The following is a 72,089-nucleotide window of genomic DNA, read 5'->3' on the forward strand; positions in this document are numbered from 1 at the left end:
TGATCAATATTATACTTTGTTCTGTTGATTTTGTACATTTGTATCATTGTTAATAGGGGAAAAAAATTATAGAGATGTTATATTTACTATAATTATGAATAAATTCTTATTTGTATGATATAATTTGTTTTTTTATATTTTCTAAATTTGGATTGTTTTGCATTTAGAGTACTAGTTTTATACCATGTGCAATGTACATATATATTTTTTACCTTTTAAATAACTTAACTTCTAAATAATGGACAAAAAATATTACTATCTACTATTATTTAATATTAAATTATAATTAATTGTGGTATGTTCTTATATCAAAATTTATTTTATTAGTTGAATGTTTTTACATTTATTACTTAAATCAAAGTCAAGTTAATCTTTCAATGTAAATCTAAATTTGTTAATATGAGAATGGATAAGACATTTATTAATGTTCGGAGGTCATAATTTCATCTTCATTCTTATAATTGTTGAATTAAAAAGAATAAATATATATAGCATAATTTATTTATTTATTTTATTACAATCATTTGGTCGCAATACAAATTAAAACTTTTATTTAGGTATAAAATTGATTAATATTATATTAATTTTACATATATGTTGGATTTAAAGTGCGTGTATATATATACCTAATGAGTCAAAATATTTATAAATATATCAAAATATGGTCTATGGATAATAGATACAGATAAATTCTGATAAACTATTATCATATATCATTGATAAATACTGATAGATACTAATGCAGATATAATTGTGAGTAGACGAATATAATTTTAAATTTTAAAAAATATATAAAACAACGCTGAAGACATATTATTTCATAAGTAAAATAAGTTAGATTTGGTTACTGTTTTGCTGAATTTGATGAAAGCTTTTGTTTTAAAATATTGTATAAATCATAGTTGAAAATTAACCCTCTAACACATATTTTTCTTTTCAAATCTCATTTCATATCTACTGTTGGTTTATTGATACTCCTATTTTCTTTTCTTTTTGCCTAAATGATATTAAATGACAATTTTGAAATATATTCTAGTAGTCCATATAAATTATATATTACACTATGCTACTATATTATATGTTTAATATCAACTTCATAATCTACAATTAAACTATTACATCAATTTGGTATTTTTTATATTTAAGCTTAAATTGGTGAATCTCAACTTCTACTTTTACCAAATCTCGAGATATATAATTGAAATTTAAGTTCTCACACATTTTATTACCAATAGTATAACTATAAAAAGATGAATTTAATATAAACATTAGAATAGTAAACGTAGAAAGAAAAAGAAATAATTAGTTCATTTGGTAAATGTTATTTGATGTTGAAAATATTTGATAGAATGAATCAGATGTCGTAATTTAATCGGATAAGGAATTATAGAGAAAAACAAAATAAGAAAATAAGATTTAAAAAGAAGTCGGATCATACTTGAAATTATTGTGGAAGTGGTGTTGCTTCTAGTACCAATGAGTGATAATGATTCACAATATTAAATAATTACCATTAATTAATAATGTTTGATGATTTAGTTAATCACTCTCTCTGAATTTTGTATTTTTACTCGTGATATAGTGAACTTATAAAATTATCGAGACATTAGGTAACTACTACTCCCATATAACGAAAATTCGGACATCGAAAGATTAAACTCGTGATTGTCTTAAAAAAAAATTGATGTTATTTTCTCCTTTCGTGTATGCTAACGATGTTTCATTTTTTTTTTCATTTTCATAGCCTCCATTGTTAATTCAATCTATTTCTATTGGATGTTCTACTACACAATATTGCAAACTTTCAGAATTACACCTAAGCCGTAACTGTTTTTGACATAATAATAAAATTAACTGATTTTATTTAATTATCATAACCCTAGTAAATGATTAATTTGAATAATAGGTCGATTATTTAGTTTTTTTTGTACACGTCATTAATTTTTGTTTATATTTACGGTTACAAAGTAAACTAATTAGTTTTGTTTTATATTTAAAAATTTTAAATAAATGTAAATGTTGATGGCATATTTGTAATACATTAAAAATTAAATAGACAAAGTAGTCCAAAAATATTTTTAAAATATCCCGATCTTTTAATATATTATATAGACGTGTTTGCATATTATTAAAAAATAATAATAATAATAATCAATCTTGCAGGATTCTTACCTATTTTTGAAATTCAACGCAAACACAAATCTTCAAATAAGTCATCTTTAACTGTGAGTTTCACTTATTACCAAATATTCATTTAACTGTGGTAGGTTATTTCTAAGTTAACTTCATTCATATGAGATTATATATTATATTTATTTGAGTTGGTGTAATGTTAATTTCAGGTTGACTTTTTGTAGCTTTTATATTATCCTAAAATCAGGTATAATTTTTAATTAATATTTACCTTTCAATTTTACACTTTAAAAATGAAGATTTATTTTAGAAATTTTATTTTAAATGATAAAATTACTAAAATATTTACAATTAATAGCAAAATATCACAACCTATCTGTGATAAACAACGATAGACTATTATCTGTGTTTATAGACTGTGATATTTTGTTATTAATGGTAAATGTTTTGGTTCATTTTTCTATATTTGAAAACAACCCTTTATTTTATATATTTACATATTTCTCACATAATCAAATCTATTTTATATTTTTCATGAGTTAAATGCATTATTTTTTTTTAAAAAAAAAACATACCATATATTTTTTTTAAATAAAGCTATTTTCCTTGATATTTAAAAATTAATCTATAACAAATAAAATTTATTATACTAAACAATTATTTAAAATTTTAAATTACAAAAAAGTATTAAAAAAAAGTTGATTATAAGTCTATTTTAGTTATTATATCTAAAATAAGATATTTTTGTATTTATTTACCAAACACTCTAACCTACTTTTTCAAATTTAAACTGAAATTTACTAAAAGCACCGCTGCCAACAATTATTTTAGAAGTTACATCAATCCCAATCAAAGCCTTAGTCAATAAAATGTGCTTTAACTCAACTTACATACTAAATTATTAAAAGGAAAGTGTAATGCATTGGTTTAAAAATCCTAATAGACATTTTTAAAAAAATTTATATTCCTACTAGACCTAATGACTAAACATGCCCATCGACTTAAGAAATAACTATAACATACATATATGATTATAAATATTATAAAAAATAGATGTTCATTGTTTAGTGTTCTAAAAGTCATGTGTCAATCTTCATATTATTCATATGCCTTGGAGTTATTCATGTTTAGTGTCCATGTAAGACCGCATCCTACTTGCCACTTTACCTATAAATAGTGGCATTTGGTGGATCTTAAAATTACATACATCAGCATCAGCGAGAAATCCACTTCAAATTTCTACTAAATTTTCATAACGTTATAATTTTAGTTATTTTATTATATTATTTTATATTATTTATTTATTTATTATTATATTATTATATTTTTTCCATATCCATTGTACATTGTTATGCTATTAATTTCACAACACTTTATCAGCACGAGCTCCTGTTGCTTCCATCGCTAATGGTAGGTCCTAAAGAAACAGGATCATTTTCATATGTTGGGTGATTAAAAAATGAGCAAAGAAGATCTATATCTAACGGACAGTGCAACTACACACAATACTTACAAATAAAAAAATATTTTTCCAAATTGACAATGCTAAAACCAAAAGTAAATAAATATCAAGTTCTGCAAACTTGATCGAAGGTTTTGGAAAAGCAAATATTATTTTGCCTAAAGGAACAAAATTTAAATTGACAGTGCATTGTTCTCTAGTTAATTGAAGAGAATTTTTCTAAGTTTTAAAGATATACGTTGCAATAGTTATCATATCGAGACTGATAGTAAGAATAATGTGAAAATCTATATATTATCTCTACTATCTCAAATGAAAAATGTATATTGGAAAAGTTTGCTTTATCTTCTAGATTGTATTATACTCATATATGAGTAATTGAAACATATGTAACAATGAACCTGAAGTTCACAAATCCAGATATATTTGCTATTTGGCACGATAGATTGGGTCATCCAGGGTCTTTGATGATGAGAAGAATTATTGAGAATTCAAGTGGATACCCATTGAAGAGCTAGAAGATTATTCGATCTAATGAATTATCATGTGATGCTTGCTCTCAAGACAAACTAATAATTAGACCATCACCAGCTAAAGTAGGAACTGAATTACTTGCATTTTTAGAACGAATTCATGGTGATATATGCGGACCTATTAATCCAACAAGTGGACTATTTAGGTATTTTATGGTATTAATAAATGCATCCAGTAGATGGTCACACGTGTGCTTATTATCGAGTTGAAATCTTGCATTTGCAATATTACTCGCTAAAATAATTAAGTTAAGAGCACAATTTCCTTATTATACAATTAAGACTATTCGTCTTGATAATGTTGGTAAATTGACATCCCAAACTTTTGATAATTGTTGTATGTTAATTGGGATAAGTGTTTAACATCCTGTAACTCATGTCATATACAAAATGGTTTAGCGGAATCATTTATAAAACGTTTGCAATTAATTGCAAGACCATTACTATGAGAGCTAAGTTTTCTTCATCTGTATAGAGACATGCTATTTTGCACGTAGCATCACTTGTACGTATTAGGCCAGTAGCTTATCATAAGTATTCACCATTACAATAGCTTATGGTCATGAGCCAAATATTTCCCATTTGAGAATTTTTTTGATGTGCAGTATATGTTCCAATTGCTCCACACAACGCACTAAGATTGGTCTTCAAAGGAGATTAGGAATATATGTTGGATATGATTCCACATCAATTATTAAATATCTTGAACCCCTGATGATTGATGTATTTATTGCATGATTTGTTGATTGTCATTTTAATGAGACAATTTTTCCAACATTATGTGGAGGAATTAAGAAATTCAAAAAATAAATTACATTGATACATCGTTATTGTCTCACTTAGATCATCGTACAGATTAACGTGAACCTAAAGTTTAAAAAATAATTCATTTGCAAAATATAGCAAATCAATTATCAAATGCATTTATAGATACAAAGAAAGTGACTAAGTCACATATACAAGCTACAAATGTTCCATAAAAATTGATATCCCAACACAACAAGTTGTCACTAATGAGTCTAGAACACACCAGAAGCATGGTAGACCAGTAGATTCCAAAGATAAAAATCCTCTAAAACGAAAAATAATTAATAATAAAAAAGACTTGGGTGATGATGTAAATACCCATGAAGAAATTCTCGACATAACTAGTGAAGAATGTGAAATACCTAAAGATAATAATGAGATTTCAATAAACCATGTCATGATAGGAAAAAGATGGAATCGAACTAATGTAATTATTGACAACATTTTTGCGTATAATGTTACTCTTAATATTATACCTGAAAATGAGGATTCTGAACCAAAATTTGTCGAAGAATGTCGACATATAAAATATTGGCTTCAATGGATAGAAGCAATCGAGGCAGAATTAAACTCATTTTCAAAACGGCAGGTTTTCAGACCGATAGTCTGAACACCACAAGGTATCAAACATATGGGATACAATTGGGTATTTGTGAAAAAAAGAAATGAAAATAATAAGGTCACAAGATACAAAGCAAAACTAGTTGCATAAGGTTTTTTACAAAAACTTGGTATTGATTATGAGAATACATATTCTCTAATGGTGAATACAATTACACTAAGATATTTAATTGGTCTGACTATGTATGAAAGTCTGGATATGTACCTTATGGATGTCATCACAACATATATATATAGATCTCTTCATAATGATATTTATATAAGAATCCTAGAAGGATTTAAGGTACCTGAAATATATACATCAAATATTCGGGAATTGTATTCAATAAAATTATAGAGATCACTATATGGATTGAAACATCAGGACGGATGTGGTATAATTGTCAGAATGAATATTTATTGAACAAAGGATATCAGAATAATCTAATATGTCTGTGTGTTTTTATAAATAAATCACAATCAGGATTTACTATTACACTTACTTAGCTATTAATTGACACTTCAATTAGCACTAAGTAAATGAAAAATGTGGTTGATTTGGATGAAGCCACTCCAATTGAAGGAAAAACTTGGAAAACATTTTTTTTTTTTCCAATTTTCCAATTTTTTCATTTCCATTTAATTTTAAGTAAAATTAATATATATATGTATGTATGTATGTATATATTCAAATCTATATTTGAATTTCAATAAATGAAATTTTATTTATTTATTTAAATAATTAATTAAACTAACTTAATTAATTAATTAATAATTTAATATCAAATATTAAATTAAACAAGCATCCAACTAGACATGAATTCTATTCATGTAATTTAAAATCTAAATCAATATTTAAATGTTTTAAACTCTCCAATTTTGTTCAATTTTCACAAAATTAAACGTTTTAATTGCATCAAATACAATTAATTAAAACCCTAATTGAATTTGAACACTTCAAATTCAAAACCTTAATTTCAAATATCGACAATTCAAATTCACTCAATTCACTAATCCAAAATCATTTTAAGAGCTAGTAGAGGGACCTTATGAACCTACAGATCATGAGCTCCAATGATTTGAAATTAATTGACTAAACTCTTTAGACTGAATTAATCAATATTTGCTAACTACCGAGACATTATTGGGATTGGTGTCTTAATTCTCCCAGAGTCTCGTTGTTTGTAATGATACGCATTGTTTGATGAATAAAATAATTGTTGTTTTATTCCGTCATTTACTCATATCCAATAAACAAAGCTCCGTGGTTATCTTTTGTAAACTTAAGCATGTATATGTGATATACAAGTAGATCATGCCTTAAGTGATAACCTAAAAAGGTTTGTATTATAAGGATTAAGGTGGGGTACCTAATCCTGTTGACACTACGGATACGGCCCGCTCTGTAGAGGTTTGCAAGTGTAAACTACTACAGATGGTAGATCCTGATTATTCATGTGGAGACATGCGAGCAAGAGTATCCTATACAAAGAGTTTGTATAAGACCGGACCACGAGATGACTAGACTTTATATATAACGCCGTTGATACTGGAGACTTATATCTCACCTAAACGACCATAGGTGACATGACCTCAATCCTGAGTGTTTTGGGAACTCCTGCCTTTGAGGGCAGTTAGTATGGGTGATAGTGGCCAGATTGCCAACTCAACATGCCTACCTTTTTGGGGACTTGTCTGATCTGGGAGTTGGAAACTCAATCCACAAAATGGAATTCACTCATTTCTCGAAACAGGGACAAGTAGAGAGATTGCTCCCTTTAGGGCTGATTCCAGGGCTTGAACATGGTGGTCACAACTTCTCTTTGGAAGAGAGGACTCAGTCATAGTAGGACTATGACTCATGTTCATTAGATGGATCAACGGTACTTAAGGAGTTACATGTAACTACAGGGGCATAACGGTTATTGGCCGAGTTATACTTACGAGCAATCTGTGAAGGGTTGTCGTACTGTTGATTGGTTAAGATGGACACATAATATATCCGTGGTAAGAAGAGTTCAACTGTCGGTCTTTAGTGGAGTGCCTGACAGTTAACAAATGATAGATCTTATGACTAAAGAGTTTAGTAAGTTATTCACATACCGTTGAAGCTTCGAGCTACAGGTCCATAAGGTCCCTTTGGTAACTCAATGGATTCAGTTGAGGATCAGTTCTTAGTGTTGATTTGAAATGTTCAAATTGACAAGAGGTAATTCGATTATATATTATATGATCAGTATGATGTATAAGATACATCTTATGGAGGATTAATGTAAATAAGATTTACATTAAGTACCATGGAATAGAAAAAGAGCTATGGTTTATATGTTTCATGAGATGAAATATTAAAATTATAGGTTATAAATATATTATGTTAAGTTGGTTATCATTTATATTTATAATAATATTAATTATTGGATAATTATTTCTTTTTCTCTAATAACCAATTGAGTGGGAGATTATTGGTGGTTTCATGGTAACCGTGGGATAAAAGGAAAATTGTTTTCCTAATTTTAGTAATGTTGAAAATGGTTGAATTTGAGATTTCTTCTCTCTCGGAATTTCACATGGGAGTTGTCAAGTAAATAGGATTTACTAAGCAACAACTTGGAGCTAGTTAAACGATCTTGTAGTGTTTGTAGGCGACAAACACTTAGCTAAGCGATGAGCTAAATGATCGCATAGCTTTTGCTAAACGATTGGGCATTGACCTATACGATAGGTTCAACCATCTCCCACTTGCTTAATCGTTTACACAATTGTTGTTTCCTTCGTCTTTTGCCTCAAATCAAGTCCACACAGAGCCCACCTTCTGGATTCTCACATCGAGAATACCAAGGTAGCCTTCTTGGTAGTGTCATACTCAATCGACACCGTTGAGGTTTTGTGGAGGCCGTTCGTTGTGTTTAGGGCTGTTCAGGACCTAGGTGATCGCTGAGTTCAAGTGTACGGTGTTCGTGCAGTGTAGCAGTCGCATTGGACGAGCGTTCGAGGTTACTGTGTTGCTATGTTCGAGCGTTCATGATCAATGAGCTTGGTGATGAGTCTACAAATGTGTGTAACATTTCTCTTTGATCATTTGTAGTTATCATGCTGTAATTTCTGTAATTAACACATAAACATATTTTTGTTTATGACTGTAATTGTAAAGTTCATATATAATTATATTTGAATGATCTTTCCGTTGCTCATGGAAATCCTCGTGCACGATTTCCTTCAGACACACCACTATAGCTCGATAATTTCACTCTCCTCACCGTATATATATTTCTGTCCATTTTAACCATAATTAGTAAGTCAATCCTTCATAGGTCGTTCGTATTTACGACTAGATCAAAATTACCATTTTACCCCTGTAAATACATATTGTTCCTTAAGCTCTCATTGATCCTTCATTGAACAATTGGTTTATAGTCCAACTTATAAACCACGAACCTCCTGATCATGAGAGGATGAGGCCCCATTGTTCAAGACTGGGAATCAGTGCTTAAGAAAACAACTTATCTATTAACCCTAAGTCAGGTAGGGATAAATTCTATCTTGCAGACCTATGTCCCCAACTATCTATCCTATCTTATCCCCAAAATGGAAGGCTTATTGAGCAATGTTGTTGGACAACTCTCACTTATGCAGATCAAAAGATAATCCTGAATAAACAGGAGTTCATAATTAGCTTAGGATTAAAATCGAGTTACCCTATGTCATTGATTATGGAAATGGGCATTCTGAACAAAAAAACATTCGCCACCATTGTATATGGAAATGGGTGAGTGGCCATACATTAAGAAAAGTACATATAAGGTAAACTAACTAGCAAAATGAAATACATAGACAAAAGCATGGTAAAGAAAAAAAAAAAAGGTGGAGATGGACATGCGACCATGGGCAACACGCCCTGGACAAGCATGACTGTGACATTCTCCCTCCACTCAATTAGTTGACGTTCTCATCAACCGACTCTGCTCGAACTCAGCAATTTATTGAGTAGTTACCTTGAGGTCTTCTGTGCACTTTCAACTTACTTCTCTGTCTTGGAGGTTGTGCCACCTCTCTAGGAACTCTTAATAACTTTATCCCGGTCTTCTAACATTGTTGCTTTTTCCAGAAAGTCTCTCATTGACTTATTCTTCTATCATTCTCCTCGTCATGGTAGGTGGACACGTCACAACAATACGTCGCTTATCAGTATGGGTGGGGTGATAGGGCTTCAAATTATTTACATGGATGACATGATGAATCTCCATCTTTGACAGTAAATGCACCCGATAAGAGGCTTTCCCAACCTTTTTTATGATTTTAATCGGTCCTTCATAGCTCCTCACAAGACGATGTTCTCTTTGGCCTTGCAATTGAAACTGTTATGAGCATAATCTTAACCGAACTTTGTCTCCTGGTAGGAACACTTGGCGTCTGGGATTTCTTTTCCTCATCTTTTGGAGGTTGGGACTTGTGTAAGCTGTACGACTTGACAACGCGATATTTTTTTCAAAACACATAGAATGTCTTAAGGGGATTTCCCTTCCATGGTTTCAACTGACTCGTGGGTAAGGTCCTTCTCCAACTGAAGGTTAAGATCATCTTTACCCATTCGACTGTTTGATCTCAGTATGCACGACGATAGGCGTAGACCCTATGATCACTAAGCATTTAGCGAGAGGTATTACCTTGTGCTAGAACAAGAATTCTATCCCCCGAAACCACGTCAAAGTCGTTCATTTTAACGATCACAAAATCGACAGGGCCACTCCAATCCCCCAACTTTATAACTACTCTCTCTACCATTCCTCTAATAGGCAAAGCCGTAGAGTTCACTGCTTTCATTTTTCCTGCACCCCTTCCCAATAGAGATTCAACCGCCTGGCTTCTATTTCAGACATAAAGTTATGGGTGGCTCTCGAGTCGACCATGATACTCTTGGTCGATCTATGGTTGACCCAAGCATATACATACATCAATTCACCTTTATGGGGTTCCTTTGTTTCTCCCATACTCCTCTAGAAGGCGGCTAAGAAAATTAGGGCTCCAACTTATAGGGTTTCATCTTCCTCTACTTGCATATTCTCGTCCTCTGAACAACTTCACCTTTTGAGTCTGAGGCTAATGGGGCTTGAAGATGTTAAAGGCTACCCGTTTCGAGCATTCGCTTGCTTTGTGCTGCCCTTGCATATATAACAGAATAGAAGGCAATAAAAAATCGTTGATTTAGTCCCCCACCACGTATTTTTCTATTGAAGTTAGAGATGTCCACGGGGCGGGCGGGGCTGAGGATGCCATTCCCCATCCCCGTCCCCGCTTCTCATTTCATTCCCCATCCCCGTGAAATTCTCCATGGAGATCAAGGCGGAGATTCCCCGCCGGGAATTCGTGGGGATCGTGTTCCCTGCAAGAAATTTTTTCCCTTTACTCTTCTTTTTCTTTTTCTTTTTTTGTAAAAAGCCAATTAATTCAAATCACTAATGTGAGCAAATTTTAATTAAATAATTAACTTTATCACTAAATTGTTTATTATGATTAGTTTTATATGAAAATTTGAATTTAAAAGATAAATTACTCAAATTTTGGCCTAAAAAAACTAATTATATTTTTTAGTAGAAAGAAATAAAGAAAAATCAAATTATTCATATATATAATCTAAATTTAAACATATTCATTATCTTTTCCAATAAATAATCAATTTTGAAATTTAAATGTAATATTTATATAATAATAATAACAACATAATATTAGATAACTATACTAAATAAATATGTAAAAGCCAATCGGGGGACGGGGAACGGGGCAGGATCGGGGACGGGAAATGCATTCCCCCTCCCCGTCCCCGTTTAGCTCACGGGAAATTTTTTCCCCTACTATCTTCCCCATTCCCCGCTCAATCGGGGAATCCTCGTCCCCGTGGAGAAATTGGACATCTCTAGTTGAAGTGCTTTACCATCCACACTAGTTAGGGGTGGTCATTCAAACCGCAAAAACCGAACCGTTTCTAAAAACTGAACCGAACCGAACCGAAAACTCAGTGAAACCAAAAAATTTGGTTCGGTTTGTTCACTTTCGAAAATCGAACCGAACCGTTTTAACTAATATATATATATAAAGAGTAAAACTGAACCACTTTTAATTTAAAGAACAAAACCGAATTTAAAATCAAACCGAACCGAACTGCTTTTAATTAAAAAAAAAGAATATAACATGGATTTTTTAAAAATGCCAAAAGCGAATTTGAAACCAAACTGAACCGCATATATGTGGTCCGGTTCGGTTCGGTTTGAACCAATAAATTGGTCCAGTTTGGTTTGACCACTAAACCAAACCGTTTCCACCCCTAACACTAGTGTCTCTGTCTCCCCCACTATTTCTCAATAGGTTTGAGCAGTTGTTTGTACTCTCTCTACTTAAGGATCTCGAGTGTTGCCTCATCTCTTGCGATTCATTAATCAAGTCAAATAATCATTTGGTTGTTGCATACGCGGTTGGAGATCCTGTACTCTCTGTTCGTATAGTTTTGTTTTTGCTCACGGTTTCAAATCTTCAACAAAACAAAAAACCTTATTTTTTTTTTGACATATCCCGTATGTCCAACATTAGTTCAGAAAATTGTTTCACATAGTTCCTAATAGTGACAGTATGTTTCAATTCTCGTAGCTTACATCTTGCCAAAATTTCAACATTTTCAAGGAAAAACTGATAGCATAATTCTCGTTTCAGTCTCTCCCATGTGGATGGTGCATCGACCCTCTTGGATGTCCATGAAATGAGACCTTCACCTCCGCTAGATGCATCGTTGCCAAAGTGATCTTTGACTCTTCAGTAGTAGTGTTTGTAGCTCTAAACTACTGCTGCATATCAAAGATAAAATTTTCTAGCGCTTTCGTGTCATAAGCCTCACAGAAAGGCTTAGACTCGGGTACTTTTACCCTGTTAAATTGGAATGTACCTCAGATGGGGCTTGATTTTCCACCGCTCTCATGGTGAGGTTAACTCTTGCACTGATATCAGCAATCTCTGCCCGGACGACATCGAAAGTGGCTCGAAAGTCTTTGAATAACTCAGTCACCATATGAATTATTGCTTTTTGCGAGCTGTCTAGTTCTTCGCTCTTCTATAGTGGCAATAAAGCCCATCGAGCCATCCCCACACTCGAAATTATCAGTTTTCATAGCTTTTGCTTCTAGGGTCTCAACCCATGTTAACAATTTCTTGACGGGCATTTTGTCTAAATGGCCAACCACTACGTCGATTTCATTGGCCTTGTCAAAGACTTCTCGTAACCGAGTTTCTAATAACTGAACCTGATCGGGGACTTCTATTAGATATAATATTCTCTTCTATCTCGACCAACCGGCCAACATGGGACTTTCCCAACTGTTTTGTAGCAGACATGATCACAAGTTCACCACTTCACAAGCCGACTTGGCTCTGATACAACTGTCACAATCGCACTCTCGTAAGAGTCTCAAGACGATTATGTGGCACTTCTTCTCGCCCTCGAACAAGTCAGCCATCCAAATTCGAATAAATGATGGCACAAAGGGCATTTCTTACAACCTCTATCCCCGTTCTTAAGAAAATATTTTAGAAAATGGGTTCAGAGAAGAAAAAAAGTTTCCGCAAACGTTTGAAAGCATGATGAGAAACGGGCGACAATCATACACTAAGAAGAGTACATAGAAGGTAAACTAACTAGCAAAATAAAATAAAAAGGATGAAAGCATGGTAAACAGAGGTGGAGGCGGACATGCGACCATGGGCAACACGTCCTGGATAAGCATGATCGTGACACCAAACACCCCCCTTAGGGTCTGTTTGGTTCACAATTCACATTCTATTTTATGTTTTCAAATTCACTAAGTTCAGCAAATATATGTTTAGCAGACAACCCGAGTTCTATTTCTAAAAACTGTTTTTGAACTCTATGATCAAATAGTGTAAATTTGGAAAACAACATTTTTATTTTTTTTATATCCATAATTTGAATTCTAAAATTTTAAAATGAAAATTTATATTAAATAAAGATAAAGATGTGTAGAAATATAGTATGTTATGTTATCAGCTCAATTCATTTTTTAAAATAAAATATATTATGTAATGTATTAATTATAAATTAAATTAGGTTAAATTATAAATTCAATCTCTATGGTTTAGATAAAGTTAAAAATTAGTTACATAGTTTTAAAATTTAAAATTTAGTTTATATGAATTGAAATAACTTCATTTATAGTCCCTATGGTTTGCTAGATTTTCTTAAAAAGTCTCTTCCATAAGGACTATTTATGGAGCTTTTATCAGATCATAAGGGGTAAATTCTAATTATAAACCATGACCTAAATTTTAATTCCTTCAAACCATAGGAACAAAAAGTTCAATTTATCTTATAAATTATATAATACCATGAAACAATAATTATACATTTTTTTTAAACAGAAAATATGTTCGTAGATAAAATAATAATAATTTATTGTCAATAATTAGTGGATAACTACAACTAGTTTATAATTGTTTAAATTATAATCCAATTTTTAAATTCTGCTACCAAACACGTGTTTGAAAACGCGAAATACAACTTCGTTTTCATTTCATCCATTGTTTTAAAATTTATGTTTTTAGATTCTTTACCAACCTAACCCTGATCTACTTTCTAATAGGGATGTTCAAATGACTCGATAACCGAAACTACCCAACCCAAAATGTAAGAGTCGGGTGGGGTTAGTTTTGTTATGGGTTGGATTAGGTTAATTTTTTTTTTTTTTTTTTTTTTTGTGAAGTTGAGTTAGGTTAGGTCGCGGGTTGGCTAAAAAAATTGACCTGACCCAATCTAACCTGCTTTGGATTGTTTAATTTGAGAATTTTTAATATTTTTTAGAATTGTTATGATGTTTGCCTTTGTTTGAAATTTATAATAAACATCATAGATATTTGGCATTTATCATTTGAATTTTATGAGATTTTAGTTATTAATATCATGTTGCAGATAAATTTACATATTTTTAATTTTTTTTTAAAAAAAAAAACTATAATCTGACAACCCAACCCAATGCAACAAAAAATTTATAGGTTGGGTTGGAGACTTTATTTGAGTTTTTTGGGTTGCAAACCCAACCAATCCACATTTTGAGTTGGTTTAAAAAAACACCCCAACCTAACCTAACTCATTTACACCTTAATTCATATGATAGCTAATTTTTCTAAGAGCACGATTAGCAACAATTATTTTAAATGTTACAACAATTTCGAATCGAGCCTTAGCTCAATTGATATAAAGTACATAGTCTTTGACCAAATAGCACGATGTTCAAATCTCTCGCTACATATTGTTGAACGTAAAAATAATGAAGATTGTATATGTAATTAATTTTTAATTTTATAAACTTTGATTACGGGAGAAATAAACATTTCTAAATTAAAAAATAAAATTTAAGAAAAACATCGTTTGTATGTTTGAATGTATAAATATATATTTCGAATAGATATTTGGGATCAAGACACCACATCATACAAATCACCTATATAAACAGCGCAGACGAAAGACAGTCCACCATTTTCGGCTTCCATAGCCCAAAGACCTTCGAATAAGGGCTTAGAGGACGGTTTCCATTAATTTAAATATATAAATGCTCTCACTTGGGTCGGACCGAAGCCCAAATTATCAGGACCTCCCCCCCCACCCCAACAAAAAAAAACCCTAATATATAAATACCATTGTTGAGAATTAGGGTTTCTGGCACTAGTCGTCTTTCTCGTTGCGAAGAAGAGCACCGCTGAGACCGTAGAGATACGCTAATGGCGCCCAAAACCCCTAGAGTTACCAGAAACCCGGATCTAATCCGAGGTGTTGGCAAATATTCGAGGTCTAAGATGTATCACAAGCGAGGTCTTTGGGCCATCAAGGCCAAAAATGGCGGAGTGTTCCCTCGTCACGATGCCAAGCCGAAAGCTGATGCACCAACCGAGAAGCCGCCGAAGTTTTACCCTGCCGATGATGTGAAGAAGCCTCTTGTTAACAAGCGCAAGCCCAAGCTCACGAAGCTCAGGTATGGTGGCTCCATTTTGATTTTTCTGCATTGAGGTCTTGGTTATTTTCCAATTTAGTTGAAACTTAAGCCTCTGTTTAATTTTGGTTTTATTTCTGATCTTAGAGCTAGCATTACTCCTGGTACTGTGTTGATTATCCTTGCTGGAAGGTTCAAGGGCAAGAGAGTCGTGTTTTTGAAACAGCTGCCATCTGGGTTGCTTCTGGTCACTGGTGAGTTAGTTCCCTGTGAAATCCTGATGATCGTTCTTTGCTTTTATAACGTATTTATTTGATTTTAATTGGAAGATTATATTGTAATTTGTTGTCATCTGTTGGTCTCTTTCGTTTATTTCACTCACCTGTAATTTTACCTGGTTTTGCATCCAACTCGAATCATTTCTTCTATGTAATGTTTGCATTTTGAAAGTTTTTGTATGATCTAGTTTGGTTCGGTATCCATTTAATGCAAACCTTCGCCTTCACTTCTATGGCATGTTAGTGAGTGATTTCATAATGGTTGTTAAAAGTCATTTGCTTTTAATCATTCTAAATCAATTTAATTAATATGAAAAATGTGTTTAAGAATGGACTAATTAAAAATGTGTTTAAGAATGGACAATTAAACATTAATTTGATTTTGAAGGATCAAATATGTGTTTCAGAGTCAATAGAAAATACGATAAAAGTGATTTTAATTATTTAAAAAACACTTCCAATTTTGCACTTACTATGCGAATGCATCTGCCAAGGAATTTCTTTCACTGCCTACTTTCAATTAGTAATACCCGAATCTGATTAATTAGGAATTTCTTACATTGCCGACTTTTAATCAGTAATACCCAAATCTGATTAATTTTGTCTCCTTTGCTTAGCTATCCTATACTGTTTACTTCAAAGATGAATCTTTTTATACTGAAGGTTAAATCCTTATGACTATAGGACCTTTCAAGATTAATGGTGTTCCTCTAAGACGAGTGAACCAATCGTACGTGATTGCAACCTCCACCAAAGTTGACATCTCTGGAGTGAACTCCGAAAAGTTCGACGACAAATACTTTTCCAAGGAAGTCCAGAAGAAGAAGAAGAAGGGTGAAGGGGAATTTTTTGAGGCAGAGAAAGAGGTAGGAGGAGCTTGATTACACCTCTATGTCTTCCATTGTTTGAGCTGTTTTTCTTTTAGCTGTCCTAAATTTTCGATTCCAACTTATTATTATTGTAGGAGAAAAGTGGTCTCCCAGCTGACAAGAAGGATGACCAGAGAGCTGTGGATACACCATTGATAAAGTCGATCGAGGCGGTTCCAGAGTTGAAGGCTTACTTGGGAGCAAGGTTTTCTCTCAAGGCTGGAATGAAACCTCATGAGCTTGTCTTTTAGTTGAGGGATTTGGTTTTTTTTCTTCTTATTTTTTTAAATTATCACCTTGTTTTCTGTTCAACTGAACTTGGTATGACTTGTAATAGTTGCCTAGTCCCAAATTTTGATTTTAAATAGAGATTCCATGTTCCATAATTTCACTTCTCTTTATTGAATTCTGTTTTCAGGTTCTTTGTTGGTTCTAACGCTCCATTACAGAGTTTCATGTTTTCTTGTAGTCAATCTGATCTCTGATGCAAAGCTATTCACAATATACATGTTTGTGTGCGATGAGCTTTTTTCCCCTTCAAGATAATAATAATGATAATAATGTGTTGTACGTATGATTTGTTTGATATTTAAAAAATGGTTTTCATGGATTTTGGAATATATTATTATATTTAACCAGATGGGAAGAAATTATTTTCAAAATTATTAATGTTCAAGTATGGCTTGAAAATTGATATTAAAAGCGCGTCATCTGAAGCACTTTTGCTAGTCAATCTAAACAAGTTCTGATGCGAACTATTGTATATGAATTGAAGTCATGGTCTTCCTCTTAGATATTAGAGGTTCGATACGATTTTTACATTTTTTTTACTTTTATTTTTTTTACTTTTTATTACAACCCTTCACATTTTTTTAAACGAAATTGAATGGTAAATTATGTTTAAAATATTTTATTGTTTTATACATATTTTTTTACTCGTCTTTTATTTTAACCATAATATCTTTAAATAATTTTAAAATTTAAAGTTAAGATGGTTGGAAGATATGAACAGATTCATTATTGAAAAAACAAACACAATTCTTCATGAGAATACGTATTTTTGGTAAATGACACGCCCTTGATTGAATGATGTGTTTTTTTTTTTAAAAAAATAACTATTTCAATTGCACCAAATGGTATATAAATATGTGGTTTTCTTACTAGTTAAAAGAACACAAAAACATAGAAGTTTGATCTTCCTAATTCTTATATTTCTATATATTAATAGGAAGACCCGTGTGATGTACCTTACTTAAAAGTTTTTAGTATAAAATTTGAATTGTGATTTATTGTTCTTTATCATAAAATCGTGACTCGATATGCATTGAGTGTAATTAATAAATATTTGACGTGAAATAAAGTAATTTAAAAATAGTGTCTTAAACCACGTTTCAAGTTATTTTGAATTTTTTGAAAGTGTAAATATTTTTGAGATTTTTCTATTTATAAGAATTTTCCAATAAAATTTTTAAATAATACTTATATAATTTAATTTAAAATTTAAATAGTTGACATGAAATTTAAAAGTATAAAAAGAGTAAAATAAATATAAAAATAGATGAATGAATAAAATTAAAATACAAATGATGTCATTGGAATAAAAGTAAAACACACAAGTGAATGAATAAAATTAAAATACATAATTGGAAGAAAAGTGATACAACACAATAATATAAATTAATTATTATTTCACAGGTTAATTCTTTGATATATCCTTCTTGGGAGATGATGGTTTTTTAGGGAAAAAATAACGAAAAAAAAAGGGGGACATTTTTAAATATAAATAAATACTTTTGAGATTTTTCTATTTATAAAAATTTCCCAAAAATAAAAGCCAGGTTTTTTTAAATGAATCTTGAAGTTTCCTATAAAAACCTATAATCATTTTTTTTTTCATGTATTTGATTTAAAAAGTCTAATTATAATTATTTAAAATGTGTACCCGAAATCCCAAATAATACAATACCTATAAAATTATAAGGCATTCAATTTTTTTAATTCAAAAAAAGAATTTGATGTTTCTGTGAATTTATTGGGAAGAACAAATACATGATATAAGTAATGTGTTCTAAAAAATAAATAATTATATAATGGCTAGCTAGTAATTGTTGCTTTAAATTAGTTTTTAAAAAAACATTTCTTTCCTTAAATTAGATGGTCATTTCTTTTAGGTTTTTTTTTTCATATATAAAGCAACAAAAAAGAAATTCTAAAAAAAGTATTTCAAAAACATAAAATATTATTTTGATATCCAATCCAATGGCAAACTTGAAATTTGAACATCTTTTAAAATTTTAGTTCATGTTACCATGTGTTGTATTCACAAGAGATTTGACTTATTATTATTTTTTTAAAGTCCTTTGAAGAAGAAAAAACTACAAAAATTGACAAAATATCTTAATTTCGCATATCAAATTATATTATATTCAATTTGAATTTGAATTTATGTTTATTTTATTTCATTCTTACTCTATTTTTTTAGGAAAATATTGTTAATCATATGAATCTCAATCTAATTAAGATTTAACAAACAAAATCTCACATTGATGTGTTCAATTTCAATGGCTATCATTGTAAACTTTTTAGCTTAAATTAAAAAAACAATTGATACAGATGAAATATTCAACAACAAAAAAAAATCAATTTTTTTTTTTTTTTAATAAAAATCTAAAAAATTAAACAAAATTGAATCAAGAAAAACTAAAAACTTACGGCTCCATCGAGAAGTAATATTCCATAATAGATTTATGTAAGTAATGGATACAAATGAAAGATTAAAAAAAAAAAACCAAAATTCTCTCCCTAAATTAATGCAAACCAAATTTAAGTGTTTGACTCAATAAAAATCTAAGATATTAAACAAAATTGATTTTTTTTTTAAAAAAAAAAAACACTAAAAACCTAACGCTAATATTGGGATGATTCCACGATTGTTCTGTGAACTTATCGCTTAATCAAGAAGTAATAGTGGGATGATTTATAAATTTTGGATCAACCATAAGTTGTCACGTCATCCATTAATCATCGGGGCCAATTAGGAGTTGAAATGTGTCCCAAATTGAAGTTGAAGACAAATCCACAAATTTCAATGACGCCACGTGGTTTCATCACAACCGTTAAATTAGATTAGTTTAACTCAATTTGATATAATTATTTGAGTTAAAGTCCAACTAAGCAAAAAAAAAAAAAAAAAGTTGAACTTGAGCCAAATGTCAAATCAAGCTCAAATCCAACTAATTAGGCCCAAATGCTAGGTCCATAGATCAACCGAGCCCAAATCCAACTAGTCAGGCCCAAATGTCAGACCAACCAAGCTCAAACCCACAAGACCCATCAGAAAACTCTAAAAATAGAATAGCTCTTATCCCAAGCATTCTTCCATTATTCAAAGCTCAAGAACATCTTCACGCTAGAGAATCAAATGATCAAGTACTAGAGATCGAACCACATCGCATCAACTCAAGTTCAACTCCATGATCCTCAAGCTAAATGAGATCATCAAGTCCAAGGGCTGATCATCCAATAACATCATCAAGCCAAAGACCGATTACCCAAGCAGATCAATAAGTCCAAAGTCGATCATCCAAGAAGATCAAAAAGTCCAAACGCCAATATCAAAAAGTCCAAAGGCCGATCATCCAAAAAGAAGATCAAAAAGTCCAAAGGTTGATCATCCAAGAAGAAAAAAAAGTCCAAAGGCGAAGATAAACAAATCCAAAGGCGAAGATAAAAAAGTCCAAAGGCGAAGATAAAAAAGTCCAAAGGCGAAGATAAACAAATCCAAAGGTGAAGAAAAAAAAGTCCAAAGGCGAAGATAAAAAAGTCCAAAGGCGAAGATAAAAAAGTCCAAAGGCTGATAAAAAAAAGTCCAAAAACTGATCATTCACAATCATGCAAGAAGATCAGCCCAAACAGATAAATCCATACAACCAGTGTTTTATGGATAAAAATCTAAAAGATTAAAGAAAACTGAATTTTTAAAAAAAAAACAAAAAAACAAAAAAACTTATGGCTCAATAAAAAAGTAATAATAGGATGATTTCACAATTGATTTGTGTGAGTAAGGAAGCGATTGAGTTTCTAAAAACAAAAAAAAAAAGAACGAATACAAATGAAAGATTCAACAAAAAAAAAATATCAATTTTCTTTCCTTCAACACATGCTAATCCAGGATTTAAGTTTTTCCCTTGATAAAAATTTAAATAATTAAACAAAATTCGATCAATAAAAACTAAAAACTTCAAGAAGTAATAGTGGGACGATTCCACAATTGATTTGTATGACTAAGAAAGCTTTGGGTTTCTACAAACATAAATAAATAAATAAGTAAATTTTCTTTCACTAAATCCATGTCAATTCAAGATTTAAGTGTTTCTCTTGATAAAAAAATCTAAGGGTGAATCTTCCTCTTTGTCTTACTCTCTTATTTATGAAATTGCGATTGAGTTTCTACTTCTGTGATTTTTTTCTTTTGGTTGGATTTGTACTCACTATCTTTTGTTAAATTTGTCATCACCTTTTGTCTTCTTGAATTCCTCATCCATGACAGGCATATTGTTTAAAAAACTAACCACAACATAGAAAAATACATTGCAAAATGGGAAGAGTAAAAGTAAAATATTCATGTTGTAGAGAATTAGATGGTGATAATTAAATGAAAAATTCACGAGCGTACATCATAACAACTACAAAATGATGAGAACTAAATCAAATCATTAACTAACCCTTAAATGTAGAATTATGAAAGGGTGGAAATTTTAAGAAGGGTTGGGTTGAATCATAATTAACCATTAAATCTAATTCCATTTGAGAAAAAAAAAATATAAAATTCAAGAGCATAATGGATCTATGTTGAAGAATGAATGGCAAAAATATAAATGTAAAGAATCTCCCATTTTGGCCATTTTAATATAGTAGAGATAATTCAATAAGTAATATGTCCTATCATGTGAACTTCTTTTGTTTAGGACACTTTGAGTGTCGTAGATAACAAAACTATCTTAGAAAATAATGTGAATTCGTTGAAATCGTATTATTGTTTTTAATGTATATATTCTCCTATAATTTTTTTCTCTTAAAAGAAAGGAAAAAAAAAAAAGAAAAAAAAACTTTATTGTAGTTTGTCAATATGTTTATTTTTGTTATTTTCTTCATTTGATCTATAATTAATATGTACATTTACAATATTAATATTGTTTTGGATCTTTTATAAAAAAATTTAAAAAGAAATTTCATAATTATATATGCTATCTAAAAGAGGCTATGGGATAGAAACACTTGATTTCCCTTTTACCTTTTTTAGTTGATGGTATATCTTATACTTTCACTTGAAAAAATAGCAAAACACGTAATTATTTGAATTATAGCAAAATGCATTGGACACACGTATATCCATATTTGTTTAATCCAAAAATACCCTTAACAACTCATTTAATTGCACAGTATTTAATCCAACAATTTCGTTAATTTGATTGTAATTAATCATCAAATACACAATTCTAGTTGTTTTTGTTTGCTCTAAAATATTCATCTTGGATGGATTTCCTTTTTCCATGCAGATATTATGGCCTTAATTTTGATTTTTAGTTAGCAAATCTTCCAAAATCATATCTACCAATTTTTATACCTTCAAATTTTGAAATCTCATGTTATATTACATTTTTTTTTCCGTAAATCTCTTTTATGTTAATGCTAACTAAATCACACGATAACAAGATTATTTTTATCAATATTTTTAATTGTAATTTTCTCTTAAACAATTTATAAATTATTTTTATCATTGTCTTTAATATAATTTATAGTTTTAAACATGACGAATGATAAAACGTTTTGTAGCCAATTCTTCTTATTTTTAATTATGGCTTTATCATTATACTCATTATAATTTTGTTTTAAATACGAAATATAATAATTAGTTCATAATTAGTCATCATTATCAACAATATCAAGCCCATATTTAATTGAAACTAAACTACAAAACAACCATAGTCAACTCTCAATTAAGTATTCATTAACTCTTTCATTGTTCTTAATCTCTCTCATTGACGTGGTTAATTCACAATTAAGGATCATGTTCAATGGTATGTAGAATGAAAATAACAACTATCATGACTTTCGGACTATTGAAATCTTTGTCGTTGCAGACACGACTTTTAATCATTTTTGTTGATTCCACTACAAGAATTTTAGGCTTTAATGTCGGTTGAAAAAAGTGATATTGAATGTATAATGTCGTTTTTAAAAAACGAATCTTTAATGTCGGTTTTAAACCGACATTGAAGATGGGCTACAATGTCGGTTTAAAACCGACATTAAAGACCTCTCATTTTTTTAAGCTTTATTAAAAAATATCTTCTTCATTTCATATCAAATCTTCTCTCTCCTAATTTCACTTCTCTCTTACCAAACCCTATCTTCTCCTTAGCTTGGCCGTGCGAATCACTTCTGATCGTCGTCGTCAACGGTGTTGCTTGGATCTCCATCGTTGTGGGCTTCTTCCGGTGGTGGGTCATTGTCGTGGGTGTTCTCCGGTTGTTTTTCGTCGTCGCGTGGGGCTTCTCCAGTTGTTCGTCGCATGGGTGTTATCTGGTCAACTCGTCGTTACTCTAGTCATGGAGGTGGTTGTTCGTCGTGGAGGTGGAGGCCTCCACCCCTGAAACGGACGTTAGTGGTGCCGTTGAGACAGAGAACTTCTCTGTTGTCCTGCTTTGGAGGTCAGGTTGTGCATACTACTGTTTACTTAATTTATTTATTTCAATCACCGGTCTTTAAGTCATAGGTATTTGATAAATCCGTAGGAACACGAACTTGCTGACTGGACTAAAGTAGAGGATCTGGCGAAGTCAGGAGACAGAGCCGATGTGGAAGTAATAAGCTCAAGTACTCGAGGTTTTGTTGTAAGTATATTATAGCTAGTTCATGTGCTTTGTCCTGCTTGTATTTGAAGTTAACTTATTTCTTTTTGGTGTTACTTCTTCTTACTTTGATTTGTGAAGGTATCATTTGGCTCCCTAATAGGATTTATTCTGTACCGTAATCTTGCTGCCAAGTGGAAGTTCTTAGCTTTTGAGTCATGGCTAAGACAGAAAGGTTTAGATCCATCAGTATACAAGCAAAACTTAGGAACTATTGGAAGTAGTGATGGTGGAAGCCAGCCTTTTACCAGTACTAGGCAGGATTCGGAAATTGATGTAAAAGATGGGGCATAACTCACACCTGATATGAAATTGGAGGATCTTCTTCAAATTTATGATCGAGAGAAAATCAAATTCTTGTCATCATTTGTTGGCCAGGTAAAAAAGCCTCACTCATTTCAGAAAATACAATTGTTCATGTTAAGAGTACTGATAAACTGTATAACTTGCAGAAAATCAAAATAAATGTGGTGTTGGCCAACAGAAAATCAAGGAAGCTTATCTTTTCCGTAAGGCCAAAAGAAATGGAGGAATTAGTCGAGAAAAAGAGGAGTTTAATGGTTCGCTACTTCGTCCTATAGTAGCATTTGTTGGATGCTATGCCAGAGTGCTAGTTTCAGTAATTTTGACTCATTGAACTTAAGTCGAAGATAATTAATAATTTTTTCCCAGAGTTTTTGAATTGATTAAGAAGATATCATGCAAGAAACAGTAGTGTTCATTATTTACTATTTAGTTCTTATTTTATTTTCATTTATTTTCTGTAACACTATCAATGCCTCCATGTAGCTTGTTGGTAAATAAAAAAAAAAAAAAAAAATCTCATTCAAGATAGTTTTGCTGACATTGTTAGGATATGCCTTGAAGAATTTTTTACTACCAAAGGCATAAAGATGAGCACTTCTCTTTTAATACATTACACTATTCATTTGTTATGCAGTTGAAATTTCTCATGCGCCCACCTTCTACACACAATTTAAAGGTTGAAGCATTTGCCAAAATAAACCTTGGCACTGCTAAATTTAATCAAGTTTGGGTCTAGGCTTCCTTTTTCTGCATTATCTGAGTCTATTTTCTCGGTTGCTGCTGTTTTGAGGCACAAGGCCCTTGTATATTCTGCATTGACAAAATCTTTTGTTTTCTACCAAAAGTCTAATGTTTGTGGTGTCTCTTATTTAAAGAAAATTTGCATTTATTTGACTGCTTTTCAGGGTGACGTTGCAAGTAGGTGACGTTGTCAAATGCTGCATCAAGAAGATTGCTTATTTTGGTATCTTTGTAGAGGTAAATAGAAGAGTTTCTTGTTTTTTTATTACACTAAAATTGTATGTCAACATGATATGGTGCATACTTCTAAAAATATGGTCAATAAAGAAATTGTTGATGGTTCGTTTTCAAATTGGGAATAGACATTATTTGCTTTAAGTTGCTCTTTTAGACATATTTACTTGTATTAATGTTTATGTATGTGTTCTAAAATGTTGAGTTTTTCCTCCACCATATTGATATAGATTGAAGAAGTTCCTGCTTTGATTCATCAGACAGAGGTTTCCTGGGATGCTACTTTAAACCTTGCATCATACTTTAAAATTGGTCAGGTATTTGCCATCACGATTCGCCAAATATGCTAATTTCTATTTTATTCACTAAAGTTCAAAGAAAAATTTACTACCATCATGATTACTTTCATTAAAGATCATCTAGCGATTCACACATTATTAGATGCTAATTCAAATATGACCCTAACCCCTTAACTCTCCCCAAATCCAAATTATAGAGCAAGAAAATGAGAGTGCCATGTAACAATGTTTTGGTAAGATCATGACCATACCCTATTCAAGAGATTGGGGAATTCTCCCACCTTATGTTTAAGAGTCAAGTGACAACCTCTCTACTTAAAAGAAGTTTCACTATATATATATTTCAAAATTGGGTTGGGGGAAGGAGGAGACGGGGAACATGGCCACAAACCAATGAGTTACCTGTGGAACCTTCATATTTCAAACTTCCAGTTTATATTTTTTTTCACGATTTAATTGTCTCCATATCTTTCTTTTGTAGGTTGTAGAGGCAAGAGTTCATCAATTGGATTTTTCACTTAAACGCATATTCTTATCGTTGAAGCAGATAATAGTAAGATGTATTCATAAATTAAACATCTTCATAAAGTTTTAGCAACTTTTCTGTGTAGAAACCATATTTTTCTTAATGCAGCCAGACCTGTTAGCCTTAGATTGAGGCTGTATCCAAAGGGCGTTTTTTCCATAGCCCTGGATTGGCTTCAACCTTTTAGGTAAAATGGCTACCATTTTTTTTTTTCTTTTCTTTTTCTTTCTTTTCTTTCTTTTCTTTTTTTTCTTTTTTTTTTTTTTTTTTTATCATGAGGATAATATTTGAAACTTAAACGAAAAGGGAAATTCTCCCCATCTTATCCCAAGCTTTCATGCAATCTACAGTATATGTGGTGAATGAGTATTATCTAGTTCCTTATATTTATATGGTCTTGGGCATAGCTCGGTGTCTTCAGATCATTTTCCACCAAACTCTCCATTTGATGCAGGTTTATATGGCTTCTATGTATGAAAATTCGTACAAATTACTTGCTCGATCTGGAAACAAAGTACGAGAGGTAAATATTCAGAAACATTACTCTTTGCCATTGCCAAAAAAGTCACTAAAATTCTTATGAAGCTTGGGACTAAGAGTCAATTGTACAAAGGAATAAGCTATAGAACTTTGGATTTATACCCTGGTTTGTGGGTTTCGTACCAAGTCCATATAGCATAGGTTTGTGGAGCTTACAAGATCAACAAACTTGTAGATTGGTAGACTAAACATAAGTTTAACTTCTTAACCATATATTACATAAGCTGACTCATGAGCCAAACACCCCCTTTGTTAATTGAAAATATTTTCTTTAATCTTCCGATATTAAACAGATCAACATTTCCAATTCATCAACTCTAGTTTAAGTTGAAAAGAAGTATACTTCTGCATTTTTAAGGACCAACTGATCTAAGCACCTCACTTGTTTAAACTTATGTAATCTTGTGATTTTATTTTTGTATGCAATCAAGAGTGTTATTTGAAATCTGGATATTATATTGTGCAGCTGATGGTTGAGACATCTTTGGATAAAGAAACAATGAAATCAGTTATCTTAACTTACACCAATAGGGTATCGTAGCCAGTTTCTTGAGTTTTGTTTTAAAATCAGATGGTAAAATAGCCCAAAATCTTAAGAAATTTCAATGCCAGTTTCATATTCGTATCCCTACTTCTTAGCTCAGGAAAGATTATGCATGTTGGAGTGAGAATGTTGTGGGGATACCAGTTATAGTTAAGTTCTATGTTTTGCTATATATCTACTTTAATAATACTTCTTTGCCCTGTTAGCTTTCTTTTAGTTTTCAGGAAAGAAAAAAAAAAGAATCTACGTTTTGCTAAATATCTATTTTAATAATCTGCATTTTGTTTCATTTTGAATGTTGAATTTTATTTTAGATGATTATGGCGCATCTGAGAATATGCTGAGGCAATTCGATATGAACATGGCCTATGGACCTTGCCTTGGAATGACCAAAATGACTCGGTGGGAGCGTGCCTGTAATCTTGGTCTGAACCCTCCAAAAGATATTGAGACACTCTTAAAGGCTGGAAAAGTGCAGTTGGAGTGCTTGTGGGATTCTCGAGTTTAAACTACTCTGCGCTGTGTTATTTTTGTTTAATGTATGAAGTGTATACTGTACTTTTGGACAAAATGGTCAACCCCTGGCTGAAACGTAATCACTATTCATGTGATGTGAATGGGCTAGAAATAGAATGTTTGCTGATGACAACTTCTTTGGTTATTTACTTCTCAGTTATGTTCAAAACCACTTATGAGTAGTTGTATAGTTAAATTTGGCTGATATTTTCCTTTCCTAGTGTTGTTATACTTGAACTTGACATGATGTGTGAATCTGTGATTTAGACGTCTTTCGATTCCTAAAAGTTGAAGAATATTTGTATAAGTAGTAGCATTTCAAAATTTTGTCAATGTGATATTGGTAGGTTCCTTATTCTTGGCTGTCTTAGATTTAGAACAGAGTAGTCAAAGATTTATACAGGCATTATGAGATTGTTAATAAGTTGGGAGATTGCTGAAGAAGACAAAGTTGAAGAGTTGAGTTGAAACTGATTGAAAATGGGATCTCATTTTTGCAATAGGAATAGTTTTTGTAATGGAGAAGGCTAAGATTGTAGAGAACATAAGGGAGGGGTAAGATTTTTTTAGTCTATTGCTTGGAAGTAGCAGAATTTAATATAAAGAAAAAAAAGTAAAGTAAAGTGAGATATCTTCAAATATCTCCTCTGCTCTTCTACAATTTACATTTAATGTAAAACGGACAGATTCAGGCTTCAATGTCGGTTAATAATTAAAAAAAAAAAACAGAGGCTTTAATGTCGGTTGCAACAGACATTAAAGACCTTTAATATCGGTTGGAAATTTCACTGAAGGTCTTTAATGTCGGTTGTAACCGACATTGAAGGTTGTGTTATTGAAGCCCTTTAATGTCGGTTTAAAATCGACATTAAAGGCAACCAACATTAAAGGGCTTTAATAACTCGGGCTTTAATGTCGGTTTAAAACCGACATTAAAGCCCGAATTTCTTCTAGTGTTCGATGCAATCTAATCTTTTTCCTCCTTCTGAATATAGTATTTCTCGATGTATCGTGATGGTTGCAATAATTCTAACCTTATTAGAATGCCCTAAATACCTCATTTAATTGCACTGTAGTTAATCCAACAGCTTTGTTAATTGCACTGTAATTAATCCATCAAATTCACAACCTCGGCTCTACCGATTTCCATTTAGATATTCAACTATCAAATTCACAATCTCGGCTCTACCGATTTCCATGCGAATATATTGGCTCAATCCCAATTCTTTAGAATCTCATGTTATATTACTTTTCCTAAATTTTATTTTTTAATTAAATTTGTTTGATTTGGTTTGAGAAATTTATTAAAAGATTTGAATTCAATACGGGAGAGAAGAAAACCTTGACTTTTACTAGATCAAAGTCAAACTCAGGTTAAGAGTTGATCTATGTGTGTTTTACATTAGTTATATTAAAGAGAGAGAGAAAAAACCTTAAATTATTTTAGCCCATAAGCGTTAAGTTATATTAAGAACAACTTAAGTTAAGTAATTTTACATGAGTTATATTAAGAACAACTATCATGACTTTTGGACTATTGAAATCTCTGTCGTTGTGGACACAAAATTAATGATTTTTGTTGCTTAAAAGCATGCATGCCCCCCTATCTTCTCCTTCACGCAAACCACCATGAATATAAACCTCATTTTTTCCTTATTCGCGTGAGACCCATAAACTCTAGCCTACAACCAACAACCATCAGTTGCTACTTGTTGATGACCATCGCTTGCTGTCAACCATTGCATACTGTTGTCCATTGTGGGTAAGTCGTGTGCCATTTCTCTTATATCAATTAGCGCAACTTGTTGTAACCAACCTTCGCATGCTTTCCGCTTTTCATCAACATCCACCGATTGTTTCTAGAATGCCATCGTCGTTGTCTGTGATGGTTGTCAACGGTTATTGTTGTTGCTCACACTGTTCAAGGTTAGAAGTTACTGATGCAAAAATGGTTTTTACCTTTAGAGAAGATGAATATAAGGTTTCACGTTACTTCACCCATTTCAAAAGGTAGGTCATTCATTTGGTTGGGTTTTACTTTATGTGTAATTAATAATTTTTCTTGATGAAGGTTTGTAACATCCCATTTGCATGCTCAAGTTACTTTGGGCTTTTATAATTCCAAATTTATTATTTACAGAAGAAAAGTTGATTTGCTATTTTTCCAAATGAAAAGTTAAAATATGTTATTTTTCTCGTTAGCCTTTATTTTTAATTTCCTTAAATACTTTCCATTGAATTTTCACATTATTTCACCTTAAATTTGAACTCACGTGAGTTTTGTTTATTTTACTATCCAAAACTTTCCTCTTATAATATTTTTTTTGTATACTAATATTTTAAGTCTATTTTAATTTTGTAATTAGTTATCAACATTTGATATTATTTTGTAACTATTTTTCTATTGTTTTAAAAAAATTTATGCTCTCATATCGACATTTACCATATACCTCTAAATGTTGTCTTACATTATAAAAATGATTATTAGAAATGATGAATATAGTCTAATTAATTCACAATCAAAATTTTATTAACTAATTATAACCGTTTCATTAATTTTTATAAGACTTCAATGTTTCCATCTATTTCAAATATTGATAATAGTAAACAAAAAAAAAATTAAAGAGCAAATTTGGAATATTGCCATTAATTAATTATTATTTTTTTTTTTTTAAAACAGAAAAATTGGGGTGCTTCCGAAAAGCCTGGGGATTTTCTTTTCTTCCATTGATGCCTAAATTTTTAAAGTACAGAAAAAAATAAATTCGATCGATTCTCCTCTTCATTTCCATTCTTCCCTTTCCCCTCTGCTAGAACCTTCCGCCTTTCTTGACCCAATTAGGGTTTTGTCAGGGTTTATCACAATCATCAATTGGGAATCCTCCAATTCCCCATATCCATTCACTCTCCCACCTACACACTGAGCTTGAGATACGCTAACCTCTCCTTGTTTCGTAGCTCCAAATGGTTCGCCCCGATGGCCTCAGGCTCATCCGTTTGTTGGCTCGTCGTTCTCTCACACCCCACCTCCGTCGCGAATCATCGAGCTCCGTATGCCGATTTTATGTGATTTTGTTTCGTAATCATGCTATTGATCTCATAAATTTCTGGGATTTATTTGGGGATTGGTTCTTTCTAGGTAACCGACGCGATTTTTCGAGGGACTTGTAGGCAATTCAAATCTGGGGTTTGTAATACATCTGTTGTTTTTGGAAATTGCGCTTCGAGGAACGGTGTGTATTTGTACTTTCTTTTTCCCATGGTTTAATTTCTGGTCTTTATTCGTTCATGTTGGGTTGAGTTAATGAAAAAATATATCGCAATATCTGGGTTTTAGTTGAATATTTGTTAGTGAGATAAATGTATGTTCTCTCTGGAATTGTATTAAAATATTGCTCGAGTTGCTGTACCGATTTGGTCGATTGAGTTTACTTTATCCGTGTTTTGTGGTGCAGTTAATAAAAAGAACTGGTTTCAGTTAGGAGTTCTTGGTGCCAACTGTGGAGAAGCAAGATTAATTCATGGCACTGGTATGAGATTGTGCACCATTCAGAATATATTTATTTACTTCCTATCCTATTCCCTTCAAGTGCTTTCCTCTGTTGCATCCATAGCTGAGGGGTGTTGTTGTTGCCTATCCTTCAAGTTTTGAGTGGTTTATGCAGATATTATTATTATTTTACTCTTCATAGGTGTCATGAATACTTCTAAGTTTATATTGTTTTTGTATTTTTTGAACCAGCACATATGTCTGCTAAAAATTATTATGATACACTTGGTGTGAACAAGAACGCAACTGCATCAGAAATAAAGAAAGCATACTACGGGGTGAGTTTCTGCAGTAAGTGTCTTTCTAGAGGAAGTTAGAAGCTTAGTATTTGGCTTGATCACATGACACTCTGTAAGCGGTATTTTGATTAGAAATTTGAGGGACGGATTATTTCGAGTGACCCTGCTGTTAAGACTGAGTGCTTTATTTATAGTGGAGAATTGAACATTCTTTTTTGGCAGCTAGCAAAAAAGCTTCATCCAGATACGAATAAGGAAGACCCTGATGCGGAAAAAAAGTTTCAAGAAGTCAGTAAGGCCTATGAGGTAATCCCCATATATCTCTGCCTCTCCGGTTTTTGCAGAAATGTAAACATAAATACAATTTTAGTTTTCCTAAATCTTTATGATTCTGGTGTCAGGTTCTAAAAGATGAGGATAAACGGCAACAATATGATGAGGTATTATTTCAAATTCCACATAAATGTTTAGGTGGTGGGATCTAAAAGTTATTAGTTTAGCATGCAATGAAAGATGCACCTCCTCATTAAGCCTTGTGGAGATAGAAGTCTTAATAAGAAAGCTTTCAAGATGTAAGATGCACCTATTTATGTCCATCACAATGTCATAGGTTGGGCATGAAGCATTTACACAACAAGACCATCATGGTGGCTTCCCTGGTGGTGAAGGTTTTGACCCGTTTAGTGGAATATTTCGGGGATTTGATGTAAGTCAACCTTCTATGGAGTTTTTTGCAGAATTTTATTATCCTTGAAAGCTCACATAGGTTTTTCTTCATGTGTCCCCTGCATGTGGTGATCAGTTCTCTAATATGTTCCGCCAGAACTTCGGTGGAGAAGATATCAAGGTGCTAACTCTATCTGGTATATGCATTGAGTATCGTTCTTAGGCAGCACACATATTATTGTTGGTTTTTGTTTTTTGTAGGTTGCTTTGGAGATATCCTTTATGGAAGCTGTCCAGGGCTGCTCAAAAACTATAGCATTTAATGCAGCTGTGCCATGTGATACTTGTGGTAGGCCAAATCTATTCAATTCTTGAATTGATTTGAGAGTTTTTTGATAAAACATATGTGACTTGACTTGAGTTTGCAGGTGGAAGTGGGGTTCCACCTGGAACCAGACCTGAAACCTGTAGACGCTGTAAGGGCTCAGGCATGGTTAGTTTTATCTGTTACACTACTTCCACAATTCATTTTCCCTATGAAGGTGGTTCTGTGACATCTAAGCCATTTCGTTTTTATGCGCAAACACTAGACATTCATGCAAACTGGCCCATTTAGAATGCAATCTACATGTTCACAATGTGGTGGAAGTGGGAAAATTGTGTCGGTATGTCCCAACCTTTTGTTTAGCCTTTTTATTCCCCCCCAACACACCCATGCACACACACCCAGATTAAGAAAGTTAATCCATTCATCTTGGAAATTTTGGTCTCTAAAGAAAAGTTCCTTTCAGAACTTCTGCAAATCTTGTAATGGAGAACGAGTTGTGAGAAGATTGAAATCTGTTAATGTGGACATAATGGCAGGTAAGTCTTTCTGTCATACAATGGTTAAATTTTTAGATGTTTCCTTGAAAGGGAAAACTATTTTTCCTTTTCCGCACTTGTGGACAATGTTGGATTGGTTTTCTCGATGGCTTATACAGGGGTAGATGATAATGAAACAATGAAGGTGTTTAGGAGTGGAGGTGCAGATCCTGATGGAAATCAACCTGGTGATCTATATGTTACTATTAAGGTGTCTTTGCTTTTTCATTGAATTGTCATTACCTCTTTCAGTTCTACATTGTTTGGTCTTTTCTCCTGGGCTGATGTGATGTCCTTTCTGTTTATTGGGAAAAAAAAAGGTTCGTGAAGACCCAGTTTTCAAAAGAGAAGGTTCTGACATTCATGTGGATGCTGTTTTAAGCATCACTCAGGTAGTAATCTCTGTTTAATTAGTTTCTGAACATAAAGAAGTGACAAAAAATTTTAAGTTGTTAACGTCTATGGTTATATCCTTCATTTTTATCAACAATCTACAGGAACTTGTTAGCTACAGTACTGATTGACTTGATTTTTCTTCCATCTATGAGACTATGACCCTAAACTACTTTTTAACTGTCTAAAATAAGATCGTGGAATCAATAAAAAGTACCATTGCCTTTGAAATTTGCTACAGAGACCAGCTTAGGATTTTGCATGATGAAATCATTTGGTGTTTTAGGATAGCGATCATCTTTCAAAAGAGAAGTGACTTACATCATATAGAAACTGTCTTTAATTTCTCTGGATGAAAGCTTGGTTTTTTATTTTAAAAAATCTTGAAACGATAAGCCAAAAGTTGAAGGATGATATTGCTGTGTAATATAGCAGGATGCATTTGAGGATAAAACTTGTCGATATCATTTCATAATATTATGACATAGTTGTTAATTATATATGGTTCAAGATTTATCTTGCTTGTATCAGATTTTAAATTCACTTGTACTTGATTTGTTTTCACGGTGCAGGCTATATTGGGAGGCACTATCCAGGTTCCGACTCTAACGGGAGATGTTGTCCTAAAGGTTTGGGCAATATGCTAATATTGATAACCATGCATTATCATTATTTTGGATTTAATGCCAGATTGACTATATTGACTTCTAATTATTAGGTCCGTCCTGGTACTCAACCTGGTCAAAAGGTTGTTCTGAAGAAGAAAGGTAATATCACCAATTTGTGCTCACCAATATCATTTCTTTAGGCTTCTTGATGGCATTGGAAAGAACTTGTGCCGTTTTCTCTTGTTTTTGTTTTTTAAAATTAAATGATTAGAAACAGAGAGATCATATTGAAGAAAAAACCGAAGGAAGGACATATAAGAAAGGATTCATAAGAAAACCCCGGGGGGTACTACAAAAAGAAGGCCTATGGGCACTCCAATCTGAGATTGTGCCTGGACATCATAAGAAAAATCAATTGAAGTGATCTGGTGTAAACTTTCAAGAGTCTCTCCTTCCAAAGATGCCAGAGGGAAGCAATTCAGTCAACCCATCTTTCGATGATCTGGGAGGGCTCTATAAAAGATCAAAATAATAAGTCCTTTTGGAACAGGATAGAACGGTGAAAGTATGTTGACTGCTTTGACAAGTATCAAGTTGTGAAGGGGAGCATTTTCAGTCTGATGTGTGGCCATGATTGTTTTCAGTATTGAACAAATTTTTGAGTTACCCAAGTGGTCAAAGTGGGCATATTTGCTTTCAATAAGTGGGAGCCTAGATAAGATATCAAATGTTCTTGGATGGTATTTAAAGGGTGACTAGAAATATATTAAAACACCATAATTAAATGCTATTTTTTTTTTATCCTTTGTGTAAGTTTCTAACTACAACCACTCAACTTACTGATTTCAAACTATCAACTATTCAGCGTCATTCATATGATTTGGATTAAACCCGTATCTTCTATCAGATAGTTGGCTGATGCCAATGGCGACGTTGACGATTCACTGAACGTAATTTACCGATAACTTACCTATGCTCTTGATGTTGTCGTGCAGGGATAAAAACAAGGAACTCTTACTCGTTCGGCGACCAATATGTGCACTTCAATGTCAGCATACCAACGTGAGTTTTCCTGCCCTGCATCTTTATAATCTGTCTTTGAACTAGCATGCAAGCAGGAATTTTTCTCTCATCATTTTTTGATTGAATGAAATGGAACGAATGCGTGCAAAGAGCACTGCACACATCTGTTTGTTTGATTTCATCTTAGGCATATGATATTTTTACTAGAATGGTACACTGTGTTTTCATCCTCAGGACCCTTACCCCAAGGCAGCGTGAACTAATTGAGGAATTCGCCAAGGAAGAGCGAGGAGAAGATGATAAACGCAGCGCTGCTAGAGCATCTGGGTAAGAAGATACAACATTATTAGAGCTAATTCTTTAAACCCTCGAAAATCACATTTTGTTGTAGCAAATTCTCCAGTTTTAGAAAGGGAAGGAAAATAGTAATGGTTCTACCAATACGAAAGTTTTGTAGGAGTATTCTTGGTTGTATTTAGGCAAGAGACGAATGCCATACGATAGAGATACTTTAGTTTCCGTTGTATGGACTTATGTTATTTGTCTGCTTTATTTATCATAATGGGCATGAATTCATTGTCCGCCACATATGATATTTTCTTCTTCTTGATTGATTTCTGTGTACTGCGTTCTTCAGTTGGGGTTGGAATATGAGTCATACGACTCAACTCCAGTCCATCCTCTTTCCCCAATTACAAGAGTGTGTGTGTGTATATTCAAAGCTTTATACGTTCACACAACCTGAGATTGTGTACCGAACTTAGGTTTATAACTGGGGTGTTTTAAAACCAATGCCATTTTACCCTTATCTATTTGAACCTTTTATATATAGAATTACTCTCTAAATCCAACATTTGTTTGGAGTGAGAATCTAGAAAATCATCGCCCTAGTTTCCTACCTTTTTTTATGGGTTTGAATACTATATTATTCAAACTCATGGGTTACTTATTTTTTTGGGTAACTGTAATTGGTAACATTTTTAGGTATAATAACCTAGTGGATAACATCATTTTTAAAAAATGCAAATATAACAAAGTCTATCCGCGATAGACTCTTACCCATGATATGGTCTATCATTGATAGACTATCTAAATTTTGCCGTATTTGCAATTTTTTTACATTATCTTATATCTGTTAATACTTTAGGTTTGATTATTATATTTGCAATTATCTATTTTTTCCCTTTCTTTTTTCTAATTTAATCTATGAAGTTTGCCGACCAACTTTCGGACACCACCTCTAGTCACCACCATCGTTCAACTCTGATGTCACCTTCGGTGATCTCGGCCGCTCAACCTCTGGCTACCACTAATGGTGAACATTTTTCCAAAAAGACACTTAGTATATATGTTGACGGGGTTGGGCGGGGTCGGGGATATTATTCTTCATCCCTATCCTCGCTTCCTATTTCATTCTCCATGGGGATCGGGGGATTCCTTGCAAGGAATTTTTTTCATTAGTTTTTTTTCTTTGGAGAAATTAATTAATTTAAATCACTAATATGGGTAAATTTTAAATAAATAATTAATTCTATCACTAAATTGTTTATTATAGTTAATTTTATACGAATAATCGAATTTTGGCTTAAAAAACTACTTTTTAGTAGAAAGAAATAACTACAAATAAAATTATCATATAAATAATCTAAATTTATACATTTCATTTAAACGTATTCATTATCTTAACCAATAAACAATGACTTTTAAATGTAATATTTATATAATAACAACAAGATAACATTAAATAATTATGTTACATAAATAGAGGCTAATCGGGGGAATAGCTCACGGGGATTTTTTTTCCCACTCCCTCCCTCAATTCGGGAATCTCCACCATGTTTGGGACGAGGTCCCGTGACAAAATTTGACATCTCTAACCCTAGTTTAATTACAAGGTGTATCTTTTAAGGAAATGTACTTTCTATTTCTTTTAATTATTTTTTCGTTTGGAGTTTCTTTTAATTATTATTATTATCAAGTTGTCCTTTTTCTAATTCCCCCTCTTCTCTTGTTCAAAATTAATGTTTCCTTTATTTTAGGAAATTTCCTTTATTTTCTATTTTTCCTAGTCGAAAATCAATCACCTACATATTGAGATCTCAAGTATATGTCGAATATGAAGAAATTGGTAAAGGTCTTGAGTGGAAGCGAGGATTGGTCCCAAATCCCAATTTTTATGGAGCAATAAATTTTACAAAATCAAACAGAAAAATAATTATGCATTTAATTAAAATTATAGCATGTTAATAAGAATTGAGATAAAAGATGAAGAACTCACCTTTGAAGAGCAATTTTCTTCACGTAATTCCTTCCCCAATAAGGTTTTCTTTGTATTATCTAGGATGAGAATCCAAAGAGTTATGTGGGCTCTTGGTATTTTTGGGAGAGAGAGTGAAAATGAGAAGAAGAGAAAGAGAGGGTGAGATCAAATTAATTTTTTTCACACAAAACTTGTGTGTTCTTCTTTATAAAACTCGAGAGAAGAATAATATATACAACTCCCTCCCATGTTATTTTTAAAAAATTACTATACAAAATATTTTAATAATATATATATATATATATATATATATATATATATATAATAATATGATAACTACCTTATTATATAATATATATTAAACTATGTGTTATATCAAATATAACACATAACCTATAGTTTATTATTGTATCAAATACATTATAGTAATTATATCACATATAGTTGATTCACTCAATCAATTTGAACAATTCAAATTAATCCAAAATTGGTTCTCATTTAATCCTTGACGACAAAGGGGACCTCATGGGTCTATAGCTTAAAGTTCCAATGGTACTTGAATAATTAATTAAACTCTTTTAATTAAATTATTCAACATCCATTAATTGTTGGGGATTTCATTAAAGACCGACAGCTGCACTCTTCGCACTGCAAATATATTTTCGTGTCCATTGGATATAACAAGTGAACAGCGCGATAAACCTTCATAATTTATTCGTACAGCTAGGCCAAAATTACGGTTTTGCCTCTATAGTTACGTCTAACTCTTTAAGTATCACTGATTCCTCTAATGAACAATAAATCAAAGTCCAACTATGACCAAACCTCTCTCGGGCTAGGAGAGGGTGTAGTGTAACATTGTTCAAGCCACGGAATGAGCCCTTAGGGGAACAATTTATCTACTTACTCCAACGTTGAAAAGTGAGTGAATTTCGTCCTGTGTAGTTGTGTTTCCAACTTCCCAATCAGACGAGTCCCCAAAATGGTAGGCTTATTGAGTAGGCGATCTGGCTGCTCTCACCCATACAAATCAAAATACCACCTTCAAAAGCAGGAGTTCACAACTCACTCAAAATCCAGGTCATGTCACCTATGGTCATCCTAGTGAAATGTAAGTCTCAATTATGAACGATGTTATATAATGAGACTAGTCATTTTGTGGTTCAGTCTTATACAAATTTCTTTGTATAGAATACCCCTATTCACATGTCACGAAGTGGATTATCAGGATCAAATCATCTATAACACTTTACAACGATTGTAACATCTACAAAGCGAACCATATTCATAGTATCACCAAGATAAGGTATCTAGTCTTATTTGTATACTACAGACCATTTAGGTTATCACTTAAACATGATCTACTTGTATGTCTCTACATACATGTTTAAGCTACAAAAGATAACCATGGATGTTAGTATATTGGTTTGTGGGTTTAATGATACTAAATGTCAAATAAAACATCTCATATTTTATTAAATAAATAAAATGTTTGTACAATACAATTAGACCTTACGAGATTTAGGGCATCAACCCCAACAAAATATATAAGGAATATAGTGGAAAATGTAAATATACATTGGACATACCATTGTTTATATTTAGGCGTGTTTACAAATATAATGAAAAATGTAAATATATATCGAATATATTGTTTAGATTTTTTGGAGATATTTTTCTTACTTATAATAGATTATGAAAAGAAAACTTTTTTGGAAAGTTCATCACCACAAGAAACTTCCTTCACATGCTGAGAGTTAAAACATCAAATTTGGTTATATTTTTGTGTAAAATAATCACTCATTATATTGCAATTGCATGTTTAGGTATATTTATTTAGGTTATATGTATATAAAGTTCTATCTTGATTTAACCTTTTCATATTTTTCGTTCGTTGGTCAAATTAGCTAGCTTGAAGATTTAGATTTTTTTTTTTTTAAATGTAAATGATTAAAATGTTGGAAACAACTTAATGATCGAATAAAAATTAGATCTCAAACTTTATGCATTTTTTATTTCTTGAATGTAATTTGATTATAAAAAAAAAATACATAGTTTTTCAATAATTGAATTTAAGACTAAAATACTTGTTTATTTCAATTGAAGTTTCCATGTCAAGGTTTAAAAATTAAAAAAAATCATAATAAAAAAATCCTTTTTTAAATTAGTTGAACTGATAAAAATCTATGAAGATTTATCTCAATATCAAGTAAACCAAAATGTCAAATTATTATAACAATAAATTAAATAAAATTCTCATTTCAGTCACACCCCCTATTTCAAAATTGGGGGAAAAATTTTTTTTTCTAAATTTTGTAGTGCATTTTAAACTTGACTATATTAAAATAACTAAGATGACAAGTTTGAAATAATCTAAAATCTAACTGACCACTAATTAAATAGAAGAAAATATTTCACAAACTTAAGATTTATAAATTGCACTTCATTCTCAGACTTCCTAGTTCCTAAGCCTATACTCCAAAAACGAGTTTCTTAAATTATATATATATATATATATATATATATATAGTATAGTATAGTATAGTATAGTATAGTTTAGTTTAGTTCATGGTTTAAATTGACTAAAAATTCATGTTTATTATAATCTAAGAATTCTATATATATATTCTTTTAGAATACATAGGAAACAAACATAACTAAGAAAAATTTCATTGAGTGATTGAAAAAGAGTTCACCCATGTGGGATAGTTTTCTAACCAAATTGACGTTGTTCGAGATCTCCGGGCATGAGACACAAGCTTATGAATCACATGCGCTAAGCAAAAATAGAGGCCTTCAATAATTCTACAATGACGAACAACACAAAGAATTCACAAAATATTGAATCTTATTAAAATATCGAGATATTGAATTAGTCTCCACTCTTATAAGATAAATATAAACTTCTAAAACCGTAGAAATACCTTTATAAAGGATAATAACCTCAACAAGCTCCACTAAACCAATGAAAGGCTGAAAATTTTCCATATCCATCAACGTCTAGCTATTGGAATCACGAACAATAGCTCCAAAGCTCATCTCCCCACTTCCAATAGCTACATTAGAATTTACCTTAAAAATCCTTGGAGGAGGGGTTATCCATTTAACCTCAATGACGGTATAAGGATCCATTGCATCTAGAACCACAGACAAGGATATGGATCATTAAATGAATCAACTATGGCAAACGTCAATCAACTAGATTTGAGGAATGAGAAGACCTGCTATCAAATATCAACGAGTCATGCCGATGCCAGATTGAGGATGAGATAAGAAAGAAGATCCTAAGGCCCCGAAAATAGATAATTTTGATTTTCCTAAAAAAAAAAAAAAAGATAAGCATATTTAGAGTAGTGAATATTTAGAAAGGAGATGACTGGGGATCCAAGAAGACCAAATGTTTCAACTTTCCTTTAAAACCGTCGATACAATGGATACTTCCTGTTGGGTAAAGCTTGACAACTTGCAAGAACCTCACGTGTCAGGGGAGTGTTGAGACGGACCTTCCAAAGGATTCTTTTTTTTTTTTTTTCCCTTGGTTGGAATTTCTAAAGACCACACCGTTTTTCATATTTTACTCATTAAAAGAGATGAGGAGGATGAATCAGTAAGAGTAGCTGTTTAAGCAACCTTGTAACCACTTTTAACTGAATAGAAGCCCTTCTTATCATAATGTCAAAAGAAGGCATGTGGACCAATGAATTATATAGAGTAATTTGCTCGATAACTTGGGCATCATCTGGGATAAACAACTGATCACTAAACCCGAGTTCCATCTACCCCCTTTTACGGCAAGGTCTATACTCGCTATGCGATGTCGCAGCCCTACATGCAAAAAATGGAATTTGGGAAAGTAATTTGCCTTTAGAGTTCGAGTCAACAGAGATTTGTGCAATTTAATATATGCCATGTATGCTTGGCTAACAATGCCTAATTGGACAGATGAATATCTCCAAAGCCCATTCCACCTCTTTCCTTATGAGTTGTCATACGCTGCTAACATAGTGAATAGTGACCTTTCCCAGAGTTTCTTAAAAAAAAGAAGCCATAATTTGATTGAGTTCTTTACAAGATTTAAGTGGTAGCTTGAAACGATTGAGTGTAAGCCAGAATAATCTTAGCCACCACCTATTATTTACACCTACTCGCCTTAGAGAAAAGACGTTTCTTTTGTTGGAACACCTTGAATATGTCTAGCACTTTGAACGATCAAGTATGGGGTTATTGTTGAAAATTGGTACTAATGATAAACCTCGTGATATCTTTCACTATTTTTTGCTTTTTTCCTTTTGGAATGTGAATTATTATCGCTTGATTGAAAGCTCGATTAAAAAAAAAAAAAAAAAAAAATCTAACCAAAAAATCAGAAAAAATAACACTTAAAAGCTCAACGACTAATCCACGAAATGAATAGTTTGTATTATAAATATCATGAAAATAGATGCCCAATGCTTAGTGTCCTAAAAGCCATGTATCATTTTTCATATTGTCCATGTGCCTTGTGATAATTCATGTTTTTGGTGTCCATGTAAGTTCACATCCCACTTGCCACTTTACCAATAAATAGTGACATTTGGTGGATCTCAATATAATGCACATTTGTGAGAAATCCACTTCAAAATTTCAATAATTTTCATATCCAATTTTATAATTTTAGTTGTTTTATTTTAGATTATATTTTATTTATTTATCATTATTATAAAAATATATTATTATATTACATTTTCTCTATATTTGTGTTCTCGTCGTGCTCCTTAATTTCACAACACGTTATCAACACGAGTTCTGGTTGTTTTCAAATCAGTAAATGATGACAACTCCACATTATTTAAAATCAGTTCAAAATTGTTGTTATGCAAAGAGAAAATTATTGATGTTGATGTGTTAGAGAAGACATTTTCTACATTTCATATCTCGAATATGCTCTTGGAATAGCAATATCGAGAGAAAGGTTTTAAACAATATTTTGAACTAATTTCATGTCTTCTCGTGGCCGAACAAAATAATCGAGTTATTAATGAAGAACCACTAATCTCGACCAACTGGAACAACACCATTCCCTAAAGTGAATGTTGTGAATATTAATAATCGTGGTCGAGGTTGTGGTTGAGGTCATGACCATGGTAGATGAAGAAATAATTATTATTTTCGTGGTGATTGTTATAATTATTTAGATTTCAAAAGAACCACAAAAAATGATTATTACAAAAGAAAAGCTCAAAAAATAAAAGTTCAAAAAGAGTGTTGAAAATGAAGGCTTCCGATGCGTAATGACTGGACATTAGTCACGTACCTGTCGTACGTCAAAACACTTTGTTATCTCTATCAAGCCTCCCAGAAGGAAAAAGAGAAAATGTGGAAGCAAATTTTGCATACCAGGATAATGACAAATTTGACCCATTTCACATGACAAATTTGGATGTAGCAGACTTCTTTGAATCTTCTTAAGAAAAGATTGACACAGTTGGTGGAACATCAAGTGTTTCTTTTGACTTTGAGAATATCTAAACTTAATATTGTTGTTTTCTTTTATCTATCTTCATTTTTTTTTTTTGTAACTTTTGTATATTTTAATTGTTGTTTTTCTTATTGTAATTGTTTTTTTAAATGAAGAAACATGGATCATTTTCATATTTTGAGTGTTTTAAAAATGAGTAAAGAAGATCTATATCTAGCAGACAGTGCAACTACACACACAATACTTACAAATAAAAAATAATTTTCAAATTTGATAGAAAGCAAAAGTAAATACAATATCAGGTTTTGTAAACTTGATCGAAGGTTTTGGAAAAGCAAATATTATTTTGCCTAGAGGAACAAAATTTACAATTGACAATGCATTGTTCTCCAGTCAATCGAAGAGAAATCTTCTAAGTTTTAAAGATATATGTTGCAATGGTTATCATATTGAGACTGATAGTAAGAATAGTGTGGAATATCTATATATCACATCCACTGTCTCAAATGAAAAATGTATATTGGAGAGTTGCCTGTTTTATCTTTGGATTATATTATACTCATATACGAGTAATCGATACATATGCAAAAATGAACCCGAAGTTCATGAATCCAAACATATTTACAATTTGGCATGACCGATTGGGCCATCCAGATTCTATAATGACGAGGATAATTATCGAGAATTCAAATGGACATCCATTAAAGAGCCAAAAGATTCTTCAATCTAATGAATTATCATGTGATGCTTGCTCTAAAGGAAAATTGTTAATTAGACCATCACCAGCTAAAGTGGGGACTGAATCATCTGCATTTTTAGAACGAATTCATAGTGATATATGTGGACCTATTAACCCACCATGTGGACCAATGAGGTATTTTATGGTATTAATAAATGCATCCAGTAGATGGTCACACATGTGCTTATTACCAAGTCAAAATTTTGCATTTGTAAGATTAGTTGTTCAAATAATTAAGTTAAGAGCATAATTTCCTGATTATACAATTAAGACCATTCGTCTTGATAATGTTAATGAATTTACATCCCAAGCTTTTGATAATGATTGCATGTCAATTAGGATAAGTGTTGAACATCTTATAGCTCATGTTCATACACAAAATGGTTTAGCAGAATCATTCACACAACATTTGCAATTAATTATAAGACAAATACTTATGAGAGCTAAGCTTCCTTTATCTGTATGAAGACATGCTATTTTGCATGCAAAATCACTTGTACGCATTAGGCTAATAGCAAATCATAAGTACTCACCATTACAATTAGCTTATGGTTATGGGCCAAATATTTCTCATCTGAGAATTTTTTGGTATGCAGTATATGTTCTAATTACTCCATCACAACGCACTAAGATGGGTCCTCAAAGGAGGTTAGGAATATATGTTGGATGTGATTCCCCATCAATCATTAAATATCTTGAACCCCCAACAGGTGATGTATTTACTGCATGATTTGCTGATTGTCATTTTAATGAGACACGTTTTTCAACATTAGGGGGAGAAATTAAAAAATTGAAAAAATAAATTACATGGAATGCATCATTATTGTCTTATTTAGATCCCCATACAGATCAACGTGAACTTGAAGTTTAGAAAATAATTAATTTTCAAAATATAACAAACCAATTACCATATGCATTTATAGATGCAAAGAAAGTAACTAAGTCACGTATACCAACTGCAAATATTCTATAAAAAATTGACATCTCTGTTGGGGATGATGCCCTAATATCTCGTGTCCTGTAGTTTGTAAACAGTTTATACGAATACTTGTGATGTATAATATATGATATTTTCTTCACTTCTTGACTTTGCACATTTGGGTGTTTCATTTGTTTTACCACAAACCAATAAACTAAAATATCTGGTTGTCTTTATGTAACTTAAGCATGTATGTGGTGACATACAAGTGGATCATGTCTTAAGTGATAACCAAAATTGTCTGTAGTATATGGATATAGGAGAGAAACCTTATCCTGGTAACGCTATGGGTGCGGCCCGCTTTGTGGAATAGTTACAAGTGTTGTGACTTGCCACAGATGGTCTGATCCTGATCATTCATGTGGGGACGTGTGAGTGGGGGCGTCCTATACAAAGAGTTTGTATAAGATCAGACCACGAAGTGTTAACGTCTCGTTATATAACACCGTTCATGACAAAGACTTCACTTCACTAGGACGACCATAGGTAATATGATCTCAATTCTGAGTGAGTTGGGAACTCCTGCCATTGAGGGCGGTCCTTTGATTTGCATGGGTGTGAGTGGCCAGGCCGCCGACTTAAACCTACCACTTTGGAGATTCGTCTGATTTAGTATCTGGGAACTCAGGTACACAAGATGAAATTCACTATTTCCCTGAAGCAGAGGTAAGTAGATAGATAGCTTCCTCAAGAGCTGATCCCAAGGCTTGAACGATGTGGCACCACACACCTTTTCATGGCCCGATAGGTGTTCACACATAGTAGGACTATGTTGTATTGTTCATTAGAAGGATACATGGTACTTAAGGAGTGAGATGTAACTACAAGGGGAAAACGATAAATTTGTCTAGCTGTACTTACGAGCATCTGTGAAGGGTTATCGTACTCGTGATTGGTTATATCCGATGAATACAAAAATATATCTATGGTAATAAGAGTTCAGTTGTCGGTCTTTAGTGGAATGTCTGGTAGTTAACAAATGGTAGATCTCGTGACTAACGAGTGGTGGTGTCGTCCCTATCTTCTGCTGTTCATACGAAGCCATTCGTGGTAGATAATCAGAGTGGTGCTGAACGATTTCTTGCTTGTCTAGCGAGAGCGAAAGGAGTTCGTTTGCGGAGAGAGTGAATCTTGCCGAAAAGAAAGTCTTCAACTGGTATGTTTACTCGTTCTCTTGTCATTTATCCTCTAAGCATGCCAGTAATTTAGTGTCGTTAATGCATATCTGTATGTGTGAATGTTATGTGGAAATTCTATCACAATGAATTGAAAATATTCGCTTCCGCTCATAGGTACTCTCATATAAGAGTCCCTTCAATCTCAACACAACAAGTTGTCGCTAATGAGTCTAGAACACGCCAGAAGCATGGTAGATCAGTGGGTTCCAAAGATAAAAATCCTCGAAAGCGAAAAATAAGTAAGAAAGACTTGGTTGAGGATGTAGATACCCGTGAAGAAATACTTGACATGACTAGCAAGGAAAGTGACAAACCTAAAGATAATAATGAGATTTCAATAAACTATGCCATAACAGGAAAAATATGAAATTGAACTAATGTAGTTATTGACAACATTTTTGCATATAATGTTGCTCTTGATATTATATCCAAAAATGAGGATCATGAACCAAAATTTGTTGAAGAATGTCAACATAGAAAATATTGGCTTAAGTGGAAAGAAACAATCGAGGCAGAATTAAACTTACTTTCAAAATGGTAGGTTTTTGGACCAATAATCCGGACACCAGAATGTGTCAAAGAAAGATATATTTCAATCTTGAGAAGATAATGAAGAACTTCTTAGTCTAGTCCTAAAGTACCATATCTTAGTGCAATTGGTGCACTTATGTATCTTGCTAATAATACAAGACCAGATATTGCATTTTTGATAAATTTATTAGCAAGATATAGTTATTTTTCAATAAAAAAACGTTAGAACGGAATTTAGCATATACTCCGTTATCTCCAAGGAACAATCGATATGAGTTTGTTTTATTCAAATAAATCAAATTTTGATCCAGTTGGTTATGCAGATTCTGGATATTTATCTGGTTCATAAAAAACTATATCTCAAACAGGTTACTTGTTCACATGCGGAAAAACTGATATATCATGGCGATTGGTGAAACGGACCATAATGGCCACTTCCTCAAATTATGCTGAATTTTTTGCAATTTACGAGGCTAGTAAAAAATGTGTATTGCTAGGTCAATGACTCAACACATTCGTTAAATATATGACTTGTTTTCTAATAAAAATCTTCCAACAATATTATACGAAGACAACACAGCTTGTATAACCCAAATCAAACGATGACATATCAAAGGAGATAGAACAAAACATAAATCAATGAAGCTTTTCTACACTCACGATCTTGAAGAAAATGACGACATCACTGTACAACAAATTTGTTCAAATGATAACTTGGCAGACTTATTTACAAAGACATTACTAACCACAACTTTTGAAAAATTGGTGCACAACATTGGAGTGCGGCGACTCAGAGATCTTAAGTGATGTTTTTCGTGAGGGGAGGTAAATATATTGTATTCATTTAGGAGTATGCATTATATGAAATATATAATATTTTCCCCTCACCATGGTTTTTTCCCAGTAAGGTTTTACCGAAACATATCTAAGGAGGAGTATTATAAATACCATAAAAATAGATGCCCAATGTTTAGTATCCTAAAAACCATGTGTCATTTTTCATATTGTCCATCTGCCTTGTGATAATTCATGTTTATTGTCAATGTAAGCCTACATCCTACTTGTCACTTTGCCTATAGTGACATTTGGTGGATCTCAATATAATGCACGTTGGTTAGAAATTCACTTCAAAATTTCATTAATTTTCACATCCAATTTTATAATTTTAGTTATTTTATTTATTATTATTATTATATAAATATATTATTTTATTATATTTTCTTCATATCCGTATTCCCGTCGTGCACCTCAATTTTATAATAGTTTGAAGTTTTTAAAGTGATTAAAATTTAGTGTATGAATTATTATTCTTTTTTCACTATTTCTAATTAAATCCATCATCCATAAATATAATTTGGAAACTCATTAAAGTATTATCCCAATAAGCAAGATTTGGATAACTTAATACGTGGTCATACACAATTCCCACCAAATCCAAAAAGAATTAATACCACGTGGCAAAATACTATTGCCCGTTCAGCATTGCCACGGATCGAATCCTTAAACAGGCAAATAAACAAAATCTGGCCGTCCAAAACTTTCACCATCCAACGGTTACCCTTCACGCTCCCAAAAGCGAAAAGTTAAAACTTTCCCGCTTTTCCTTTAAAACAACCCCTATATATACATCTTCACCCCCAAAATCTTCAACACTCACCTCAGAAATCTCAAATCGCGGTAATATATTCTTCAAGCTTTGTTAAACCAATTTCCCCGAATGGCTCGCACCAAGCAAACCGCCAGAAAATCCACCGGAGGCAAGGCACCAAGGAAGCAACTTGCCACCAAAGCCGCCCGGAAGTCAGCTCCGGCCACCGGCGGAGTGAAGAAGCCCCACCGTTTCCGCCCTGGAACCGTCGCACTTCGTGAAATCCGTAAGTACCAAAAGAGCACTGAGCTTTTGATCCGCAAACTTCCGTTTCAACGGTTGGTTCGTGAAATCGCACAAGATTTCAAGACCGATCTGAGGTTCCAGAGCAGCGCCGTGGCTGCGCTGCAAGAAGCGGCGGAAGCCTACTTGGTTGGTCTGTTTGAAGATACGAATCTTTGTGCGATTCATGCGAAGAGAGTTACGATTATGCCTAAGGACATTCAATTGGCTAGGAGGATTAGAGGGGAAAGGGCTTGAAGACGTGGTTTTACTTAATTTGGTAGTTCTTTTCTGATCTTTTTGAGGTTGATTTTGTGTTTAGGGTTTTAGATCATTGCAGATTTAGTGTATATTGAATCTTGATTCTGATTACTCAATGAATCTCTGTTTTCGCTTTAGACCTGATTCTGTTTGCAACTCTATTGCTTAATTTATTAGGGTTTAGATCCTTGTTCTATAATGGCATGGCATAATTTGAGTAAATTTAATTATTAGGGTATTGGTTTTTGGTTTTGAGATTGTTGATAAAATTTGATCTAGTATCTCATGGTTATTTAACTTACCATCATGTTAAATATGGTTAGTTTTATTTCTTTATTTTCCTTTTCAATTTCTTATCATTTATACTTTTTCACGAGAATGAGTTTATGAGTTTAAGAATTTGATTACTATATACATAAAATATTTCAAAATTTAGAACTTTATACAAAATTACATAATTCATTATCTAAATTTATTTTATTATTAATTCATTATTTATTTGTTGTAATTACTAGCTTCCAATTTAAACTGAGTCGATTAATAAAATTTATGTTGTATAGGTTGATCTTTGCCAAATATATATATTGGTGTATTTTAAGTTATATTAATTTTTGTAATTTATAATAATATGGTAATTATATTTATGAACTTTCAGTTACACATAATTGTATAACATTTTTGTATAACATTTGTGTAAGTTTAAGAGTTTATATATATATATATTTGACATTTTTAGGTAAACTTTTGCAATTATTGTATGCATGGGGATCCAATTTTAACAATTATAAAAATTTATGTGTTCAATTTTCAATTGAGTGTGTAATTGTGATTATCATCATGGTTTTTGAAATTTTTTTCTTTTATTTTTAGACAATATTTTTAATTTATTAGTATAGCTATAATTAATTTGTGTTAATAAGTTTAATTTTTAATAATTAAAATATAAAATCAAATAGTTAATAATCATGTTTTAATAATTTGGTAGTAGTGAAAATAATTATATTGTTCTAAAGTCCTATTTTGAAGTAACATCTACTCTGAAGTACCATAGAATACCTATTGGCAATACACTATTGGAAGTATTCAAAAGGAACATTCTTTCTACATAAATGTAATCAATCCCGACCTTTTAAATTAATAAGTTAAAAATTACTTTAAGTCTCTAAATTTTTATAAAAGTAACAATCGAGTCTCTAGATATTGGTTTATAACGATTTAGTTCTTAAACTTTTAATTTGATAATAATTTAGTTCATGAACTTTATTTTGTAATAATTTATTTATTATACTTTCAAATTTGTAATAATATAATCCCTATGGTAGAAACTAGAGTTAAGATTTAATCAGATTTATTACATAAATAAATTGATAAACTAATTAGAGACTTGGTATTTTTATAAAATATAAGGTCTACAACATAAAATAATAAAAACTGACATAATTTTGATACATTTATTTGTATCAGGAATAAATTGTTATGAATTTAAAAGTACAAAGACTAAATTGTTATTTTCATGAAAGTTTAGGGACCAAAAATGTTTTTTAACCTAATTCTTATAAAGTAGGAGTTTTATTGATGATACAAATATATATAGTAGGAGTTTTATTGATGATACAAATATATATACACATTTATTTTTAATTTTATTTAATTTCATGAATAATTGTAGATAATTTATTCTACAACATTTCCTAAAAATAATTTTTAGCATTTTGAAAAAAAAATTCACAATATAAATTGAAACTGAGTTTTTAATTTTAATTCAATATATAAAAATAGTTAAATAATTCTTTATACATATTACCATTTTACTTATTATGAGGATAAAAAAATTAGATAAATGTTTCATAGTTTGGATTACTCAAGTTATTTATTTAATCTTTTAGCATTCAATCTTGAAGTTTTGAACAATGGTTGAAATTGTGTAATCAAATAAATATTACATTTTGAAATTTAATTGAAAATAAATCAAGATACTATTATCTAAAATATATTTTACATGGCACTGTAATATATAAATATAGTTAATAGCATACATGGTCATTTGTAAATGCATGAAGTTTGTAATAGATATCTCACATTCACATTCAATCTAATGGTCTTCAAATCATCTCGTTAATCAATGGTGAAAATCTTATCCTAAACGAATTAGAAAGTTGGATCGAAGCAATTAAATCTCTCGTAAATACTTCTGAATGCATCAAATTTTATTATATTCCTAAAGATTATAATAGAATTGCAGACGTTTTAGAAAAAAACACAAGAAATAGACTTTGTTGTGGTGTTTGGTTGAACAATTTTCCTCCTCATATCATTTAGCTGGTTGGAAGAGACCGATGTACTAACTTTAGCCCTCGAGGCTTTAGTAATAGTATTTTTTTTAAAAAATGTTATTTCATTTTAAACCACAAACTACCAAAAGTGAAAAAAAAAATAAAATTGAATGAAAGATAAAAATATAAAAAAATAAGTGTGAACATAAAATATATCATTCGAAGATGCTTTATATATGAGCACCTTAAAATTGATGTTGCAAAAGATTATTTAAAATTAATAAATTTATTCGTAAATTTAATTGATATAATATTTATAATATTAACTTAAAATTACAAATTTGATTCTTCCCTCTTTCTTATTATAAAAAAAAAAAAACCAAAAAATGTTAATGTAAAATATGCAGTTCAAATGTGGAATTGCTTGAGAATATTGGATTAAATAAAAGTTCGGTCATTAAAAAAAATATCTATCTAGATCTAGTAAATCACAACAACAATTAAAAATTATGTCAAATTATCAGTTTAAATGCTAAATAAAAATTTACCTCCAAAAAAAAATTAGAATTGTGTACTTTGACGCAGTTAAATGGTTTCCCTCCAATAGTAAAAAATAGAAGGCGGGAAGTTTCCACGTGGCAGAATACAATTGAAGAACCAGTGTAGTCACGGATCGCAATCCTTGAAACAGAATAATCCGTTGAATCTGACCGTTCAAATATCGAACATCCAACGGTCTATCTTCACGCTTACTAAAAGCGAACTCATCAAATTTCCCCCAAAATTTAAAATCTCCCGCTTTTCTTCTAAATACAAACCCTATATCTTCATCCACTAAACCCTAGAATTTTCTTCATCGCTCAATCGAAGCTTCTCACTTCAGAACCCAAATCTTCCAATCTTTGCTCTAACAATTTGCCCGAATGGCTCGCACCAAGCAAACCGCCAGAAAATCTACCGGAGGCAAGGCCCCTAGAAAGCAATTGGCTACCAAAGCTGCCCGGAAGTCAGCTCCTGCCACCGGCGGAGTGAAGAAGCCTCACCGCTTCCGCCCTGGAACCGTCGCACTTCGTGAAATCAGAAAGTACCAAAAGAGCACTGAGCTTTTGATCCGAAAGCTTCCGTTTCAACGTTTGGTTCGTGAAATTGCTCAGGATTTCAAGACTGATCTGAGGTTCCAGAGCAGCGCCGTGGCGGCTCTTCAGGAGGCGGCGGAGGCCTACTTGGTTGGTCTGTTTGAGGATACGAATCTCTGTGCCATTCATGCTAAGAGGGTTACCATTATGCCTAAGGATATTCAATTGGCTAGGAGGATTAGAGGCGAAAGGGCTTAGTCGGCTGGCTTGATTATTTAGCCCTTTTCTGTTCTATTACTTTTAAAACGCTGTTTCTGATTCTAGGTTTAGTCTTTGGTGTAAATCTGCTGTGTTTTGATATGCTATCCCATGAGTTTATTGTAGGTCATATGTATATGGGACTCAACAACTTATTTGCTAAATGAATTATCTCTTTCATTTTAAAATCTATAGTTCTTATTGTTTGTGTACTGCAGTATTAGCGTTCATGGTGGTCAATCATCTCTTTAAATTTTGGTTGCATTAAAATGGTCTGAACTATGGTTATTTGTTTTAGAGAACTCACAAGTTTGATTTCCTGCTATTTTGTTTTTCCCTTATGGGTGACTATTTGTTTTGATAATGTGGATGAAGTTTTGGTTCACCATCTCTATTATTTTACTGGATTGGTCTGTTGATGAATGAAGATTGGGGGTTTTACAGATTGAAATTTATGAAAGTAAATTTACTTTCTCTAGATACAGTGGTCTTGTAATCATTTGAATTCTATGTGATAGTAAATATCCCTGGATTTATTAGGCCTTAGGCTGAACGCTCACGGGTTAGAAGCCTTCATTCATATCTCAAATGAAAATTTTGATTTGAGAATGTAAAATTTTGGGATCCATTATGTGTAACAATGTTGCTCTTTTGACTTCCACACAAAGGAAATACATTGGCATTTTTACCAACCTGGTGTTTTTCATCTGTTTCACCTGCTGCACATAAAAGCACAAATCTTGCCAAATACCCATAAAAAGAAACAGATAAAACCCAGGATACATAGATGGAAAGAGAGCGAAGATTGCATATTGCATTGCAAGTGCGTATTGGGTTAGGAAGATAGTGTAAGAAAGCATGAGTTGCTCTTAATATAAGCAACACTAGAATATGCATTCTTCATCTCAATTGAACCTAAAAATTTATTTGTAATCAAAGATGAAACAAGCAAACTTCAAGCCCCTGCAGTTTCTGGTGTTCATGATGGCAATTGCATGCTTTCTGGAGCAAGGTAAAGCCAAGTTCTGTTCTAACAGTCTAATTTCCTCTCTTGTTCAGCTAATTCCTTGTAGGCCTGCACTGTCTCCATTTCACCCGATTCCCCCAAGTATTCTCTGTTGCAATGCCATCAAAACTTTGGGCCAGTCTTGTCTTTGTGCACTGTTGGATGCTCCCCCTGTTTCTGGTGTTGATTACAACCTGGCCATGTCCCTGCCTCAGAAGTGTGCTACAAATTTCGACCCATGTAACTCTTTTTTCCTGCATCCTGGTCTCTTTACAATTTTCTAGTCGTTTTTGTGTTGAAAACTCTTGAGAAACTTGGTTTTGTTTCTGGGTTTCTAATGCAGGTTTCTAGAAGTTGGGAAGATGGTGGGTGTGTGTGAAGATGTTGAATAAAACTGCTTATGATGTTTAGATGTTTAGATGTTATGGCTGGATATATGTTTTAAGTAAGAATAAATGTTTGTTTCAACTTTGGGATGAAAATGACTTTGGTTTTCTAACTGAGCAATTCTTAGATCTCTCTTTTGGTTTGTACGAAGCTACAGTTTAGTTGTGGATCGTCATTATGCATGACGGACTTTTGGCTTCGTTTTGTGAGAGTGTTGTAGGTTTGAAAGATGAGTTTGATGAGTCATGTGAAATGTGCAATGTTGAGCACAAATTGACATCTTATTAGATAATATACAAAATTTCTTTTCTTCATTTGATCTTACGTTGTTCTTAGATGTTTTGACAAACAATGAAGATATGTGTTGGTACTATAATTTTTTCTTTATTAATGTCTTATGTCATTGAATTATGTTTAGACGAGGTAGCAATCTTTCTATTGAAAATGTATTTATAAGATAGTGGGGTGGGGATGATTGTCATATATAATATATTGATAGTCTTAAGACATTATCTTAATGATGAGATTATAAGCTAAGAAAATCCATTAAAAATGGAATTACAACAAGGGAACTTTTTCAAAATTTGGAAGTAAAGATACGTAGCACTTTTTTAATTGATTCTTTGCACTTATGTTTCTAATTAAGTAGATCTCAAACAATAATTGTCCTACCCTTCTATATCTTTTGTCTCTTTTATTTATAACAATCAAGAATATCATTTTCTTTATAATTTTATTATTATTTTAATACCACATTTTCCTTAAGTTTTCATTATTTAAGGGTTTATTTATTTAATAAAAAAAGGTTCCATTTCGTGAGAGATGACTCAATTTCGTGCGAGTGTGTCATGCTAAGTTATGGAGTTATAATATATATGTAAAATAATGCAAGAGATCTGGTCCAGTTGTGAATTGTGAATGCTATTAAGTAATGACCAATTAATTTCTGTAATTAATTAAATAATGCAAGGGGATCTGACCATTTATTTATTTTCCCTAAAAAATAATTCCTTTTACTTAATACATAAGTTATTATGCGAGTCATGAAAATGGGGATTTTTTTTATATTCGATTCTTTTTGAATGTATGTTTCATTACCAAGTTAATGGCGAATTTAAATTTTGTTTAACTTTCTTTAAGATAAAAGATTTGATATCCATGCTCTCTATTCACGATTAAGTAGATGTATTTATTACTTCTACTTAAAATCTATCATATTATATATATAAGCTTAGATTTATAGGTAATAAATTCTTGAGATAAGTTAAGGTTTGGTTTTGTTTTGTTTTTTGTTTTTTTGTTTTTTTTGAAGAGAATATATTAAGAAGAGGGAGAAAAAATAAATACAACTAAGGTGCTCTCATAAAGCGGAGGACACTCTGTCTGGGAGAGATCCAAATCAAAAATACCATTTTGACCCCTCAGTCGAGGAAGAGACACTACAAAAAATATCACGAGGAAGCCAAACCTCCGCCGTTGCAAAGGTATGAGCAATCTTATTGCAAGCCCTATTACAGAAAGAAAACCTTATAACATTCATATGAGGAGCGAGGAAAAGAATATCCTCAGCAACATTCGACATCTCTGATAAATCCACATTATACTTGTTTAGGATATTGATAATCTCCCAAGAATCTGACTCGACCTCCAAATGGGGTAAGCACTCTGAAAACTTGTTGTAGATGCTTCTCAGACCTTCTAAAATTGCCAAACTTCAAGAGCTTTCACTGGCCATTTTCTAAATACCACATTGAAACTCGCCCTAATACAAGACCCTTGATTGTCTTGAATAATCAACTCAAGGCCACATCTGCACTTCGACTCACTTCAAGATGCATCAGAGTTGAACTTCCAGCAGCTAGCTGGAGGAGGGACCCACTTTTCAAGACTCTCACTAGTCTCGAGCCTATTAACCTCCGGATGGGAGCTCTTTGCATTTGAAGGTCAACTAACACTTTGTCCACTCTGACTCTAAAAGTCTGACGATCAACTTTGGTGCCAGATTGAAAAAGTGAATTGTGGTAAGACAAAATTTGCCACATGATGACCACACCCCTGTCTCTGTCTTCCCGATCCAATTTCTCGAGCATCAACGGTCAGAAATCCTTCGGACCCATCCTAGACTAGTTCAAATCCAAAAAGACCAATAAAGAGGAAAAGAAGAAGTTCCAAACAGAGGAAGAAAACTTACCTGACCAAATGACGTGACCAAAAAACTTTGAATTGGCAAACAAAATATCAAAAATGTTATTGACTTGTGTCATAGTGGAGTTTCCAAGTGCATCACCAATTTTTAAGAACATAATAATATACATAAAGCTTTATAATTTAGTTTGAGAGTTGATTGTATAATAAAAATTATTATTATAGAGAAAACGGTCTTTTTAAATATAAAAATATTTAAAAATATTTACATTTTATAGCAAAAAATTGTAGAAGTATAAGTATTTTTAACTTTATGTTATTTTTAGAAATTTTCTATGTGTAAGAATTTCTCACCTTGTAAAAAATCATTCATCAAAAGATAATTTTTATTGTTAAATTATACTTAAAAGATTGTGAATTCTTTATTCTATATTTATATGAAATGTTGCTTGAGTTGCTTGATTCTCTTACTATAAAGGAATAAAATGGGTATGTGTGTGTTTTTTTTTAAAATATTTATCATTTGTTCTAAAAATGTTTATAGAAAAAAAGTTCATGTAAAGAAATTTCTTTAAAAAAAAAAAGTTAATTTAAATTGGAAGATTTATATCATGGTAGACATAATGAAGAGGGAAGACTTCACATTTTCAAAGCTTGAATAGTGATGACTGCAGACACTAAGTAGAATTGGAGAAGCCATCATGGAAAAAAGAAAAAAAAAAAAAAAAGAAAAAAAAGGTAAGGGAAAATAAAAAAGTTGTTTTTGGTGTTTTCCATTTGGATATCACATTATTTTATGATGTCATATTGTTTAATCTATTTTCAATTATTATAATTATGATAGTTAAAGAATCAAAACTAAAAGTCAAATAAAAGCAACTATCCACATTACTAGTTTAAGGAACTACTTTGATTTTGTAGCTTAGGCACAAATCCACCTATTTTTGCAACATATGTATATAGAATGCCACTGTCAAACTATGTAAATATTTATTCGATAGGAAAAATGAGAGAAAAAGTAAGAAATATTTGATAAAAAAAGAATTTATAATACGTTTGTGACAATGATTAAAAATTATTCCATAATAGAAATACATCCAAGACTAGGCTTTAGTTGGCAAAGTCAAAGAGATAAAAAAATAATAACATTTAGACTTTAAACCTAACTAAGAATATTAACATTAATATAATAGTTACATGTCATCCATGTACCCATTTCAAATTTTTTATTGATTGTTTGAAATTAAAGGATTTTTACATTAAGGTATTAAGGTATGTGATTGATCTAAGATTTCAATGACCAAGCACATTAAACAAAAGAGATAATAATTTAAAATTACATAAATAAATTAAAATAGCCGTTGGTTGCCTAGTCAATTCGTTATCTATGGTTTAATGAAAGAAACTATGATTTAATGTAATAATCTTATTAATTTTTTGTTAACTATTATTATTTTCCTAAATGAGGAATTTTATATTGTTCATAAATATGGAACATTTTTTTTCCTTTACCTTTTTTTTTTCTTCCTTGAAAGTCCCTTGCCTAACCTTGTGTATGCTAAGCCACACACGTTATGGAAAATTTTATACATGTTTAAATTTAAAATATAACTTAATTAAAAAATGTCAAACATGCAACATCAATTATATATAAATGACAAGACAGCATATTTTGAATAAGTCTAAAAAAAAAAGTCTGAAAAGATTTTAAAATTTGAGTGGAGAGAAAAATGTTTAAAGTAATTTAATTTTTCATTTTAATTTGTATTTTATAATTAAATGCATACAAAAAGTTTCTTCTTGTTAATAATTAAAATTCAATAACAACCCAACCATGTTCATTATATAAATTTGTACAATTATTTTAATTTTCAAGCTATTTTGGCACTACTATTCTACATACATATATATATATATACCCATGAGGTACCTTCATAAATGAGTAAGAATTATATAATTAAGTTTTTATAAAAATAATTAAGGAAAAGTTGAATAAGAAAAAAATTAAATAGAATATTGATTTATTTTATGGAGTAAGACACACCCTATTTCAATAAATGAGCTAAAATAATATTTATGTAGCACAATTAAAAAAATGGAGACGTTGATATTGCAGGCTAGAAGCCACTCTCTGATCCAATGAAAAGAAAAACAAAGAAATTCAAACTCTCCAAAATAAAAAATAAAAAATAAAAAAAATAAAAAATAAAAAAATAGAAAATAAAAAATTCTCCCATTTTTTTATTTTGTGCATCCCTACCATTTATCTATTGACAGGAAATGGACATTAGTCAAAACTTTGAAAAAAAATGGTAAAAAGTTTTTTATTTTGTTTATTACATAATGAACTTTCAAATTTAGTCACTAGCAAAATCGTTTTTCATATTTGATAGTATGCATATAAACTATGAAACTAATTACGTGGTTTTACCGGTTAAATCTTAAGTCGACCCTAAACTATTATTAATTATTGATTTTTTTTACTATTATTAATTAATTTACGAACATATTAAATGTTAAAATTTTTTATATTTATTATTTTATAATATTATATAATTTACTATAAATATTTTAATTTAACAAAAATGAATTGAGTTTATTATTAAATGAAATACTATATTTATATCTTTTTATTTTGAAATTTCAAATTCAAAATTTGGGTACACTAATAATAAAGAAATGTTGTTTCCAAATTTTGAACTATTTAGATCACAAAATCCAAAACCAATTTTTAAAAAATAAAATTCAAATTGCTTACCAAACAAACTGATAACTTGTAGAAATACAAGTTATTTTACCTCTTTTTATCTAAAATAATTAGGAAAAAAGCTCTGAAAATGAGATAACTTGATAAGGAATTCATAAAAATAACTATATCATGCGATCACAAACGTACAAAGTCTCTCTATCTACGGAAGTTATAAATATCGTGCTTTTTGGGTGCAGGAAATCTACTTATGCGGTCGCAAGGAATTCTCAACACCAGCATTGGAGTCGCATAGTTGAATAAGTTGGTAGCCTTATGCGGTAAAGGATGACATGACGCATGGGCGATAGAAGTCAAATCAGAGACCAAGTTGGTAGCTGACAAGAAAGCTTCACAGCAGAGCTAATGAATTTCTGATGCGGAGTAGGCAGTGCATCAGAGTATGAAATTTAATGCACCTTATCAACATAATCATTAGTAAGAGAAGAAAAAATTGCTCCTTGATGCCTAGAGATTTTCAAGCAAAACAACAACCAAGACATTGGAAAAAACTTTGTCCAAATTCGTACTTAAAAAACACTTCCCCTTAGAGCCCTCTGAAATCTTCAGAGAAAGTTTAAGATTCCTCTCTAGAAGTAGAAAAGGAACCCCACCTTCAATACACTCATTGTGAAGCATATGTCTACGGAACTATAGGGAACAAGGAATTGTATACCACGACTTAACTTTCTATCTCTATCTCTTTTCTTCTATAGTTGTTATTTGTATTGTGTAAACGTTAAAAGACTTCTTTTTCTCAATATGAATGCATTTACAGTTTACCTCTTATCCATCTCCTCAGCTTTTACCATGAGCAACTAATTTCTTTATGGGTTGAGAAACATTGCAGCTAACATGAACTGAGGCTTAATCATGCATTCAACTTGATTTATGCATGTTTTATAAGCTATTTAAATACGTCGAAAGATTATTCTAAATAGATTAAATCTAGGTTTGAAAAGACGAAGGATTTAAACCTCATAAAAAAAGAAGAAAGCATCTTTGGAAATAAAGAAACATATTTTGCATCAAATACTCATACATCTTAGAGATATGATATTGTGGGCTAAATACATTGAGAAGTGTAGGTTGTAAGTAGTTTGCTTGAACACATGATTTATGTTTTAACTTAGGAATGTTAGCAAGTATTTTTCTCAATCCTATCTTTATTCATTCGAATCTTGTACTTCTTGCCTAGACTGTCGCATTCATCACTATCTATTTTAGCAATAGAATAGGATGAAAATCATCGCGTATTTAGTAAACAATTCACGTCAAGATCGAAACAATATTTGTCATCGCATATATATAGAACACAATCCCTTAGTTCGATCATGGACTTAATAGACTCTAGTTAGACTTGTACTTGGATTAACTAGGTAAAGCAATACGTAAATAAGACATCACATAACACTCACTACAGGAAATCTGACTTCTCCCGACGTCACATTTCGTCGAAAAAGTGTAGAAAATTCTTCGGGAGAGGATCTCCCGACGCATAAATGGTCGTCGGGAGTTTGTTCGGGAGAAACCCGTTGGGAGAGGATCTCCTGACGCACTTTTAAATGATGTCGGGAGTTATGGGGGAACTCCCGACGCCTAATATACGACGTCGGCAGTTCCAAGAACTCCCGATGCACTACAATGCGTCGGAAATTCCAGGCATCGGGAGTTCCCCCTAACTCCCGATGCCACGTAAGTGTCGGGAGTTCCCCCAACTCCCGACACCACATAGTCATCCGGAGTTCCACCATAACTCCCGACGCCGTTTTAGAGTGCGTCGGGGGATCCTATATGTATCGTTTGTAATTTTTTAAAATTTGATCTGAAAACCTGTAAAACATATTATACCAAATAAAGATTCACATAAATGAAAATGAAGTCTATTTTATAACAAGTAAAAAATTACAATATCCAAACGAAGTCGATATTAGAAATTACAATATCCAAACGAAGTAGATAAACATTCATATCACAAATACATAAAAGAAGTAAAATCAAAACAACATCTAGAACACTTCTCGAACACAACATCTTCAACAATTGTCCCAGCTCATCTCCGAACAACATTCTACTATAAAACAAAAACATTGAAATGTTATATTGATAAACATCCACAACACGTTCAAACTCTAATATGGGTGGTAATGATCATCAAAACGAGTAAACAATGATGACCAACACACATAAAACTCAAATTTGTCCCCAAAATGGTTTGAGGAATGAATATATGAAACTGGGTGTAACTTAGACTGCAGCTAATTATTGCTCTTTGCATTAATAATTTACGTTTAAAAGGAAAATAGAGAGGATCATCCCAATAAAACAACACTACTTTCTCCATATTTTGCTTCTAATCACAACAACAAAGACAATAAATGACAAAGTTGTTTCTTCTTTCTTTGACAACAAACAGAGTTTTTTAGATACCAAATAAACCAAATGGAGAGAATAAGAGTAAGAAAGTGAGCAAAAAAAATGTGAGAAAAAAAAACAATTAAAACAATTGAGAAAAAAAAAACAATTAAAACAATATGTGACGCCAACAAAAATTTAAAAAGCTAATCAAATTGCATTGGAAAAGAAAAATGGTCATCCATACAAAAATTTTATAAATCAACTTTTGATCATTCTTACAAAAATCTCATAAAACTATATGTAATTTTAATTTTAGTTGTATATGTGTGTGGTATGTGGCATCATTATCATCATCATTGATCAAACCATTTTGTCAATTTGTTAAAAGTTTTTCAAATATTTGAGAGAGAGAGAAAATGAATGTGGCTGAAATGAGGGGCAGATGAAAGTGTAAACTTTAAAGAATAGTATAGGAGAGAGCAAGAGGCAGGGAGAGAGCAAGATTCATGGAGAGAGTGAGATTTAGGGAGAGAGTGAGATTCAGATAGAGAGCGAGATTCATGGAGAGAGCGAGATTCATGGACTGTGATTAGGCTTTTGAAAAATCAAGGCATGGTGGGATGCTTATCTAATTTGTATGAGAGTGTTGAAGCTTTAAATGACACATATTTACAACCAAATCAGAGCAAAGACACCATTTTGAAGCCTAAAGTTTCACTGTCTGACTCTACCTTTTTTTTTTGCCTAATATTGAATCTTCAGCTGATCAAATGAAGTTATACATGTGCTCTTATAGATGTGATTATAAAGTTTCTAGTAATCCTAAATATCTTTGTCCGAGTTGTTCGTATGTTATGAACCAAGTCTGTGATTTTTGAATCCACAAAATAGTGCAACTACACAGGCAAAAAGAAATGTGGGAGGAGGGTTTGTGAAGGATGTGGTTGTACATGGTGATGGATGATTTGATTGTGAAACCAATGTCCACCATTTCTAGTATTACTCTCCTGAATAAGTTTAATATCAAAGAAGTTGGTGCTTTGGTGGAGAAATCATTACTTTGGATGCCAATCAGGGTGTGAAGCTGCTGAGGGCATCTTTGCAGTCCAAGACTATTCTTACAGATGTTTAAACTTTAAAGAATAGTATAGGAGAGAGCGAGAGGCAGGGAAAGAGCGAGATTCATGGAGAGAGCGAGATTCATAAAGAAAGCGAGATTCATAGACTGTGATTAGACTTTTGAAAAGTCAAGGCATGGTGGGATGTTTATCTAATTTGTACGAGAGTGTTGAAGCTTTAAATGACAATATTTACAACCAAATCAGAGCAAAGACACCCTTTTGAAGCCTAAAATTTTACTGTCTGGCTCTACCTTGCTTTTGCCTAATATTGAATCTTCAACTGATCAATTGAAGTTATACATGTGCTTTTATAGATGTGACTATAAAGTTTCTAGTAATCCTAAATACAGGGAGAGAGCGAGATACAGTTGAATAAGAAGTCAAAAAAAGAGGCAAGGAGAGAGCCAACAAAAAACACATCAAAATCCAGTTGTTTGGCTACCATAACTGCAGGATAGCCAACAATTCTTTAATTATCATAAAGCTACTTAAGACATAACTAAACTTTGTTACCATAACTGCAGGATAGCAACATATTAAACAACTAAATAATGTAGTAATCATACCTAATTTGATGGGTCTCCTCTATGTGATCGTACCATGTCTTCAATTATCCTTTTTATTTCTTCCATTTGTCTTGCATGATCCTCCTGCATTCTTTTCTGAACGTCTTTAAGTTCCTTGAGTAGATGACGAACCTGATGAGATGGTACTCCTTCTTGACTTAGGGTTAGGGCCCCAACCTAGACCTTTTGAATATCCGGGTCGTCTACCCAAAACCGTCTCACAGATTTCATCCCCTATTAGTGGTTGAGAACCTTCTACAGTGGGGCTGGATTGTAATTCCAACATTTAATGCTAGACATAATAATTAAATGGGTAAGAACGAGCGACTAAAGTTAAAAGTGAAAAAAAAAACAGACAGTAAAGAAAAAAAAATGTTACATGTGCACTTTCAGCTGCCTCGTTCACAAACTTGCCACCTTTAGAGTGTGTTTCCCTAAATAGGTCAACACGTCCTATTTCTCGACCTTCCTTTGCTTGCAACTCTGCCTGAATTTGCAGGAATGACTTCGATCCACCTACGTGGTCGAACGGTAATTTCTCTTTATTCTTCCTGTTCACCACAGACATTTCCTACATTTGAAGAAAAAAAAAATGTCAATAGTGTTATGTATTAGTAAATACAGCAAATGATACACACTATAAATATTGTACCTAAAACGCTTCACTCTCGAAGTGGTCACACAAAAAGTACTAATCTTCTGTCCTATTTTTAAGCCAACTAGGCAAACTGACACGTGCTTGCTGAGGATCTCCACATTTTCTGTAATGTCTGTGCAAATCTGCTCTAAATTGTTTGAAGGAGTTTTTCATTTGATATTCTATAAAACGGTTAAGTTGTTGACTGGACAGATCAAGTTCGAAATAAGCCTACAAAAGAGGGAGGGAAGAATTAGCATAGATAATGTTCATGACTTTAAAAGAATAAACTTATAATTACTTACCAATAATTGACTTTTAGCTAATTCTATGAACTCGTTTGGAACCTCAACAAAAGTACGACAACATACTGGAAATGCAGATCTCACAGCGACGCCGATCGCATTACTAAATCGTACCGAATGTTGAGATATCGGTTTTGTCTCCCCCTCATTTATCACGATTGTATTCTCCCATGTTTTTGGACATATCTTTCCAACTCGATGTTTTGTGAATGCTCTCGTTTCTTCCGATTGGATGATGAGCTACTATCTGAAGAATAAAAAATTTAAAACAGTTTATGATGTATTTCAGTTAACAGAATATATTTCAAAATATACTAACATGAAGTTTCACCCATAGAAGATACCGTGTTGCCTAGATATAACTCATGGAATTCTTCATCAGCCTCCCGTTGCCTATTAGGGGTTGACATCGTATCTATACAAAAAAAAAGAGAAAACAATATTAAATTAACAATAATTACGTGTAAGTTAGAGAAAAAGAGAATTGAGTAGATACATCATTACTCATCATCGTAATCTAATTCAAATTATTCATCAGCACTTGAACTGTTATTGGGAGATAATTGTTCTTCATCATCATCGTTTATGAAGTTATGATTTCCATGTACAATAATTGGTCTTTCCACAGCTGTAGGATCAACGTCAACTCTGCATAAAGTAACCTCCTCAATGGTTTCATCCACTCAGACGCCACCAACAATTTCAAGTAAATCTAGTTGTGCGTTTTCAACATCATCCACTTCCGGTACATCCCATATTCGTTTTTTTAGACTACTTGAACAACTTTCCAATTGATACCATGTTTGATATCATCAATGTAAAAGACTTATTGTGCTTGGATAGCAAAGATGAAAGGCTCGTCGATATACCAAAAGTGTGATGTATTGATCGATTTGTATCCTAAATCCACATGTGTCCTATTACTTTTGTTGTTATCTATGTCAAACCATCTACACTTCAACAAAAAAACGCGTCTTCTGTTCGCATATTGGAAATCTAATACTTCGTCTATAACACTGTAGAAATTGTTATCCACACTTGTGTTCTCACTGATCTCCCCGGCCATTAGAACTCCACTATTTTGTGTAGCTCAATGATTATCACATTCTATAGTGTGAAACCGTACCCATTAACAATGCATCCATTGTAAGAGCATACCTCAGATGAAGGCCCCATTGCAAGTGAAAAGAAATCATTGGAGATATCTTCTCTCTCACGCCGTTGTATAACTTGATAATTACTTATACATTAAAAATGAATACGAAAAATGAATCATCCCTCAACTGTTGCCTACAAAATGACTATGTATACCTGAGATTTGAACCAATCGGGAAATTTGTGTTGATGTTTTATATATAAGTCAGAGGCGCTTTGAGCTTCACGACGAATTAACCTCAAATGTTGCCTACAAAATTGATCATTTAAATGTTATATCAAAGGAGATACCCTAGAATCTAGAAAAGGAAAAAGTTTGAAACGTACTTGCGATAGTCTGTTATTTCTTTACAATTGTTGAGAATGTACCAATGTGCAATACGCTTTTCCTCCGCTGATAGCATCTGTAAAGTTGACGCCCCTAATGATCGTATCCTCTACCTAAATAATTCAAATTCACCAAATATCTCGTGATCGGGAATGTTATCATCATTTCGTTCATCTCTATTGAATCTCGTTTCAATCCCACTCAGATATCGCGAGCAAAAGTTTCATGATTCATTCATTGCATATGCTTCTGCTATAGACCCCTCGGGACGTGCTTTGTTCCGTACAAATTGTTTTAATGTTCGTAAAATTCTTTCAATAGGATACATCCAACTGTAACTAACTGGACCCACCACTTTGGTTTCATATGGTAGATGAACTGCAAGGTATACCATTACATCGAAAAAGGCAGGTGGGAATATTCTTTCCAATTTACAAAGTATGACTATGATGTTCGCTTGTAGTCTGTTTAAATCGCTTACACATATTATCTTTGCACATAAGTCGCGAAAGAATGTATACGACTCAACAATAGCAGTGGATATGTTCTTCGGTAGGTATGCTCGAATACTAATAGGGAGTAGTCTATGAAACAACACATGACAGTCGTGTGTTTTTAGCCTCAATATTTTTCCATCTTTGTCATTGACACATCGTGATATGTTAGATACTAATCCATCAGGGAATTTCACTGATTTCAAATACTTATAAAACGAAATTCGTTCACCATTTCTTAATGTGTATGCTACGTGTGGTTTTACAAATCTGTTCTCGACCTGCATTAAGTGTAGGTCTTTTCTTATCTTCAAATATTGTAAGTCTAATCGAGCGTTCGTTGTATCCTTTGTCTTTCCTTCAATATTTAACAATATGCCTACCAAATTGTCACATACGTTTTTTTCAATATGCATTACATCCAATTTACTTCGTAACAATAGTCTGGACCAATATGGAAGTTGGAAAAAAAATACTTTTTTTAGTCCATTTTAGAATTCGCTTTCTTTTTTTATCTTGCTTCGATGGATGTTTGCTAAGCATAGAAAAGTTTAGCGTATTTATTTGTTGTAATATCTCTTCTCCATTCATCACGACTGGTGGAGGACGTTCAACTTTTCCATCATGTTGTCTACTTCGACGCCAACTATGATTCTCCGGAAGATAATGTCGATGTCCCATAAATGATATTTTTCCTCTTATCCCGAAGGACGAGTTATCTTCTTTGCATATTGGACATGCTTGATAACCTTTTGTACTCCACCCAGATAAGTCACCGTACGCAGGGAAGTCATTAATCGTCCATAATAAGGTAGCATATAGTTGAAAAAACTCACCAGCAACAAAATCATAAGTTCGCACACCAATTGTCCACAACTCTTTCAACTTTTCAATCAACGGTTGCAAGTAAACATCAATTTCCTTTCCAGGAGATTTTGGACCAGGTATGAGTAAAGACATAAAGAAGTTTGTTTCTTTCATGCATTTCCAAGGGGGCAAATTATAAGGAATTTTCACCACAGACCACATACTATAAGAAGTGCTCATATTTCCAAACGAATTGAAGCCATCTAAAGTTAATCCCAAACGTACATTTCGAGGATCTAAAGCGAAATGAGGGAATTCATGATCAAAATATTTCCACCCCTTTGCATCAGCTGCATGTCGCAATACATCATCCGTTTCAACTCGCTTGTCTTTATGCCATCTCATGTCAGAAGCGCATTCTTTTGATGCAAACAATCGTTTTAATCTCGGTATCAATGGAAAATGACGCAATACCTTATGTGGTATTTTTTTACCCTTGCTATCATTAACTTTGTACCGAGACTCACCACAAACAGGGCATTGTTGCAAATCTGCAAATTCTTTCCAATACAATACACAATCATATTTGCAAGCATGAATAGACTCATAATCTAGGCCTAAATCACGCAATTTTTGCTTGACTTCATAAAAGGAAGTAGGTATAGAGGTGCCAGCTAGAAACGCTGCTTTTAACAATTCCAGCAACATGTCAAATGATTTGTTACTTCAGCCATTCAGAATTTTGATATGCATCAACTTCACTAAAATGTTTAAGGATGAAAATTGCGAACACCTAGGTATAATTCATTATGTGCTTCGGTCATTAAATCCTCGAATAAGTTCGTGGTATCTCTTTCTTGACTATTAAAGGACATTTTATTATTCTCAATCCTTCCTTCATTTGCATTTTTATTTTCAATTGGAACTTGTAAATCGTTTATAAGATTTAATATCTCATTTTCTTCGATAACATTACTCTCTATACTATCTACTTCAACATCCTGTATTGAATGACTTGTATAACTTCTAGATAAGTTTATTGGCTCTCCATGATATACCCATTCACAATATTAGGGAGATATTCCATATGTTAATAGATATCGATCCACAATATCTATCTTTTCCCAAATTGATTCATACAATTCTGGCATGGACTTCTTATTCGTTCGGAATCATTAACATGAAACCTTGCCATATCTAAAAACTGTGATACTCCTTCTTTATACTCCACTGATAACTTATTCCTTAGTTTAATCCATTCTTTATTCATCCTTAAAAATAAATATTTTCTGACCAACTTGTAATCCAAAACAATAACCTGGATTAGAGGACAAAGTACAAAGTATTATTAAGCATTGAGTTCCATAATTTTCATTTCTTAAAGGCAAAATAAACACATAGGTCCCTAGACCGCTTAAATTATCTTAACAACTTTCAAATGTTTTATTTAGTACGTCTCCAAGCTTTCAATTTTGTGTCTAATATAGACCTTTCATCTATTCAACATCTTCTAAAATTTACAAGCCTATTGGACACAAAATTTAAAGTTCAATTTTCTATTAGACTCAAAATTTAGTTTTATGTCTAGTAGATTCTTTAAACTTTTTAAAACATTAAATGTGTTAAGTACCAAATTAGAGGTTTAAAGATTTATTTTATTTTATTTTAGATTAATATAGGCCTTTCATTTATTCAACATCTTTGAAATGTTAAAAATTTCATATAAGATTTTAATGGGCATAATATTGATGGGCATGATTTGTACAACAATTTCAGAAAATTAACAAAAGCGAATACAATATTTAACACATTTTAATGGGTATTTCACATATGATTTAAATAAATATACAAGATAAAATAAAATGAGAAAATTACTGGCGAGGAGACGACAGCGGCGGCAAAAATTGATGGAAGAAAAGGGAGAAATGGAAGAAAAATTTTATGGAAAAAATGGAAAGTGTAAAAGGATGGAAGAAAAGGGAGAAATGGAAGAAAAATTTGATTGTTAAAATGGAAGAAAAGTTGGATAGGTAAAATAGAGAAAATGGGAGTTAAAGTGTAAAATGATGAGAAAATGGGGAGAGAGAGGAAGATGATGAAGAAAAAGGAAGAAAATGGGAGAAAGAGGGAAAAATTTTAGAAGAAGAGGAAGAAAAACGGGCAGCGGCGGTGGGGTGTTAGGGTTTTTTAAGAGGGAGAGAAATAAATTTTTTTGGGGGAGTGGGGAAGAAGAAGGAGTCTGGTCTCCCGACGACGCCTGACGGGCGTCGGAAGATCCATCGGGAGTTCCCCGAGAACTCCCGACAGTTAACACCCGGGAACTCCCGACGGTCCTTTACTTCGTCGGGAGAGACGGTCTCTCCCGACGACCTAACTCTCGACGCATTAAAACGACATCGGGAGTTCCCGTTTTTCTTGTAGTGACTTACTCCATTGTTTATTTAAAACAAATTATGAATCCTCATCTTCTCCTATCACATGAACCAAACTCTAAATTTAGCGAATTGTTATAGGAATGATTAATGGCATTTAATTAATTACTGAAAAATAAAACAATTGTAAATAAACATTAAAAAATAAAGTGAATTAAAGAAAAAAAGAAAAAAGAAAAAATATTTTTAATAATGAAAATTTGAAAAATAAAAATAAAAATACATATAGATATAGATATATAAAAAAACCGCCCATGGTAAAAATAAAATGTTATTATTATAATAAATATTATTTTTAACTAATTGGAAGTGACAAAATCACTTAACAAATAAAATAACAAATTTACACAAAAGGTAAAACAAAAATTAAAGCTCGGCCACTTTTCTATTTTTTAAATAAGTTAAATAATTGACTAACCATTTCCATCATAGGATAGGAAATAAATATTTATAAATATTTAAACTACAAGAATGATATATTTTCAACCCTTTGCTCTCACACGCATTTTAAATTATTTTTATTTTCAAGGAAATACATCTGTAATACCATCATTAAATATAATTTTGTAGAATAAAATATTACAAATTGACCTCCTTAGTCTTTAGTCTAAGATTATGTTCTAACCAAAGTTTAAGCTACCTTATTTTAATATTTTTAGATGAAGTGTTTTGGTAACTAAGTTTTTTTTAGTCTCTAAGTAATATAAATAATAAATTACAATTCAAATAAATAAAGTTTTTGGTAATTGAATTATGCTTAGATTAATATTCTTAATACTCAATTAAACTAAGAACATGACTATATGAGTTTGGTTAAAAAATAATTGATTACAATATTTCAAAAGTATAAATCTAAAACTTATTTTTTTTCTCTCTTGAAACAGAAATTAAAGAGGGAAAGAAAAAAGGTCTTGGTGAGTCCAATCAATTTTGGAGTTGAAAGAAGTTTAGTATCTCTTTGAGTTGAACTTAGACTTTATGCAAAAAATTTTTGAAAATTACCAAAATTATTCGACTCCTTTTCGAAACTACACCACACAAATTTAAATTTAAAGTTCAAAATATCAATATCAATGAAAATACCAAATATTAAATTTTACGAACACATCATATAAAATTACGAAAGTTAGAGGAATTGATGGAAATAGCTTGAATTAGTCAAATGAAATTTTTATTGTGATTAATTAAATTGTAATCGACTATTTTTAATGAACATATATTAAATAAGACAATACGTAAAATTAATGTTGATGTCAAGGGCAAAAAAAGAAATAAAGATGGTCTGAATTATCAAATGAAAATTTGACAGTGAGTTAATTAGACTATTATCAATTAATTTTAATAATCAAATCTAATTGTTATTTATTATTATTATTTTTTTATGGAAACGTTGGATAACAAAAGTTTCAAATGGAAGTTATTGAACTAATGAAAAATATATCTCAGTGTCAGTTTGTTTTACAGATATTGTCTTGAGATTTCAGACATTAAATGATTTCAATATATTTTTTAAAAAACCAACTATATATAAATGATAAAGAATAATTAATTCTTTTATTTATTTTTAGTGAAAAAAGAAACTAACAAACAAACTAAATATAGTTGTTATTAAGATTCAAGGACCTTTAATATTAATATTATTGTTTTCAAAACTTATTAAAGAAATATTGTTGTTTTGAAACTTCTTAGAGAAATATTGTTGTTTTGGGAATTCGAGGTTAGAGGTCGAACGTTGAGAACTCGACGAACATAACAAAACTTGGAAACAATACATAAGCTGAAACTTCAACCCTCGATAAGGGAAATCTCGCGAATATCACTTAGGTTGTCGGAGGTTGAAGTTTCGACACACATCCACCCTCGAGATTGTAGGTTTATTACTTTTTTTTTTCCCTCATAGAGGAAATAAAGTAATGAGATGGTATACTATATGTATCTGTGTACTCGAGCTGCTTCTAACAACCTATGCATTTTGTCATCATTTCGAATTAGACGGAGGCTTGTGGGATTGATGTGAGGGGGTGGGGATGACTATATTTTTGGGAGCGAACTCTAGGCAAATATGAAGCGCATGGATACAAGTTATACCTTGGAATGAAAGACAATTCCGAATTAGCTTTGTCTACGAACAAAAAAGTAGATCCATAATAAAAAAAATGTTTATGATTGTTCCAGAAGAAATGAAAGCTAGTAATCATTAATGGAAAAATAACAACAATAACAGAGAGAGCGAGATATTGAAAGAGAGCGAGATCTTAGGAGAGAGCGAGCGCAAGAGCGAGAGCGAGAGCGAGATCGAGAGAGCGATACTGAGAGAGCGAGATTTTAGGAGAGAGCGAGAGTCTTCACTTTATTTGAACTTTCCATAGAAATATATATAAAAAAAGAGAAAAAAGAGCTAATAATCATACTAAAATTGAATAATCATTAGACTATAATTGAATATATTAGATTATTATACTACAATTGAATAATCATTAGACAACAAATTGAATATATTAGATTATTATACTATAATTAAATAATCATTAGACAATATATTGAATAAATTGAATGTATTAGATTGTTATACTATAAATTGAATATATTAGATTATTATAATGTAAAACTTTATTGATTACAAAAAAAAAAATAAAATTGAATATACAGTAGATTATTATAAAAAAATTGAATATACAATAAATTATAATAAAAAAATTTGAATATACAATAAAATGAATATATAATAAAAAAATTATTTATTATTCAATCCCTAACTATCTGAAGCCCGTCTTAGTAACGAAGGACACTTCCTTCGATTATGTCCTAACTGGTTACAAAATCCACATCGTTGTCGAGTAGCTGGTTCTGTCCAATCCATCTCGTTGTGATAACGTGATCTTTTCGAGTGTCAGTTTATGTTTATTGTGTCGGGTGTCAGTTTCAAATTCAAAAGTTCAACAAAGCAATTGAAGATATCAAAAGAATAAATCGGAGCTGTCTAAGTTTTTTTGACATCATTAGTTTAGAACAATGGACTTGCACATGATGGAGGATTCAAATATGGGTGGATGACGACAAATCTATCAGAGTGCATAAATGGAGTCCTCAAAGGAGCTCGAATGTTGCCTATAAATGCTTTTGCTCAGATAACATTCTTTAAATGCTTGAACTATTTCGAGAAAAGAAGAGCAGAAATAAGGGATGCATTGGAGCGTCAACCCAGGACCTGTTGATCCCCATGTTTTGTACGACCAGTCCATTCATCGATCATATGTTGTATGACGAGATCGTATTACTAGAGAACTATCTTGTAGACGTCGAGAGGCAGAATTTATTCAGTTGGACTGGTATCTGATCATAGCCTTGGTCGAGAAATGGAGGCCCGAGACGCATACATTTCATATGTCTGTTGGAGAGTGCACTATCACTCAACAAGACATAGAAGTGTTGTTGGGGTTACCTGTTGACGGTGAGCCGGTCATTGGAGTGATGTACGATGACTAATTAAAAGTTTGTCAACTGTACCTCGGTGCGACCCCACCTGCCGAAAGATTAAAGGATCGAGGTTAAGTTTAATATGGTTAGGAACACAATTTCGTGAGCTCACAGATGATGCAGACGAGGAAACCGTCATAAGATATGCGCGAGCATATATACTACAAATGATGGGTGGAAGTCTGTTTTCAGATAAATCATGTCATTTTGTTCACTTGATGTTTCTGCCACTGTTAGTTAATCTCCATGATGCGAGGCGATATTCGTGGGGTGGAGCATGCTTGGCATGGTTGTATAGACAACTATGCAAAGCAACAAGACTTGAGGTTCGAGAGATAGCTGGGCCTCTCATACTTTTGCAACTATGGGCTTGGGAGCGATTTCCAACAATGGCTCCACAGCTACATCATGTTAATGACGCTCAGTTAGTTGGACGAGCCTACGGTTCTCGGTATGTTGTTTTAATTCAATTTAATTTTTATATCACTGATCTAGTTAATTTAAATTCTAAATTATCAATTTAAAAATTTAGGTGGAGAGACAAAATTTGTGTGACGAGGACAGCCACACATGTAGTTAACCAGTATAGATACATGTTTGATCTATTTCAACCT

At 32.0% G+C, this 72,089-nt stretch overlaps 6 protein-coding genes, 1 long non-coding RNA gene and 1 pseudogene across 7 annotated transcripts; 6 read left to right on the plus strand and 2 right to left on the minus strand.

Annotated features, from left to right (window-relative positions):
• The first annotated feature begins 15,063 nt into the window (after nt 1–15,063).
• Nucleotides 15,064–17,051, plus strand: LOC120085157 (large ribosomal subunit protein eL6z-like). Its single transcript, XM_039041038.2, has 4 exons — nt 15,064–15,560; nt 15,666–15,772; nt 16,481–16,662; nt 16,761–17,051. Exons 1-4 carry the CDS (start codon nt 15,310–15,312, stop codon nt 16,914–16,916), a joined length of 696 nt encoding a protein of 231 aa, XP_038896966.1. The 5' UTR covers nt 15,064–15,309; the 3' UTR covers nt 16,917–17,051.
• Nucleotides 17,052–19,962: 2,911 nt separating this feature from the next.
• On the plus strand, nt 19,963–27,277 carry LOC150033640 (uncharacterized; annotated as a pseudogene).
• A 2,656-nt stretch (nt 27,278–29,933) lies between these two features.
• On the plus strand, nt 29,934–35,216 carry GFA2 (gametophytic factor 2). The gene is made up of 18 exons (XM_039043816.2): nt 29,934–30,336; nt 30,425–30,518; nt 30,741–30,815; nt 31,028–31,113; nt 31,297–31,380; nt 31,476–31,514; nt 31,685–31,780; nt 31,877–31,921; nt 32,002–32,089; nt 32,169–32,233; nt 32,331–32,405; nt 32,532–32,604; nt 32,724–32,815; nt 32,925–32,996; nt 33,570–33,626; nt 33,716–33,764; nt 34,601–34,667; nt 34,863–35,216. Exons 1-18 carry the CDS (start codon nt 30,250–30,252, stop codon nt 34,957–34,959), a joined length of 1,341 nt encoding a protein of 446 aa, XP_038899744.1. The 5' UTR covers nt 29,934–30,249; the 3' UTR covers nt 34,960–35,216.
• Nucleotides 35,217–39,488: 4,272 nt separating this feature from the next.
• On the minus strand, nt 39,489–40,778 carry LOC120086989 (uncharacterized). The gene is made up of 3 exons (XR_005484394.2): nt 40,110–40,778; nt 39,813–40,025; nt 39,489–39,693 (listed from the first exon to the last, which is right to left on the minus strand). It is a non-coding gene; the product is annotated as an uncharacterized LOC120086989 (long non-coding RNA).
• Nucleotides 40,779–47,395: 6,617 nt separating this feature from the next.
• LOC120085876 (histone H3.2) lies at nt 47,396–48,041 on the plus strand. The gene has a single exon (XM_039042124.2). It carries the CDS (start codon nt 47,491–47,493, stop codon nt 47,899–47,901), a length of 411 nt encoding a protein of 136 aa, XP_038898052.1. The 5' UTR covers nt 47,396–47,490; the 3' UTR covers nt 47,902–48,041.
• A 2,938-nt stretch (nt 48,042–50,979) lies between these two features.
• LOC120085875 (histone H3.2) lies at nt 50,980–51,699 on the plus strand. The gene has a single exon (XM_039042123.2). It carries the CDS (start codon nt 51,101–51,103, stop codon nt 51,509–51,511), a length of 411 nt encoding a protein of 136 aa, XP_038898051.1. The 5' UTR covers nt 50,980–51,100; the 3' UTR covers nt 51,512–51,699.
• Nucleotides 51,700–51,836: 137 nt separating this feature from the next.
• Nucleotides 51,837–53,220, plus strand: LOC120087171 (non-specific lipid-transfer protein P5-like). The gene is made up of 2 exons (XM_039044076.2): nt 51,837–52,757; nt 52,861–53,220. The coding sequence occupies exons 1-2, from the start codon at nt 52,451–52,453 to the stop codon at nt 52,866–52,868; spliced, it is 315 nt and encodes a 104-aa protein (XP_038900004.1). The 5' UTR covers nt 51,837–52,450; the 3' UTR covers nt 52,869–53,220.
• Nucleotides 53,221–64,488: 11,268 nt separating this feature from the next.
• LOC150033641 (uncharacterized) lies at nt 64,489–66,274 on the minus strand. The gene is made up of 3 exons (XM_090316999.1): nt 66,193–66,274; nt 65,354–66,075; nt 64,489–65,040 (listed from the first exon to the last, which is right to left on the minus strand). The coding sequence occupies exons 1-3, from the start codon at nt 66,272–66,274 to the stop codon at nt 64,489–64,491; spliced, it is 1,356 nt and encodes a 451-aa protein (XP_090173125.1).
• Between the last annotated feature and the right edge of the window lie 5,815 nt (nt 66,275–72,089).

This window comes from Benincasa hispida, chromosome 9 (assembly GCF_027475165.1).
Source record: "Benincasa hispida cultivar pf3 chromosome 9, pf3_genome.v1.1, whole genome shotgun sequence".
NCBI classification, from domain to species: domain Eukaryota; kingdom Viridiplantae; phylum Streptophyta; class Magnoliopsida; order Cucurbitales; family Cucurbitaceae; genus Benincasa; species Benincasa hispida.

Bases quoted from the DNA above. Each gene is read 5' to 3' on its own strand.
- LOC120087171 (XM_039044076.2), top strand. From the start codon at position 52,451: ATGAAACAAGCAAACTTCAAGCCCCTGCAGTTTCTGGTGTTCATGATG.
- LOC120085157 (XM_039041038.2), top strand. From the start codon at position 15,310: ATGGCGCCCAAAACCCCTAGAGTTACCAGAAACCCGGATCTAATCCGA. The intron at 15,561-15,665 runs GTATGGTGGCTC...TTCTGATCTTAG, and splicing joins CCCAAGCTCACGAAGCTCAG to AGCTAGCATTACTCCTGGTA. The intron at 16,663-16,760 runs GTAGGAGGAGCT...TTATTATTGTAG, and splicing joins TTTTTGAGGCAGAGAAAGAG to GAGAAAAGTGGTCTCCCAGC.
- LOC120085876 (XM_039042124.2), top strand. From the start codon at position 47,491: ATGGCTCGCACCAAGCAAACCGCCAGAAAATCCACCGGAGGCAAGGCA.
- GFA2 (XM_039043816.2), top strand. From the start codon at position 30,250: ATGGTTCGCCCCGATGGCCTCAGGCTCATCCGTTTGTTGGCTCGTCGT. The intron at 30,337-30,424 runs GTATGCCGATTT...GGTTCTTTCTAG, and splicing joins GTCGCGAATCATCGAGCTCC to GTAACCGACGCGATTTTTCG. The intron at 32,234-32,330 runs GTTAGTTTTATC...CGCAAACACTAG, and splicing joins GCTGTAAGGGCTCAGGCATG to ACATTCATGCAAACTGGCCC.
- LOC150033641 (XM_090316999.1), bottom strand. From the start codon at position 66,274: ATGTTGCTGGAATTGTTAAAAGCAGCGTTTCTAGCTGGCACCTCTATA. The intron at 66,076-66,192 runs GTGATTTAGGCC...CTCGGTACAAAG, and splicing joins TGAAGTCAAGCAAAAATTGC to TTAATGATAGCAAGGGTAAA. The intron at 65,041-65,353 runs GTGATGAATGGA...CACTTAATGCAG, and splicing joins TTGAACGTCCTCCACCAGTC to GTCGAGAACAGATTTGTAAA.
- LOC120085875 (XM_039042123.2), top strand. From the start codon at position 51,101: ATGGCTCGCACCAAGCAAACCGCCAGAAAATCTACCGGAGGCAAGGCC.